General features: G+C 40.4%; 2 long non-coding RNA genes and 1 pseudogene across 3 annotated transcripts in view; 2 read left to right on the top strand and 1 right to left on the bottom strand.

Moving 5' to 3' along the window:
* The window catches only part of LOC109498965, an 8753-nt gene extending 7899 nt beyond the window's left edge, over positions 1-854 (top strand). Inside the window, exon 3 of the long non-coding RNA XR_006596734.1 lies at positions 316-854. This is a non-coding gene — a long non-coding RNA (uncharacterized LOC109498965). The remainder of the gene's footprint in view (positions 1-315) is intronic.
* Positions 855-19494: 18640 nt separating this feature from the next.
* Positions 19495-20640, top strand: LOC101097143 (annotated as a pseudogene).
* Positions 20641-31008: 10368 nt separating this feature from the next.
* On the bottom strand, positions 31009-47988 carry LOC123384930. Of its 2 annotated transcripts, none has more exons than XR_006596733.1 (4): positions 47956-47988; positions 36149-36245; positions 34825-34927; positions 31009-31068 (listed from the first exon to the last, which is right to left on the bottom strand). It is a non-coding gene; the product is annotated as an uncharacterized LOC123384930 (long non-coding RNA). The 2 variants fall into 2 exon arrangements; XR_006596732.1 differs by lacking the exon at positions 47956-47988 and adding an exon at positions 38605-39699.
* Positions 47989-72089: the final 24101 nt, after the last annotated feature.

The raw sequence follows: 72089 nt of genomic DNA on the forward strand, positions 1-72089 counted from the left end.
ACATATTGAGAGCATATGTGAAATGGAAAGTTTCAAACTCAAAGGATCAAATTTCTGGTCTTTCTCTACAGACAATTTCATTTCTGCTTCAAACTGCCAATTCTTTCCTGAGCTCATCTTTTCTAGTAAAATTGCTGAAAGCACATGGTATTGCCTATCACTCTTTTCCTAAACTTTTCCCCAAAGCTATAGGCTGAGTAGAAACATGGTCTGCTTTTCAAGTCTCCAGAGGACAGTTTTGCTAATTGTTTTCCTACGGCATGACAATAGAAGTTTATTTTTTGGCCCCATGAAATGTCTCTTTTTGATTGGCAGGTGGCTATGTTCCAAGCATCAAGCAGCACTTCAGAAATCCAGTCTCTTTCAATTTTATGGCTCCACCATCATCAACCTGTAGCTTCACAGGCCAGCAAATTCATTTCTGCATGAGCCTGACAGAAGGGGAAAGAACACAAAGCATCTTCTATCAGAATTTTTTTGTGAACCAGGCCCCAAAATGTCATCAATCACTTTGTCTTGCGTTCCACTGGTCAGAACCCAGTCACATGGTCACATATAACTCTAAGAGAGCCTGGGAAATGCAATATATATTTGTGCAAAGGAAGAAGAAACCGGCTTGGTGAACAACTAGACTGCTTCTGCCACTGGAGTGTTTTATTTTCTAAGAGTGAGCCAATTAGCTATGTGAACTTCTGGAGAATTTATCCAGAAGAAAGGAGGGGTGGGAGGAATCAATTACTGAAAAACTGTAAAAGAACAATGGAAGACAAAAATAGTGTTTTGATTACATCTCTAATTTGGGCTTGTTTGAAGCATAATTTTCAGCTGTCAAATGCACACCACCAGGTAATATATCAGTTGTGTTTTTACTTTGAAAACATATCTCTTACAGACCTCTGGGCTGATTTTTCTAATCTGGACTGACTGTTCTCACATCTGTTACACAACTATCATCCTGACACTTTCCTTCACCATCATCCAGACAAGGCCTTTACCTTGTTCCTGTTTTTAATTTTTTTTTAACGTTTATTTATTTTTGAGAGAGACAGACAGAATGCAAGTGGGGGAGAGACAGAGAGAGAGGGAGACCAGAATCCAAAGGAGGCTCCAGGATCTGAGCCTGACGCAGGGCTCAAACTCATGAACAATGAGATCATGACCTGAGCCGAAGTCAGATGGTTAGCCAACTGAGCCGTCCAGGCGCCCCTATCTTGTTCCTGTTTTGTAGCGTGTTTCACTCAGATCGGTGGACTCCCTCCCTTACTGTTTGATCCTTTTTTTTTTTTTTTAATGGAAAACAACCTCTAGTAGTGTCCTGAGAAATAGTGCACAGAGGACTCATTTTTAGAGATCCTGCATATCTGAAAGTATCACTCTGCATTCCTAGTTGATGGAAAACTTGGCTGACGATGGATTTCTAGGCTCCAGTTCATTTTTCCTCAGGATTTTGAAGGGGACTACTTCACTGTCTAACTACTATCTTTGAATGGGCCCTGCTATTTCCATTCAGCTGCTCTTAGGATCTTCTTAGGGTTCTGCAAAGGATGCTCTTAGGGTTCTGCAATGTCATATTATGAGTTGATGTTGATTTTTTTTTTTTATCATTCATTTCTGAGCACTTGGAGGACTCTTTTGATCCAGAAATTCATAGCTTTCAATACTTGGAAGTCTTCTCACATTGTTTTTTTACGATTTTTTTCCTCCCTTTCTTTGCTTTTTGTTCTTTCTCAAAAACCTAATAGTTGAGTGTCTTGCCCTTGACCGGTCCACTAGCTTTTAAAAATATTTTCTTTCTTATTTGCTTTCTATTTCTCTTTTTGTTCTAAATTTTTTGGAAGAGTCCCCACTTTACCTTTCATACTTCTATTAAATTATTTACTTCTGCTAAAAATATTATTATTTCTTAAGACTTTGGTATTCTCTCAATTTTTTTATACCTTCCTGCTATTGCTTGAAGAATAAAATATATTCCAAGTCCCTAAGAATATTAATGATTGTTTACTTTATCATTTTTTCTTCTGCTTCAATACTTTTTTTTCTTCTGAGTTCCTTTCATTTTAGTTGTCATCTATGACTTGTATATAAAATGCTTTCTTCATGTATCTAGTAGTCCTTGAATAACCATTCACATTGATAACTCTGATGGCAGAACAACCCATTTGGTGAGCCTCATTGCAAGGCGGTCAGGACCTAGGAATGTCAGAAAATGTAGATTTTTTTTGTTCCTCTGGAGCCAATCAAGAACTCCAGGAAGGAATCTACTAATATATTGCCTGTTGGAGCTAAGTGACCACTGTCCACATTTTGCATAGAGAGAGAGATAAGAGCAAGGGGCTTATCAATATATAAAATTTAGATATTAATTTAAGTCCTCTTTTATCAGTTTATCATTTCATCTTTCATTCTGCTATTTCTGATGTCCCCAGATCTAAACTTTCTCAGGTTTGATTTTTCTAGGGAGCAAACCTCCTGTGCTCTGCAAGAGCTGAGAGAGGAATTGCATTATTGTGGGCAATACTACAAGGAATGAAGTAGTCCTTATATATATCTTCCATTTAACTTTATCTCCACTCTTACCTTTTTCCTTCAGAGGTATCTGGTGCCTTCTGGAGTTTTGTGACCCGCTTCATGGGGCCCCCCCATCTGCAAGCAGTTAGCTTTTAGCTTTTTTCACTCTGCTCTTCCATCTGCCAAAATTTTGGGGACTTCCAAAAAAAATCTTATGTTAGCCTTGCCCTCTGGGTAATGCATCTTTTTAATTCTTTTAGTATCGTTTCGGTGGGGATTTGGTAGAGAAAAAAGGTAAGGTGTGTGCAATTAATCCGCCACATTTAACTATAAGCCTAATAACATTTTCAGATGTCTTTTTTCCTTCCCACACATATTACTATATCCTAGCATGTTTAAATTTCTAAGAGACAGGTGCACACATTTATAATAAAGCAGTCATTTCAATATTTCATAGCCTTTAAAAAGCAAAGAATAAAGAAATTTGTTGCCTAACCTTTGTCATTTAAGCTTGAATGGATATCCTCGAATGAAAACACAGGTTGTACTACAAACCCAAACAGTATTAAAATTGTATGATGCGACAGAATTGCCTGCAAGCTCAGTAGAAAAGGACATCTCCCCCAGTAGAGTTTTGTGATTTTTGTTGTTGTTATTTTTGGGGGTTTTTGTTTCTTTGTTTTTGGCTTATAAGTACTATGAAGTGTAATGGTGTATCTGCATGTCAGTCATCCATATATTTCTTTCATTAACTTTGTCAAATTCTGTTTTCAAAGAGCCCCGTTTGTCCTTAAAGGCTAGCCTGCACTTGCTAGGAAACCAGCTTCGGCATTGTCTTTCCCAGTGGCCTACTGTATGGATGCTGATGAGATGCAAAACAGAGACATCTAAAGGAATTTTTAGGAACTGAAATATTAACAGCTATCCTTTAGGTCTGATTAATTCCCTTGGAAATACGGCATTGTGTTTATTATGAAGCTAGGAAATGTCGCTTTGTAAAATTAAATCCAAAGCCAAAATAATCTGCCTTTGGAAGCAGAGTTACTGGAACAAAAATATCAAAATTCACTTATTTGCCCTAAAGTTACTGGAAGGAAATAGACTTTCACTAAGCTATTTCTATTCATATTATATTTTGGTTTTTATTGTATTTGTCTGTAGTCCTAGGTGTTATACAGGTAACAAAACAGTCAACATAAATAAGTAAATTAATGAACAATTAATTGATTGAATTATATTCTGGAGAAACAGAATTCAGGTATTTTCTTGGATTGATTCTTCTTTAATAATTCCCAGTTTTCACCCTTTGACTTGATGGGGCTTAGAGAAGGTATGACAGAATTGTTTGTGCAAATTTAAAATGTTAATACACACAATAATGGCATTTCTCCCAGGAGCTTTATTTTCCCAAATGGATAAGAAGTAATAACGGAATTTAAATCTTCTTTTCAAAGACATTTAGATAATGTCTTCTTGTTTGACAAGCTCTGAGTTGTTAAAAGCTTTTCTCTAAGCCATCTAATTGCCATAAAATAGCTCTGTTTGAATTACTTTTCCTGGAAAGCCAAGGCCTAGTTCCAAGGCCATGAGAAAGTCAGCTTCCTTAATGTGAAGTTAAAAAATAAATATAAGAAACAAGTGCAAACCATATGACAGATTTTCTTTTAAGGCATATGTGCTTCATCTATTTCTGTGAATGTATTTTTTCCTTTTTCTTTTTAAGTCAATAAGTACATTCTATTTTGAAAAAGAGAGAGAAACAGGGAAATAACAAGAAATGGAAGATAATACCCAAAGCTGGTTTCCTAGCAAGTTCTATCTGTCCTTTCATTCTTTGAAGACAGAATTTGACAAGCTATCTGTGTTGGCTACTATTCTGGGTTGTAAAGTCTTAATTATTATATGACAAGTGATAAAACATATTAGATGTCAGAGCCTCTTTGAAAACCAGTGAGAATTTTACTATACTTTTGAATTAGTTTAAAAGTTCGAGCCCCACGTCAGGCTCTGTGCTGACAGTTCAGGGCCTGGAGCCTGCTTCAGATTCTGTGTCTCCCTCTCTCTCTGCCCCTCCCCTGCTCATGCACGCTCTCTCTCTCTCTCTCCCCCTCTCTCTCAAAAATAAATAAAAGTATTTAAAATTTTTTTTAAACAGAATTATGTATTTTTAAGGACCCTCTTTAGTTCAGACCAAATTTATCTAAAACTGTCCTTAATGGATTGAACATAATTAGTGTTTACAAAACTATGATTAAAATTATTATTTAGGGGTGCCTGGGTGGCTCAGTTGGTTAAGCGTCTGACTCTTGATTTTGGCTCAGGTCATGATCTCTTAGTTTGTGAGCTGAGCCCTGCGTCAGGCTTTGTGCTGACAATGCAGAGCCTGCTTGGGATTCTCTCTGCTCGCGCTCTCTCTCTCTCTCTCTCTCTCTCTCTCTCTCTCAAAATAAATAAATAAACTTCTTAAAATCTTTTAATAAAATTACTATTTAGAAGAACACTATAGGAGCACCTGGGTGGCTCAGCCAGTTAAACGTCCAACTTCAGCTGAAGTCATGATCTTGTGGTTCACAAGTTCGAGCCCTGCGTCTGGCTCTGTGCTGCCAGCTCAGAGCCTGGAGCCTGCTTCAGATTCTGTGTCTCCCTCTCTCTCTGTCCCTCATCTGCTCACACTCTGTCTCTCTCTCTCAAAAATAAACATTTAAAAAAATTTAGATCACTATATATGAAGAATAACAATAATGATAAAAATTTTAACTGTTATTAAAAACAAAACCTCTTGTACATGTTAACCTAAATAAACTACTTCTATATAAACTTCAAAGTAATAAAACTGAATTTCTTTGAAAGCATTTTGTAATTCAAAATGTCTACTGTTCTAATATCTTTTCAATTATTGTTTTTTTAAATCAATGAGATTTTACAGCATTGGTTCAGTGCATATTTTTATGTGATTGCCTCTTTGCATTAAGAACTCTTGAAGGATGTGTTAAGGTCTATTTAACTCACTATATTGACTAATCGAATTGTAGCTTAATATATGTTGTGCATAACAATCAAAGTGAACACAAGAGATTAAAGTGACTAAGTTGTCCAACTAAATAGGTAATTAATCCCCAATCTTACTAATATTTGTTTTTTTAACATCTCTCACATCATGCCCTAGCATTCTCTTTTTGACACTCATGATCCAGGCTCCCATTAGTTCTTCAAGACTTCGTGCCACATCTCCTTGCATAAACTTTCTTGCACATCCCACTAGGATCAACCCAAATCTATACTGTGTAATTGTCCTTCCACGATAGTATTCCCCTTGTAGTCATCTTCAGTGGCTCTTCATGGCCTACAGGATACATTCAGTCTCCTGAGTCTAGCATCTCTGATCCTCAATTACTGATGTCCCAAACTATGTTCCTAACTTTATCCTCACACCCAATTCTAAAATTTCTCTCACTCCTTTCTTTCTGGCTAAGCCTGTATATTCCACTGTCCCCCAAACAAGTCACAGATATAATTCAGCTGGTTCTTATGTTATACCACTTTGTGGATCCACTAGATCAAGGGCGCTGCCTGCGAAACAATAGGACGTCACCCCTTCTTCCTACTCTTTATGAATATCCTTGATTTTTTGGTTCAAAGGGGTGGGGAGGAGTATAGAATTGCCTCGACTCTAATTTGCGCTGCTACCTGCAACCCTGGCATCCCAGACCATCAGATGTTGCATTATCTTTCCTTAGTTGTACTCCACAATCCCTCACGCCCACCTTTCCAAACCACCACCCGCCCCCGCCATGTTGCTGGTCAGACCCACAGCCCACTTCCTGTGCAGGCTCTCTTACACTTGGGACTAACCTGCTCTTGATCATCAATAACACAGTGGTATCGAACCTCTCCACCACAACTCTCTAGAACTCCTTAATGTCCCCTGTGTTTGTGTCCCTTATCAAGGGAAAAATTCCTAGCCTTCCATGCACCCCAGTCTTTCATTGGCAATCAAAGAGAAGAGGATTCTCAACAGAATCACTGGAGGATACATTTTGTTCAGTTTTACAATACTATCCAGGAAACATAGGGTCAGTGTCAAGGTAGGATCAAGTACAAACTCATGTTATGCTCTGAATGACTGTGCCAGCCTCCTTTCTTATGATGATTTTCTTGCTGCTATTATTTTGAAAGAAAGAGAGAGAGAAAGAACAGGGGAGGGGCAGAAAAAGCACAGAGCGCAACATGGGGCTCAACCCCACAAACCACGAGATCATGACCTGAGCTGAAATCAAGAGCTGGACACTCAACCGACTGAGCCACCCAGGTGCCCCTCTTATGATGAATTTTTTTCTCTCATGAACTACATAGCTCCTCCCTGCTTCCCCTTGAGTCCACCAATCCATACACACTTCTGTCATTAAATCAATAAATTAAATCCTGCATTTCTAATTTAAAATGGTATGACAGGGGCGCCTGGGTGGCTCAGTCAGTTAAGCATCTGACTCCTGATTTTGGCTCAGGTCATGATCTCATGGTTTGTGAGACTGAGCTCCGTATCAGATTCTGTGCTGATGTTGTAGAGCTTGCTTGGGATTCTCTCTCCTTCTCTCTCTGACCCTCCCCCACTCATGTTCTCTCTCTCTCTCTCTCTCTCTCTCTCTCAATAAATAAACATTATAAATACATAAATAAATACTACGACAACTCAATATATAAACTCATTCTTCAATCCTACTACATAATAAGTTAGAACACCCAACACAATTTTCTAGATGTGTCCTTTATGTTCCCCTTTATTTTCACTTATGTTCTTTGGTTCTGTGGTTGCAAGGAACAGAAGCTCACTCAAATGTCAGAAAGCCCACAAACCAGACCCCAAAAAAGACAGGACAGGATGGTGGGATGGTTTGGGACTCAAGGTGGCTCCAAGGGCTTCAGCAAAAGCTACTCATGGACGTTCATTAAAATTCAGCCATTGGTATGACTGCACTTTTCCATGTCTCTGGTCCCTTCTTCCTATATTATGACCCACCACTTCTAATCCAGTGCTTCTCGAACCATCTACAGTCCAGGAATGCTTCCCCCCACCGCTCCCCAATCCATCATGGGCCAATGCTTTTATAAAACACAAACTTATATATTTGGATGTCACTATAATGTTACATCACTCTACAGTACAAAAGCTTAGCTTCCTCTTTTTTCCTTTGGCTTAGCACACAGGCCAGTACTGACACCCATACCACACTTCCCGCAGCACTGCGTCCATCTGCTTTCTTTTAGTTTCTGATCCCTCATACCATAGGCTGCAAGTGGCCCATCATTGTCTCCCCACCCTTTCTTACTTTCCAACCCTTAAATTCTGCCCCTCCTCTACCTGCTAACTGCCCTGCCCCTCTTAGGTGACAATCTGAAGGAAGGAAATTATATCAACTCATGTCATCTTTTCTGCTGTGCCCTATGGCTGCTCTGGGTTCACTCCAATAATGTGGAGTGGATAAGTGGCATTGCAGGGCATGACACACAGATGACCAAGGAGCACCCCTTCAGAGATATAGATGTGGCATGGATACACGGCTTGGCCCATATTTTTAGAGTTTTTTAAATTAGTGCAGTTTCTTATAAGAGGACAATAAAGAGCAATCTAAAATATCTGTTACCAGATTGAGTCTTAGTTAAGTAATAAATGTAATTTTTCTCTCATTTGAAAGAGCTGACTGTTGTGTGCCTTCCCTGGGCAAGCTGGAGGTGCTGAGCTGCTGTGGCCAGTGACTGTCAGAGTGGTGATGCACATGTAATTCCTGGTGCTCACCTTAATTGGATGTACCATTAATCTTTGCTCACTAATATGACCTGAAGTCAGGAATGTGTAAACACATTCTTCCCAGAGAGCACAGTATTTTTTTTAATCTACTTTCTCTGTGGTAGGTTCCAGGGAGACTGATTTAGAATTAAGTTTCTCATAAGGAAAAAATAAGTAAAATGGGCCTCAAGAATTTTCCTCTTCTCCTGCCCCCTTCTGGTCTGTACAGTCATGGTAAGAAAAGAGAAAGGGTAGCAAAAGACCTCAGAAAAAGCAGTAGACGGCACCTACCAAGAACAAAACATCCAGAATTCAGAAAGTCACCCATAGTCAACTACCAACTCCAGGTACATAACAGAGGCCCTATTAGACACAGTGCAGAAGTCTTCAACAAGATTGCAAGATGCTCATTAGAATCACCCTATCCTAGACCTATGAAGTCAGATTTCTAGGAACGGGTAGTTAGGAAATACATTCCATATTCCGGGGGGAAAAGTCCTATGTGACACCTTTTATGGAACTATCAGTTCCTGTGAATTATTTTTAGCTTTTTCTTCCAGGCTTTAAGGATGCTCATTTGGATAATAAATTACACGGTCATCCTGGTATGAGCACTGTATTTTTCAGATACTTGCCAGGTGACCTTCATTTGTGCCCAGGATTACAACCACTAATTTAGTCCAAACGTCTCATCTCAAAGGAAAAAGCAATGGTCGCCAGAATTTTTTTTTTTTAAGTCTGACTAAAGTCACCAGGTAGTTAGCATTTCACACTCTAATATCACATTTGCCTGACAGATCCTATCCTTCCCGCCCAGGAGGACACTGACAATTCCCTCCGAAGCAAAGAAAAGAAAATTTCCTCTACCCTCTCTTTCTTCCTGACCTCTCCTCTCTAGGTATAAAACTAGCTTGCTGGTTCCAGCACCATCACGAACAGACAGGTGGAAGGGAACTATTACTGACTGACGGTGTCGACATGCTAGATACTAGTCAATTTAAATGCAGAGTGGTGAGGCCAAGTTCAAGATACCTCCCCACCATCACACACTTCCCCAGCCCCCATTATCCACTCCCTAGTCTTTTATGCTAGGGCCAAAGGGCCAGTTGTCCTCCAGGGAAAAGAGCTAGTACTGCATTCCACCATATTTGCCTGTTCAACTGAAACAAGAGTCTAGGGAGATGAGCTTCTAAAAGAATTTACACTTGGGGCGGGGGGGGGGGGAAGGAAATGAGTAGGACTCAACAAGGGAAGCGAGTACAGAGGGAGGAGTAAAATGCTGCATGGTGGGTGCATTGCAAATGCTGCATTTGCTAACCCTGCACCTTTGTCCATTCTTGCGAGGTTAGCACTGTTGACCCAACTCCATGCCATTGCTACAGGAGTCTTTGTATGGGAAATGGTTTTACTCCCTCTGGTGTGGCATTCACAAAAACATCAAACACCTTGGCCTCTTAAGATTCCTCCTTACATACTTGGTGTTACTGCCACAGCACACCCTTTGCCAGGAAAACTGGTGTTTTTCACCCCATGGCACATACTGGGCAAAATTTCTGGGGTTGATCCCAGGCCATCGGTTGAGCCTCCTTGCCCTTATGAGAGTTCCCTTCTGAGATATGGGGTGTCTGTCTGCAAGAAGGTGTCAGTCAAGATCCCCTAACCCATTATTCATTCAGGCATTAGTTATATAGAGAAATGTTTGAAAACAGATACTGAAAAATATTAATTCTTTTCCTCTAGGGAGACTCTTGGGTCAATGAAAACAGGCTTACTTCCTACTCTGCTACCTTCTCTGCTTACCTCTTGAAAGAAGTAGCCTTTGACAAGCCATAAAAAAACTCCTATGAAACTCTGTGCCTAGAGTGCTGGTTCATACTCCCTTTTCCTTTACATTTGATGATCTACATGGGGCCAAACATCACTGTACAAAAAACAACAACAACAACAACAACAAAACCAGCACCAACAAATGTCCATAGCAAAACTTTAGCAGGCTTTAAGTGGTAGCTTCCTCCACTGAAGTTCTAACTAAACAAGGGCTGCCAGAAAAGTTACAGGGTGCTCAGTTAAACTTGAAATGCAGATAAAAAAAATTAGTGCAATAGTTGGAACACACTCATACTAAACAAAGTATTTGTTGCCGTTTCTCTGAAATTCAAATTGAACTAAATATTCTGCATTTTTATTTGCTAAATCTCACAAGAATAACTGAAATCTCTACCACCCTATACACCCCCCAACCCCATCCATTCATACTTGTCCAAATCACATATCCCACAGTAGGAGCAGAACAAGAATGTGAACAAGCTCAAGTTCAGAGAGCAAAAATATTCTCCTCTGGCTTCTGGACTGCTGTGTAAAGAAAGACTTCTTAGGAAGAAGGACAATGCGGAGAGGAAAGGGAGTGTTAATTTTGGAAGTTCTGCCTGGGTGCAGAAATTCATGCTAGTTCCACCCTAACTTCTACCCTTGGCTTCCTCACAATAAGTGTCCACTGAAATTCTCCCTCTGTAGGATATCCTCTATTGAGGTACTATTTCATGCTACCAACCTCTGCCTCGGCAAACAAAACAAGGCTACATGAATCTAGCCTTATACTTCATAAACCATAATTATTCTTTTAAGAATGCTATTTTGAGGGATGTGAAACCTCATAAAAGAACATCTGAGATAAACCATTAATAGTTATGATATTCGAGGGGCGCCTGGGTGGCTCAGTTCCTTCACCATCCAGCTTTGGCTCAGGTCATGATCTCACAGTTCGTGGGTACAAGCCCCGCATCGGGCGCTGTGCTGACTGACAGTTCAGAGGCTGGAGCCTGGTTTGGATTCTACATCTCCCTCACTCTCTGCCCCTCCCCTGCTTCCCGTCTTCTCAAAATAAACATTAAAAAATAGTTATGAAAATAAGTATTTTTCAAATAGCTACTTGAAAATTTAATTTGAACAAGTCAACTTGATGTTATTCTGTTTTTGTATGAAGGCACATGAGTGCACACCCACATAAACATATAATTGCTGTTACTAATCTTTGTAGCCATGAAGCCAAATGTTCAGGTGTCACTTGAATGATAAATCACTCCAAGCCTTGTTCAACAGATATCTTTTAAAATGGCTAAATCAGGACATGTGCACACAGAACATGTGCATACAGAACATGTGCACAGATAGCATACAGACAGTGTTGACTTCCTGCCTGTCATTACTCAGGAATATCCTGGATCGCATCCCAGATGCTGGCCTTTGCCTTGATGGATGCTCTGTTTCTAACTGCACAACATAATGTAATCTCTAGTCCACCTCACAAACTCATCACATTCATGTGTTCTTAGGTACCTGTCAATCATTGGATAATATGCTCAGGCTCGTATTCCCAGACTTGGTTATAACCCAAATCCTTCTTTTTTTTTTTTTCTCAATATATGAAATTTATTGTCAAATTGGTTTCCATACAACACCCAGTGCTCATCCCAAAAGGTGCCCTCCTCAAGGCCCATCGCCCACCCTCCTCTCCCTCCCACCCCCCATCAACGCTCAGTTTGTTCTCAGTTTTTAAGAGTCTCTTATGCTTTGGCTCTCTCCCACTCTAACCTCTTTTTTTTTTTCCTTCCCCTCCCCCATGGGTTTCTGTTAAGTTTCTCAGGATCCCAAATCCTTCTAACTAGAGGTACAGCACTTGTTAATAATCACTTCTATATTAAATTTTTCATTATTAAAATTGCAATAAACTATGTTATATTCTTTTTTTTAATTTTTTTTTCAATGTTTTTTATTTATTTTTGGGACAGAGAGAGACAGAGCATGAACGGGGGAGGGGCAGAGAGAGAGGGAGACACAGAATCAGAAACAGGCTCCAGGCTCCGAGCCATCAGCCCAGAGCCTGACGCGGGGCTCGAACTCACGGACTGCGAGATCGTGACCTGGCTGAAGTCGGACGCTTAACCGACTGCGCCACCCAGACGCTCCTAACTATGTTATATTCTAAGTGAGTAGAAGCTCATACATGGAGCAGAAAATTGTTCACCTTTAAGAGTAGACCAACTCTTTCATGCCATGAGCAGCCTTTACACGTGTGTGTGTGTATGTACACACACACACATATGTATGATTAAATAACAAGTAAGTAACACTTACCACCTGTGCTAAGCTTTTCAGTTCACTACAGAATATTCTTCTGAAAATCTGGCAAATTATCAGTCTGCAGAAACTCCCAGGATTAGTGGGGCTGGAGAACCAAATGGCTGGTGATGCATACCTAGAGCTACTACCTTCTCATTCGTGCTCAGGTTCACTCTGTTGGAAGGGCCTCCTGTCTTACCGCATATATTCCTCTAATCGGCATTCTCACTTCCAGGCAGAAGGAGCTGGGCACGTACACATCAGGATTCTCATCAGCTAAAATTTGACCCCACATCCGCAAAACATCCAAATAATTTTCTGTTCCTATTAATATTCCTTAACCATAACCCAAATGACAACTGTCCTCCTCTTTTATCCTCTTTAAGCTATGCTCAAAGACCTTACTCAAATTTCCATGAAATCAATTTACCAGGCAGAGACTCTGAAGTAACAGAGTACACGGTGAGTGGCAATACGGCAGAATGTGTCTGTTTGGTTGCCGTATTGTTTCAATAGCATCTACTACAGTTCCTGGCCTTTATGTTCTCTAGATACACTCAAGAGATAGAGAAGAAATATACATTTGGACCCTATACACATACATTCAAGTCAAACAAAATTACCTTATTTATTCCAACAACCAACAATTACTATACACTTCAGTTAATCTTTAGAAATACACGGGTCTAGAAACACATTACACGGGTGCCTGGGTGGCTCTGTCAGTTAAGCATCTGACTCTCGATTTCAGCTCAGGTCATGATCTCCTCCTCATTTATGAGTCCAAGCCCCACATCAGGCTGTGTATGCACTGAGCCTGCGTGGGATTCTCTCCCTCCACCTCGCTCTTGCTCTCTCTCTCTCTCTCTCAAATAAGTAAACTTAAAAAAAAATTACAATATCAGTAATTCTTCAGAGTTTATAGTAACAGGTTTTTAAACCTCTCATTCTCTCTTCCCTTTACTTTCTATATCGGTATTCATTTTATATTTATTACTCACTATGTATTAAAAAAAAAAAACAAAACACTGTACTAAGTGTCCAAGTGCCTAGTTAGTAAATTTCCCAAACATTCCAGTAAAGGTTCTCCCTTTTCTTTGATCGAACATGTTAAACTACACCTAAGAAGTGAGTCGATAACATTTACACAGTTTTACTCTATTCAGCTGCTAAATGCAAAACATTTCTAAGCTACGAAATTATGTTTCTGTGGTAAAAGATAATGTTTCCCAATTATAAGAAATTTAAGAGATTTTAGGGGAGAAACTATAAAGATATAGTTTACTTCAAGGAAAGTTACATGTTCCCCATTTTGGTTGATGTTGTATCTTTTGGCCACATTCCTGAACTAAAAAACAGGAATATGTTAATAAGTTTCTAGGACATATTCCCCAAACAGCTTTACAGAAGTTCATTTGATCCTAATCACCACTCTATCAAGTAAGTGGGTGGTATTAATAGAGCACGGGGGGTATGGAAACCATGGTGCAGATATACCAAATGGCTTCTCCACCATCAGCAGAGAAGCAATGACAAAACCTCTTTGGAAGGCAGCCCAGTCTGGTGAAATAAGGATGGTTTGAGAGTCTTAAAACCTGGGTTTAAAGCCGTATGATTTGAGAAAATTACTTAATCTCTCTACACATCAGCTTCTTCACTCCATAAAAAGAAAGTATTAGGTTGAACCATTTGAAATCACCAACATGCAATCATTTTTTACCTACAAAAATGGCTATTTCATTTGATTCAACCTCATAATAATGTTAACTTAAAAGAGTTCTAATTATTAAATGCTATGTTCTATTTAAAGCACCTGCACGGAGCTTAGCATAGAGAAGTACTAGACACGTGTTCACGTTCTTCACCCTTCCAGCTTCAAGCTATAGCATCAGCACGATCACTTCACTCACCACCACTCATTTAACCACATCATTCCTCCGTCCTCTTTTTGGACTTTAGACAGAGTAAAATACATTATCTAAATGTATTTTATAATACGATAGCTAAAATGTTAACACCCATTGAAATTTCAGAAGATAAGACAAAAAATGAAACAGGATTATAATCACTACTGATTCTCCAGTTTAAGTCAGCAGCATAAAGTCCTTCCTTTCCACTTCTAAATGGATGCCTTACGTTCTCCATTATGAGCACGTATACAATAAACAAGGACATATCTGTCTTGAATCTACCTATTCAGAATCCTGTCAATAATAACATTATAAACCAGAAGACCCGAGGCTTGCCTTTACTTACGATGCCATTATAGATTGATAGCAAAAGGTTTGCTTGAAATTCAATTAAGAACTAGGCAATACTGATATGGTCTCAATCATTCAGTAAACTGACAATTTTAGAAAAGAAGCAAAGGAGGTTGGGATAAAACAATGTAATGAAGAAGCTAATGCAGATCTAGACAAACTTCATGTTCTTACCTTCTTCCTTCCCACAACCTTAGACTCAAAAGACACTAAATGATCCAAAGAGCAAGGGACCCTAGACCTAGAAATATTCTTCTCTGTCTGGTAAGGACAAATTTTTCATCCGTGAGCTCAGCTTCCAGAAGGTATTTAAATCAATGAGGAAAATAAGAGACTATCCAGGGAAACCAACCAAATCAGCGCTAATGGTCAACAGGGTGACAAGCATTCTACTCATTCATATTTAAAAGGGTAATTAGGAGTGTTGAGCATTTGAGGGGCACCTGGGTGGCTGAGTCAGTTGAGCATCCAACTTCCGCTCAGGTCATGATCTCACGGTCCATGAGTTCAAGCCCTACATCAGGCTCGCTACTGTCAGCCTCTCAGCACAGAGCCCACTTCAGATCCTCTGTCCCCTTCCCTCTTCCCCTCCCCCATTTGCACTCTCCCAAAAATAAATAAATATTTTTTAAAAAGGAGTGTTGAGCGTTTGAAAACACCGTATTTTTAAAGCATGTACAAAAATTTCCTTATTAATCCATCTAAAGCATAGACCTCAGTTTTATTTGAATTATTTTCATTCTTCTGTTAATCTTTATCTCCTATCTCAACAACCATTCATTCCTAATGACCTTCTACAGTGTACTAGTTGCAAAGCTAATCAATCATTGAATAACTATTTATAGAATGTCTAACAGGTACTCAGCACTATACTAGAGGCCAGATAAACATTAAAGAAAGCTTTTCTAATGCTTCCTGAAGGCCTTTTTTTTCCAATTAAAGAAGGACCTTAATGTTTCACAAACTTGCAATGTCCTCTAAACTCTTGCGTAATCACCTGTTGCCAAATCAAAGCTTGATGAAAATACAATCATGGTATGATCATCTTTCCCTCAACAGAGGCTTCATACTGTTCTGTATTTGAAGAGGTGACAGACTATGATTTTACAGGATACCCATGTTCAATTTGAGCTCTATTCCTGATGCTTAGAATGAACATGTGATCCTCAAGGAGGAGTAAGTACCCTTCTTGCTTACTTCTGTTCACACAGCCAATGTGTCTTCTTATCATACGAGAATGGCAAACAGAGCTATCTATCTTCGCAGACCATGGAAGGCCAATTAGGAAAGGCTCATCTATAGGGGCCATGGTTTTAAGCATGCCTCTATTACCCTCTCAGAACCTAGAAGAATAAGACTCAAAATTGTGTGGTTTTGAGCTGCACTAGTCAGGTTGACTCTGTACCCATACATTGTCTGTACTCTATAAAAGCTCATTTAAGCAGCGGGGCATGGAGGACATACAGAGAGTAAAACCACCTAAATATGTAAAAGGAGACAGTGACAATACCACACTCTCAAATAAGTAATCAGTTAGTATTGGATTCTTACCACGTATAAGGTTCCCATCTATGCAAAGGACAACAGGACTCTGTTGTTTGACAAAACACGTATTTGGGATCATTGGTATCGACTTACAGTGAGTCAACAAGACTGCACAGTTCATAGGTTTCTCCTCCATTCAGCAGAAAATGCTGTGTTTCCTCGGAAACTGAGAGTGTTTGGCTGGGCTTTTGCTTTTCTTTCTACTTATAAAGTACAAGCAAGGAAGGGGTCCCACCATCTAGGACTTGGTTCAGAAACTGGTTTCTCTGCCGTGAGTAACTGAAATAACCCATTTGGTGCCTAAGCAAAACCCTGTGCTTACTTAGATTTATATTACATCTTTATGATCAAGTCTCAGGCAAATAATAAAAGGTAATTAAAACTGAGAAAGTAGTTTTAATGCCTGAATTATTTCTTCACCAAAAAGCTTCTAAAATTCAAGTAACTAAGAAGTTCTTACTCTTAACTAGGCAATGTTATACTTTATTGTTCAAATCTAATCAACTAATCTATGCAAATGAAACAATGGAGTAAATACCTTTGTCTTACTAGGTAGAGTTTTCTCAGAAGCTGGAGCTTTAAAAAGAACTCTTAGCTGAGGCAAAAGTACAGGATTCAATCTCCTTTTCTACATTAGTATGGGTGATTAGAGATCGCGATGAAAGGACAGTGGCCAAGGTGCCAATTACAAATGTTTATTTTTCGGGAGATAGAATGCCAAGTGCTGGTGTCCCCACTATCCTCACCAGTAAGATCTCCCGTACTTCATTACCCCACTTCCTCCCAAGTCAGGCCCATGTAAGAGCTAAAGCCTCGGCTTCCTCTGCAGAAAGAAAGACAAACACAGCTCTTGACCTGGGGCTGTGGTTGAAGAGAAGCTGCTTCCACCCGAGGTACTTGAAAAGGCATCACAAAAACCAAAAACCATTTCAATTTCCTTGTATATTTGCTACAGAGCAGCTCCCACTTTACAGATCCTCTTGTGGATCAGGCTGTAAGCTTTCACTTTTATACCTGAAGAAATAAATGGGCTCATTATGAAACCGAAGGTCTTTTCTCCTTAACACTCCTCTTGATTCCCCCCTACCCCACTGACACCTAATTATACTCCATACCTAGAGACACCCCATAATCAAGCTTGAAAGGAACAATGGGTAGTTGAGTGTACAGAGAGGACAAACCATGATTTACAATCCTCTTTTACTGGTTCACTACTCAAATACCAACATTTATGTGCTTCCTAAGTCCTAAGGGTTCACTCTCTGCACACTAATGGCCACAGTCCCTACTTAACTACATTGAACAGTATACCCCGAAAATTAATGGCCACCCAAAACCTCAGACTGTGACTTTATTTGGAAATACGATCTTTGCAGGTGCAATTAGTTAGGGAAAAAAGAAATCCTGGTGACAGTGGACAAATAAGGACCTTATCAGAGGAGTGGACACACAAACAGAGACATACAGGGGAAAAGACCATGTAATGGTCTGAAGACTCAACCATGCAGCTGCAAGCCAAAAAGTGCCAAGAATTGCCTGAAGCTGGGAAGAGTCAAGGAAACATTCTTCCCTAGTGTCTTCAGAAAGAGGACGGCCCTGCTGACACATTAATTTTGTATTTCTAGAATTATGAGAATAAATTTCTGTTATTTCCAGCTACTTGGTTTGTGGCAATTTGTTACAGCAGCCCCAGAAAACAAATCCATATACCTCAGGACACTATATGCTAGACATCCCCAGTCAGTTTCCTTGCTTTATAGCACAGAAAAAAAAATTTTTTTTTAATTGCATGAATTCAAAAAGAGAGAAATTAATCCTCTATAAAATTACATATTTTGGGTCAAAGATAAGAACAGATTTTTAAAAGAAATGCTATAAGCTGCCTGGAGAATTCCCTGAAAGATCTTAATCGTGACTACACACCATTTTATTTCCTCGGATGCCTAGGATAGGTGTCACTGGAGTAGGACGGACACAATGAAGACCCAAATTGAGATGGGTCTTTAAATTAGCCACCTAATGGGGCGCCTGGGTGGCTCAGTCTGACTTCGGCTCAGGTCATGATCTCACGGTCCGCGAGTTCGAGCCCCGCGTCGGGCTCTGTGCTGACAGCTCGGAGCCTGGAGCCTGTTTCAGATTCTGTGTCTCCCTCTCTCTGACCCTCCCCCGTTCATGCTCTGTCTCTCTCTGTCTCAGAAATAAATAAACGTTAAAAAAAAAATTTAAGTAAATAAATAAATAAATTAGCCACCTAAGCAAGTTTTATGAGAACTTTTCAAGGAGATTAAGCACATGTAAGAAACTCCTAGAGAAAGATGGTAGAGAGACAGACTCATATAACACTACCCTCCAGAAAGAAAAAGAATAAAGAAAGAACATATCATCAGTTAACTCAAACAGTCCTTTAAAATTTCTTCCAGAAGCAGGACAATTAGGGCTCCCAGAACTAACAAGATGATGACTTCTCCTGACTCCCAGGGAAGAGGGCAGAAGGTGGGGGGGGGGGGGGGGGGGGGGAGGAATCCAGGAAACCCTCAGTGATACCCCCAACTTGGAACAAACCCAACTCAATGGTTTAGGACCTGCAAGGCCCAGAAACCTAGAATGTCCTTCGAAACACTCTTCTCCACTGCCACAGATTAAGGAGGGGTTCCTGGAAACCAGATGAACACCAAACGCACCCAAAATACACACTCCCTCTGGGGTGAAACATTCTCAAACTGAAAACACCCTTCAGTGGGGAGGAATGTCCCCAGGAATGTCCCTTAAAATAACTATGGAGTGGCCTCCGCTGGTCGCCAGCCGCCCCGGCAGCGCACGCGGCCCTCAGCTCCCTGGCGGTGGGAGGGGCGGCCAGGCACTCTCAGGCCGAGGGCGGTGGCCAGGCCCCCCGGCGACAGAGGGTCCCCGCCAGGCGGCTGGGCCGTGGCACGCCTCGAGGTCCACGAGGTCCAGTACCTGACGAGGAAGCGCTGGGTGACCATCAGGCGCAACCGGTTGCAGGGCTCCGTGGACCTGAGCACGGGCCACTCGGGCTTCATCTGGCGGCGCCACCTCCACGTCTTCACTCCCGGGGCGACAGCGGCTTCTCCCTGCTCTGTCTCTGCAACAGCTGCGGGCAAGAACCGCAAGAACCGTGGGATCGCGGAAGCTGCCGCACGTGTGTACGTTCGGGTTCCCGGGCACCGACGGCAAGATCACGTGAGAAGGCGGAGAAGCGGGAGGTTCGGGGTGAAGCCCACGCCAGCCCACACCTCGCCCCTGGCCCCCTGACTCCCTGACCCCCTGACTGTAGGCGTTCCAGACACCACGGCGCACTTCATCATCTCAGCCATTGGGAACCGTCAGTGCTGCAAACTCCTACCCATCCAGCAACCCGCCCCCCCCCCCCACCAGGGAGCAGGGTCTTCGGGGTACAAAAAATGGGCTGTGTGACAGCAGCTGACCTCAATTTAAAGGCCGACAACTCGCAGCCAGAAAAAACGAAAAGGAAGCTTCTGGTGGAGACAGCCCAGAGGATGATTCAAAGCCACCTTATTCCTATGCAGTTAATCGTACAAGCAATTACAATGGCCCCTGATAAACAACTCACTCTAAATGGAATTTATACTCACATCACTAAAAATTATCCACACTACAGGACGGTAGACAAGGGCTGGCAGAATTCAGTCTGCCACAGCCTCTCTCTGAATCCTTATCTCATCAAAATACCACCTTCCCAGGAAGAACTAGGCAAAGGCTCATTCTGGAGGATAGATCCTGCCCCTGAAAGCAAATGAATAGAGCAGGCTTTTAGGAAAAGATGGTACAGGGGCGTGCCTTTCTGCAGATCCCCTCGGGGACCTCTCTCATATAGAAGTGCCCCGGCCCCTCCCAGTCACACTGGAGTGCGGTCTGCTCAGGCCAGTGGTGCCCAGACCCCTGAGAGCCTGTTGAGAGAAGGTTCTTCGCGCCCCACCCCCTCCCGACCTGGAGCCTGAGTCTGCAACCTCACAGTCCCAACTGCCTGTCATCCAAGAGGCCCTGTCTGTCCAGAGTGCACCAGGCTCACCTCTGTCTAGTTGGGCCTTTAATTGCCACGCAGCAGCAGCAGCTGCCACCAGCAATCAGGCCTGTCACCTACACAGTCACAGCCCCTGTGACCACCTGGACCTCTGAGCAGCTTGTGGTGCAGACGACTCATATCATCCATCAGATCCCAGCAGTGTCTATTACTGGCATGGCCAGCCTGGCCCCAGCAAACACATACACCGTCACTGACCAGGCAGTGGTCACTCAGGCAGCCATGCTGGCCCCCCACTAGGGCAGAGCCGCAAGAGAATGAAGATCATAAAGAAGTAAAGGTGAAAATAGAACCTATTCCTGTGATTCGCCATGCCTCACCCTATAGGCACTGCTAGCCGGGTCGTTCAGATTTCATAGACCACCCCTGTCCAGGTCACCGCCAGCTACCAATAAAAACTATAACACAGGGGCGCCTGGGTGGCGCAGTCGGTTAAGCGTCCGACTTCAGCCAGGTCACGATCTCGCGGTCCGTGAGTTCGAGCCCCGCGTCGGGCTCTGGGCTGATGGCTCAGAGCCTGGAGCCTGTTTCCGATTCTGTGTCTCCCTCTCTCTCTGCCCCTCCCCCGTTCATGCTCTGTCTCTCTCTGTCCCAAAAAAATAAATAAACGTTGAAAAAAAAAAAAAAAACCTATAACACAAAACGCAACTCACATGGTGCCAATCCCTGCCACTGTCCATGGCCTGGTGAACGGTGCAGTGGTGGGTCCTCTGCACAGGCTGGCCAGACGTGCATGGGTGTCAGCCTCCCTGCCCACAGAGCACCAGAATGGCGACCAGTCAGAGCAGCCAGAGCAGAAGCAGGTCAAGACAGAAGACCCAAGGGGTGCCTGGGTGGCTCAGTCAGTTGAGCAACCAACTTCGGCTCAGGTCATGATCTCACGGTTTGTGAGTTCGATCCCCGCGTTGGGCTCTGTGCTGACAGCTCAGAGCCTGGAACCTGCTTCGGATTCTGTGTCTCCTCTCTCTCTGCCCCTCCCCTGCTCATGCTCTCATAAATAAATAAACATTAAAAAAAAAAAATTTTTTTTTTTTTAAAAAGACAGAAGACCCAAGAGCATCCTCATCACCCTGAGTGTGGACCGCTGTCAGCTGCCAGCAGTGAGAAAGACGCCCAAAACTAGTGACTGGGACCATTACCACTGGGAGAGCCTGCCTTGCGGGAATGGCTATTTTGGTTCTTGCATTTCCCGCAAAAGGTTTACGGGAGCATCCACGCTCAAAGAAAGACAGCCAGAAGGAAGGGAGCAAGCACAAAGCAGTTTATTAGGGACAGTACTACTCTCCCAAGAAGGGGGAGCAGGCAGGCCCAGAGGGGGCAACTGCCCTGAGGGTACAGGGGTCCTCTCTTTTTGTGTGAGTGGGACCTTGGGTTATGGGGAGTGGTCTCTAATAGAGGCTGCTTCCAGTCATTTTGGGGACTCCTCCCACAGGTTGGGACCAGGAGTTTTTGACCCTACAAGGTTTCTACCCAACCTTCACGGCAGCCTCCCCCAAGGCAAGGGTGGGCAGGGGGGCTAAAACAGCAATGCAAATACATTATAATGAGTCTAGGGGTTACCCTGGGGCGGAGGTGTAGGAGGAGAGCGCTTGCTCTGTACTGGTGGCTCCCATTCTGTCTGCCCAGGGTCTTGGAAGCCACAGTCAGGATGTTGTGCCCCCAGGCTTCTAATGTGTGATGTTGTGCCCCCAGGGCTTCTAACTCCTAACCCATTTATCACCGTCCTTGCCTCCAGCTCACCTCTAACTTAACTGCCTAAGCTTTCAGGACAGCTTTCCTTACTTTTTTAGCAACTCTGTGCTGCCCAGAGGGGACACTGTCCTTTACCTACACTGGGAGCACATTGAGTCAGTGGGTAGAGGGTCCTGCGGTTGGGCTTCACGTCAGCGCTGAAAACACAAAAACCCAGGCGGCCTTAAACCTCCTTGAAGAAAGAAGTCGCACCTGAACAAAAAGCACACACAACAAAACCCGGTTGGGCAAGCGTCTCCCCACTCTGAGCTCGGCTTGTAATTCCAAGCAGAGATTTGGGGTCCTTGGGGAGGACGGCTCCTGGAGCAAGCAGAGCTGCAGGGACGGTCCGGGAGCCCTCCTCGCTGCCCTCCCAGGACCCTCGGTGCTGGCACTGGTAGATAAGACAGCAGTCTGTTGTACTGTGTGGAATTAGAATATTTTGACGTGTACTTTCTTTATAAAATAATTGGGTCTTTGATGTTTCAGTTCATTCCATTTGTACTGGGAATTTTGCAATCACACAGGACCTTTCATGTTGATTTCACTTGGGGGAAAGAAACAATGTAGTTTTGTTTTTGTTGTTCGGTTTCAGCCTATGGAATGATTTCCTTTTGTCCGTCCTGTTAAAGTCTGGATGGAGCTATTTGATGGCGTCTACAGGTTTTCCACGTTAAAGCAGCTACCTGATCCAGCCCGTCCACCTCCATCTCAGTGTGTAAGACAGACAGACAAATGCCCATGCTGGGCTGCATGTAACCATGTAACCCCAAGAACTGCTGGACTCTGGAGCTGCACTTAACCGGTTCTCTTTCCTGCTTTCTATTGTTTCTTTGTGTTGACTTTGTCCCAGAATAATTTTCCACTCTAAGTGAAACAAGCCTCCTAAGTATTGTGTGTGTTTAAAGGGACAGAACTGTTCCTACCTCATTTGGAAAAAAGATTCAGTTTTCTACCACACACCCTTTTCAAAAAATAATAACTATGGAGAAAGAAAGAGAAGCAACTTAACGCCCCTTGTAGGTGTAATTGTTCTTTCCAGCAACTATCCCCCAACTCTCAGAAACTGAGGAGAACATTAAGCCATCAACACCTGGCCTCCAGCGCACATTATAAGATGAGGGTTCTGAGAGGACCCAGAGGAAAACAGAAGGGAGCAAAATAGAATCCACCCAGGCCCGTGGGTCGATGAGGCCTAGACAGCACCAACCCCTTTCAAATGAAAAGTGTGAATACAAAAGGCTCATCAACAACACAAAAATACTATAGCAGGAAGAAAAGTAAAAAATAAAATGGAACAAGTTTAAAAAAAAAAAAACTATTCTAGAATGAGCACAGTCCAAGAAATTAGACTTTTAGACTTTGCATTATGACAGAAAATAAAGAAAATTATCTACGAAATGAGATGTCAGATGGGGAAAGAAAATGACAGAATAAAAAATATTCAAGGGTAAGGTAATGAAAAAAGTCAAAGATCACAGACAGCTAAGAAACGATAAATAAATATGGAGCAGGAAGAAATGAAAATGAGAGAAAAATAACTGAGATGTGGGGGATAGTTTTGAGAAAAGTATATACCAAATATATAGGAAGCAAAGATAGGGAAGTATTTAACAGAAAACTGACAGCAGGAGGGCAAACACAAGCATTTCAACAAACAGATAATGTGAAAGGGCGGGCCTACACCAGCCGACTCCATCTTGTTCTGTGTCCTTCACCTAGACCACGCCTCCTCCCTTTGAGTGACCTCCCGCTCACCCATTCAAGCTTCCTGATCAAAACACGCCACTTCCCCAGCCAATCAGCTGCCCCTAGACCCCTATAAAACCTTTGTGCTTTTGAAACTCGCTCTTTCCCTGGTATCTCACTGCTGTGTCGTGCAGGTAGGGGATTGAGCTCGAGCTAGCTCGAATAAAGGCTCTTTGCTTTTGCATCGGACTCGGCTCCCTAGTGGTCTTTGGGGATCACGAATTCTGGGCATAACAATGGGTGCCCCTGAAATATTAAACAGCAAATGAAATTCAAAAATTTGTTAATCAGAAGCTATACAGTATGTTACAGGAAATATTAATGAAACCACCACAACTAATATGGATATGCTAAGAAAGTTTTCCTACTTTAAATATAAAAAAAATTTTAAGTTTTCTCAGAGTATCCACGAGGGGAAAACAAACGACAACAAATTGAAAGTCACCCACGAGTAGCCAGAATATTTTTGTTAAAGCATTAAGTCAGACTTTGTCACTTCTCTCTTCGAACCCAGTGTTTTCACCTCTCATCAGGATATAAACCATATTTCTTAAATGATCTGTAAGGCCCAACCTGATCTTAACTTCAGTTAGCATTCTGACCTCATCTTTCCATTCTTCACCTCACTTCCTTTGCTCCAGGTAAACAGGCCTCCATGTTGTTCCTCAAATATGCCAGACATGTTCACCTCAGGGCCTTTGCACTTGCTGTTCATGCTGCCTGGAATGTTCCTGATGCAAATATGTAAGTCTTTTTCACTCATCTCCTTCACATGTCATCTTCTCATGGATTCTTTTCCTGACTGCCCCATTTAAAGATAACCCTCACTGTGGCTCTCCATATCCCTCCTTTTCTTGCTTAAATTATATTTACTTATTTATCTATACGATACAGGTCATTAGTTATTTATTCATTTTGCTTATTATATATGTTCTCCCATAGAATTTAAGCTCTAGGAGAGCAAAGATATTTGTGTGTATGTTGTTTATTTCTATATTCTCGGTATCTAGAATAGTGCCTGTCCAATGGTAGGAGCTCAACAAATATGTATTAAATGAATGAGTGAGAGGGGAAAAAAATCACATATTTCAAAGATCTCATAGGAACATTCAATTCTAAAAGATAGTAGATAAGTAAGGAGAAATAGTTTATGTATAAAAGTTTTAACAAAATGGGATTGTTAGATGTAAATGATCTCAGAAAATATAGCACCCATGCCCACGTTTTGCAAACTTATCTAATAACAAAATTTCATTAAACTAAGCTGTAGTTAAAACTATACATGATTAGGAATGTAGAAACTGCTTTATGAAAAGACTAACAGTACATATTAATTCCCTTTTAATTATGGCTAAGGCAAAAAAAATGATTAAAGTTGCTTTAATTAAAGTTAAAAATTAAAGGTATAAAAAAGAAAGTAAAATGTTATAAATCTTTAGGAAAACTATACAATGGAAAAAAGCAATAACTATAATAAACTTAGTAGTCTTAGAATATAACAGCAGAAATCAAAAGGAAGGGACAAAGGTCATTAAAGTAAAATTGTACTATGTTCCTAATATTTCGCCCTGGGAGACTAAATTTTGTTTCCAAAACCCTCTTATATACCATTTGTTGTGGTAAAAACAAATTGTGGGGGAGGGCAATTTGGCAGTATCTGGAAACTTTTTTGAATATGTATACAAATCAACTGGAAAAATTATCTTAATTTTTCACACCTTTGCCAATGCCCTCCCACTCATCCTCCATACTCAGCCATGTAGCCTGCTTTGGCCAGTGGGATAATAGCAAGCTTGACTAAGAAACTTGAAGAAATGCTTACATGTTTCCACTCTCCTCATTGACCTCTGTCTTGTCATGAGAGAACAGGCCCAGGCTAAGCTTCTAGGAGAAACACTGTGGCTATCAGACCAGACAATAGCTAGCAAACCCCAGACATGTGAGAGAGCCCCCCCAAGATCAATGGGTCTGCCTAGACAACTCCAGGCTGACTGTGCAGGCATATGACTGAATCTGAGAAGAACCACTAAGCCAACGTGTCATCTTGTGAATAGTAATAAATGATGGTCTTAAACATTTATATGAAAGTAACTGATATATGGAATTACCTTTTGAAAGGGATTCTTTCTTGAGGAAAGAATTTACATTAAAAACACTTCCCTCTCCAAGAAAAATTGTAACAGTTCTTTTCTTATTGCAAAGAATGCCACAGGAATATTTATTGTGACATTTCTGCTCACAAGAACATTTACTGTAGCATTTTTTGGAATATGAAAACATTCGGAAACATCATAAATGATCATCAACAGGAGATGGGTTAAAAATCTTTTAGGCTAACAAGAAGGTATGTTGCAATTAAAAAGCGTAACTTAGATTTATAGATTTTACAATACCACAACATGTATTACTCAGTGATGAAAATGAGTTACAGAATGATATATAGACCTTAATAATTCACATTATATAGATCTTTATAATTTATATTTCACAAATATACATGTAGGAAAAACTGTTTGCAAGCATGCACAAACTATTAACAGCTATTACCAGCAGAGAGAGTCAGAAAGCACGTGATAATGAGAATGACTTTCACATTTTCTTGTATGTGCTTGGGAATATTTTTACAGTTATATGTAGTGTGTTTGTCCTTTCAAAAATAAGAAAGACCTTTTGAAAAATAAGGAAGGTATTTTCTGTGGAGTCACACGTCACTCAACACATATTTAATGTTTACAAGGCACCAGGTATCAGACAGATCCAGTCATGTTTCCATTTGCACACAACTTTCGATTCAGCGCGCGCCTGCCCCAAAGGGAACTCATATCTCTGACTTAGCTAGGGCTGAGAAATCATCACCACAGTCTCTATAAAACTGGGTTTATTAAGAGCATCCATACTGTTTATGAGTCGTAGAAAACATGTTCATTTTCCTATCCGTGTTAAAAGCTGCTTGGAGGATTGATGGAGTATTGCTTAGAAAATGTTCTAGAATTCAGAGGAAGATGTGTTAGGATAAATCATTACTAGTTACTGTATACTTACGCATACTTAGAGGATAAAGCTCAGAAATTGATTAAGTGTGCTGTCTCCTCCTTGATCTCTCTGTAGCAGCCCCAGGACAAAATGCTCCTAAGAGCTTGGCAGGGTGTCTGACGGGAGAATTGCTCCTTCTCTGGCTGATACAAGCTTGCACTACGGTGGGGAGCTAGTCTGGAAGGTAGGTCAGTTAGCAGCAGTGCTTACAGAGGGACTAAGAAGTACAGAGCTCTCCGGTAGGTGCTGTGGGAAGGAAGGAAAGGACGAGGCCATACAGGGGTGCTTGACCTCAGGGAATGGCTGCGGGCAGTGACAGCAAATGACGCTGCCTCTCAGTTTTGTCCCATGCTGTCCCAGGTTTACTTCACAGCCACCCTTGCTTTCTTTGCCATACTTTTCACAAGGCTGACACTTACTACAGGAACGCTCTTCTTTTGGTAAATATACACTCTGATGACAGGAACTAAGACAGAGGAGCAAACTGTCTGCACACTGTGATCAGACATGCATCATTCCAGAGCCTCCTATGGCTGGCTGACTTCCCGAGGAGGGGAGGGGGGAAAGGGGGGAGAGGAATTCGCCCATCCAATTACAATCTACTCCCCAGTGCAAAGCACTGCAAATTCCACAGGTCTCTCTCTGACTGACAGAGCAACTTATAAAATCTGAGATACCTCCGTTCTTGGCTTGGTATGCAAAACAAATCAGAACTTTTAATGAAATACTGTTTCTCTTCTTGTTCCCAAATTTATAGTGACAACAACAAAGTTATCAGCGGGAAAGTTGTTTCTACGCCAGCAGTCAGCGTTCTAAGGGGCATCAGGTGCTGGTCCCTGTGGGCTGTGGGCCTTGTGAGCCATTATTTCAATAGGACTGCAGTGGCCATGCCAGTGAAGGGGGAGCAGTGTGCCGTATGTTGGCACATTTACCCCCACCCTCTATGGGTTTCCCCCTACTTGGTGAATGGGCCTCTTAACAAGAGCTTGAAAGGTCATGGAGTCTGAGTAGGAAACAAAAGTCTTAAAGTGAGGCAGAAGGAATGCAGATTCTGACCCAGGACTGACATGGGAGTCTCATGGATCTGATGATGGGTATACCAACGTTTTCCTCACCAGCCCCACAGTTCTACCTTGGCACTAACTGTTCACATGGTATTTTTTACATCACTTACTTCTCAGGGCCTTAACTTCTTTATTTGAAAAATAAATTCTAGCATCACAGAGTTGGAAGCAACCTTAAGAGACCATTAGTTCAATTGTCTCTGTGGAGGATTTCTACATGACCTCGGATGTTTCTCTACCCTATGTCTTTCTGGAATTCCATTATTATTTTTTTTTGTTTTTTTTAACGTTTTTATTTATTTTTGAGACAGAGAGAGACAGAGCATGAACAGGGGAGGGGCAGAGAGAGAGGGAGATGCAGAATCGGAAGCAGGCTCCAGGCTCTGAGCCATCAGCCCAGAGCCCGACGTGGGGCCCGAACTCACGGACCATGAGATCATGACCTGAGCTGAAGTCGGACACTTAACCGACTGAGCCACCCAGGCCCCCCTGGAATTCCATTATTCTTGTAAGAATGCAGGGAAGTCACTAAACTCACTCCCCACATGAACCACTAGCTCTAACATCACATTCCAGTAAGGACGGCTTCAGACTGTCCCCAGAGGGCAAGAAGGTGCTGATAAGGTCAGAGGCACGTGCCTTTTCCTCCGCACCAGGTTGTGACATGAGAGAGGAGGAAGGTGCCGGGCAGAGGGTGGGTAAAACAGCAGGTGTTGCCATGGTGCCCTACACACAGGCTGCCACTACCTTTCTTCCTCTCTCCATCTTGCGTTAAGTGCCTCTCTAGCTTTCCAAGTCCTGCTTTTTATTTCATGTCAATGGTGGAAAAAATATCGGCCATGATAATCCCTCAAACACATTTACAAGCTGTGGATTGAATGTACCAAAGCAGGTGCTGAAGAAACCATGTCCAGTTAAAGACAAAGCCCAATAAAAAGTAGTTAGGACGCAAACTAATGTGAAACGCCTTCAGTCCCATAGTTAACATACAGGTATATACATTTATCGGTCCACACCAAATTATATTTAGAGCATGTACGTTTTACTATTTGAAAAGTATGATTCAATAATAATCCAGTAGGTGTGAAAAAACAATTTTCTTTCCTTTCGTCTTCATCAGAAGTTTCAACACAAAGAGCAGATTATCTAGTAAAAGGAATTGTAATGTTCTTCCTTTTTTTTTTTTTTAAGTAGGCTCCACACCCAGTGTGGAGCCCAATGCAGGACTCAAACTCACGACACTGAGATCAAGACCTGAGCTGAAATCAAGAGTCGGACGCTTAACCGACGGAGCCACCCAAGCACCCCAGGAATTGTAATGTTCTTAACCAGACACATCTTCAGATAGTGCTGATGTAAATCTCAATTTAAAATTATTTCATGCAGTTTAGATTATGTCCACCACCCTAGGCTGTGAGATGGCAAAACCTTTCAGTCACATACCACCCTAGCAAACATCTGGCTGTATTGTAATCCAGTCTTTCTGCATCTGGCCTCCTTTATGAGAGGCAATATAGTGGGATGGTTAGAGCCCTGACTCTGCTGCCGCCACTTACTTTCTCAGTGACATGGGCAGTTTAGAGGGTTGCTCTGTGCATCAACTTCTTCATCTTTAAAATGGGGACCAGTATGGATTGAATTATGTCTCCCAAATAGATGCTGAGGTCATAACCTCCAGCACCTGTGAGTGTGACCTTATTTGTAAGTAGGATCTTTGCAGATGATCAAGAGAAGATGAGGTGGGCCCTAATCCATCCAGTATGAGTGGCGTCCTTATAAAAATGGGAAATTTGAACACAGTTAGATACGTACAGAGAGAAGACAGTGTGACATTGGGAGAAGACCATCTACGAGTCAAGGAATGTCAAAGGCTACCAGAACTGGGAGCAAGGCCTAGAATAGATTCTCCTTCAGAGCCCTCAGAAGGAACCAACCCAGCTAACATCTGGATTTGGGACCTCCAGCCACTAGACTAAGACAATAAATTCCTGTTGTTTCAGGCAGCCGGTTGGTGGTACTTTGTTATGACAGCCCTAGGAAACCAATACAGAGACCAATAATATATTCTCCTCACAAAACTGTGTAGAGAAACAAATGTGTTAATAAGTATAATATACTTAGAACACTGCCTAGCAAAAAATGAACTATTGGGACCTCATGAAGATAAAAAGCTTCCACACCGCAAAGGAAACAGTCAACAAAACTAAAAGGCAACCAACGGAATGGGAAAAGATATTTGCAAATGACATATAGGACAAAGGGGTAGTATCCAAAATCTACAAAGAGCTCACCAAACTCCACACCCGAAAAACAAATAATCAAGTGAAGAAATGGGCAGAAGACATGAATAGACACTTCTCTAAAGAAGACATCCACATGGCCAACAGGCACATGAAAAGATGCTCAACGTCACTCTTCATCAGGGAAATACAGATCAAAACCACACTGAGATATCACCTCATGCCAGTCAGAGTGGCTAAAATGAACAAATCAGGAGATGCTGGAGAGGATGTGGAGAAATGGGAACCCTCTTGCACTGTTGGTGGGAATGCAAACTGGTGCAGCCACTCTGGAAAACAGTGTGGGGGTTCCTTAAAAAATTAAAAATAGATCTACCCTATGACCCAGCAATAGCACTGCTAGGAATTTACCCAAGGGATACAGGAGTGCTGATGCATAGGGGCACTTGACCCCAATGTTTATAGCAGCACTTTCAACAATAGCCAAAGTATGGAAAGAGCCTAAATAACCATCAATTGATGAATGGATAAAGAAGTTGTGGTTTATATATACAATGAAATACTACTTGGCAATGAGAAAGGATGAAATATGGCCTTTTGTAGCAACGTGGATGGAACTGGAGAGTGTGATGCCAAATGAAAGAGGTCATACAGAGAAAGACAGATACCATATGTTTTCACTCTTATGTGGATCCTGAGAAACTTAACAAAAGACCATGGGGGAAGGGAGGGGGGAAAAAAAGTTAGGGAGGGAGGCAAACCATAAGAGACTCTTAAAAACAGAATAAACTGGGGCACCTGGGTGGCTCAGTCGGTTAAGCGGCCAACTTCGGCTCAGGTCACGATCTCGCAGTCCATGAGTTCGAGCCCTGCGTCGGGCTCTGTGCTGACAGCTCAGAGCCTGGAGCCTGTTTCAGATTCTGTGTCTTCCTCTCTCTGACCCTCCCCCGTTCATGCTCTGTCTCTGTCTCTGTCTCAAAAAAAAAAAAAAAGTTAAAAAAATAAAAAAAACAGAATAAACTGAGGGTTGTTAGGGGGGTGGAAGGGAGGGGAAGGTGGAGGGGAAGGTGGGTGATGGGCATTGAGGAGGGCACCTGTTGGGATGAGCACTGGGTGTTGTATGGAAACCAATTTGACAATAGATTTCATATTAAAAAAAAAAAAAAGAACACTGCCTAGCATATGGTAAGTCAATAAATACCGGTATTAATTATTTACGTCATCCCATTCAACATGACTGTAACATATATTCACGTGGAATGCTTCAAAGGCTGGGACCAGTAAAACAAGGCAGGCAGTTCACTCAAATTGCTTTTCATCAGTTTCCCAATGGACATTCATTACACCCAGTTCTATAATTGAGAAAGAGTTTTCTCAACTTTTTCTTAAATCATACCTCATTTCTAAGTCTGGCAAATTTATGATATATGTTTTCTGACATGAAAGCGTCTCCTTTTTATTCTCCCCACTGGCCTCCTCTCCCACTTACACATTAATTGTAGTATCCAAACCCCTCGGATCTCTCTCTGTTCCCAAATGTCTCAGAAAGATCTAAAACACTGTTCCTTGAGATCATTTTTAATCACCAGTAGTTTAACACGTTATTACTCTCAAGGAGAATACAGTTTGAATAAGAATCAAAGCTTTAAGCTCAAGAATGGGCACTCCTCTTGGAAGATTTAAATCATAAGCCAGCAGTTAAATAGAATTTTAGAGAGCTGAGGGTAGGAAAGACAAACAGCAGCCTTTCCTGAGACTCCTGAAGGCACCCCTCTTCCACAAGTCTAGGCCAACACGGTCTCAATTTTGTTGCTTTGACAATCCAACTTGGTAACAATTCAGTCAAAACAAAATGACTTACCCTCTCCTGTGAGTTTAGAGAAGAGGGACAGGACAGGTATCTCTCACCAAATGGAAACCCCACTTGACAGCATTCAGAATCAAAGAATGTGATTGAGCCACCATCTATTTAAGTATCAACTTAAGCAAATTGAATGTAAAATTCCAGTGCCGCCATACTGACTCTGCCGTGGTCCCAACCTCAACTCCTGCATGTATCAATGACTTAAAAATAGATAAGCTCTAGGGGCATCTGGGTGGTTTAGTCGGTTAAGTGTCTGACTTCGGCTCGGGTCAAGGTTTCGCAGTTCGTGGGTTCAAGTCCCGCATCAGGCTCTGTGCTGACAGCTCAGAGCCTGGAGCCTGCTTCTGATTCTTTGTCTCCCTCTCTCTCTGTCCCTCCCCTGCTCACTCTGTCTCTCAAAAGTGAATAAATGTTTAAAAAAAAATTTTAAAAAAAAGCTCTGTCAACAATCAGAAATTTGTCAACTTTAAGTAAAAATTGGTTTATAAACATCCCAGAGGACATAACAAATCAAGTAAACTGAAAATCATTCTATAAGTTGTATATCCCTCATGGTCCCAACAGAAAACAGATGATGGCATGCTAAAACTGGGCAGTTTAAGGAAAATTTAATTAAAGAATTATTTACAAAGATGTGGGCAGGGTATAGGGAAACCACATGGGAAAATGTAGAACCAGGGGTTGATAACTGTAAATTGCCTCTGCCACCTGTAGCCTGAGGAAAACACAAAGGGGAGCAGTTATTGGAATCCAGAGTGGGTGAATTGTGTGGAGAGGGCTCTGTGATATTCCAAGGGTGCAACCAGCTCAAGGCAACCACAAAGGGAAGGAACAAGAGGATAAATACCCTTACATAACTCTTTTTATTCTCTGATCTTTGGGCAGTGTTCTCCATAGGTGTTCTAATCTCAACTAGAAGACAGAAGACTAGAAATCTTACTGATATAATGATATAATATAAAGGTCAGCATCCAGGAGTACAGAACAGAGAAGGTGGAAAGTGGATCAAAAAGGAGGTATCTGGTATAGGATGTGACCTTGGCTATATCACAGGACCTCTTCAGGCCTACATTTTTCCATTTTTGTATCCCAGAAGCCAACCCAGTGCTGAACAAGAGTCAAAAAGTTCTTATTGAGGCTGTAAAATAATCTATTTAAGATAAATAAGCTCCATAACTCTGTCCAACTCTAATATTCTCTGATTAATTTGTTCAATGTTCTCAAATATTATTCAATAGTTGTGGCCTGACCATAGAAGAGGTCACAATTACTAAAGATGAATTCCACATCCCAATCCTTAACTCTGTATTCTGTTACCTCTTCTATATAAAAATTCAAAAATGAAGTGTTCAAGTGTTATTAAATTCAGTGTCTAAAGAAAAGAAAGACCGAAATATTTAGGTGGAGACATGATTGTGTGATAGTAAAGGAGAAAAAAATGCTTTGATTGTTAAATTAGGTACATTGAGGCTATCTTAGTCTTATAAAGGAGTAACATGTGACATGCCATAATAACAGAGATGGGGACTATTTCTGGAAATATTCCTGCAATTTTTAGTATTTATTTCAGTAAATATTTTGAGTACTATTCTAGGTACTTAACTTAGTACTCATAGTAGAGGCTCACAAGTGCTTATTAAATTTTTAAAATCACTCACCACCAATATTTTATCAGAAGCATGTGCTTTTGCATTTAGGTATATAATTAGAAAAAGGTTGCTACTTATTTTATTTTTCACCAATATTTCACTTAGAAATTTGCAATTTCTCCTTAATTAAGGATTATATTTTTCCAGCAACAATTTAATTTCTCAGTAATTGCTACACACATAGAAACCAATTGAATTGCTTAGAGTCATTAGCAAAAACTAAGCCAAGAAGGGCCCTGAATTTCTTTTCAGATATTTATTTTGAAACCATGTTCTATTTCTATTCCTAAAGCTCCTTCATGGGTAGATAAAACACCAGAAACATATGTTTTGATTCATCCAACTCATTTTGCAATTAGCTCCCAACCCCATAAATCTTAAGTGGGTATTTGATAATTGCTTCCTAAGGACTTATCCTTAGAACTTTTGCTCCTGAATTTACCCTATTTGATTCTGTCCTTTTTTCCTCAATGAGCCCAATCCACTGCTTCCTTGGGTTGTTTTATACTTGTTGAGTGTTTGTATGTGCGGGGGGGGGGGGGGGGGAGATCCTCCCTCAATATCCCTCTAATTGCTTTTTTCTTTCTTCTTTCCCTTCCCTACTCTTCATTCAGTTTGTTTCTTTATTCTTATACAAACATTTTTTTGCAGGTCTTCAATGAGATACTCGATAGAATTAACTGGTAAGACTGTTGGACGAGCAAAGTTCTTCTAAAATGTTCTTCCTGGGGCGCCTGGGTGGCGCAGTCGGTTGAGCGTCCGACTTCAGCCAGGTCACGATCTCGCGGTCCGTGAGTTCGAGCCCCGCGTCGGGCTCTGGGCTGATGGCTCAGAGCCTGGAGCCTGTTTCCGATTTTGTGTCTCCCTCTCTCTCTGCCCCTCCCCCGTTCATGCTCTGTCTCTCTCTGTCCCAAAAATAAATAAACGTTGAAAAAAAAAATTAAAATGTTCTTCCACTGAGTGCTCTCCTCCCCCTCACTGTTTAAACTTTCTTTTTTAAGGACTCTCTTTTCCAATGAAAACGTGAGGTTCCAAGAAAACGAAAATGACTTTATCTGGTTCTCACTGCTATTTCAGCTGGACAGCTGGGGCTAGATCCCTGGAGCCCTGCTTTGCCAATTAGATGATTTAACCTCAATTCTATCCCTTGTAATAAACAGCAAACAAGACCCATAGTTCACTTAAATCTTATAATTTGAAAAGAATGACATACCTGATATTCTTTTCCTTGAAACACTTGGTTTATAAAGACATGGAAAGAATGTTCTATTTTGAGTCTGTCAGCAGCTCAGAGATGAGAGCTGGTAAACTGTCCCCTGAAATCATTAAAAATGCTGTTAAAAAAGTATGTTTGACATCTTAAGAGAAAATGACAAAAGGAAATGCCAGCAATCCTGCTTCCATACCTAAGGCTCTATTAGACACTGTCTAAATGATGGTGACTAACACCTGCTGTCAGGCATTGCCTTCACATGATATAAAAATAACTCCTCTAAATATCCTAAACAAAGTTGGAAGTATGTGTCGGCCATCTGTCTGCTCTAACTGGTTTTTCATTAGAACCCTATGATTTCTTGAGATGTATTCCAGTTTTTGTCCCTCTGAATCCCTAAACTGACCTCTGGATGGGTAAGGAGGACTGACCCCCTGAACATGTTTCCTGTAGAGATCTTATAACTGAACTTAGTTTTAAGTTTCTGAATGTGCAGGCAGCCAACCTGGACCAATTCAGGTCAGCAGCCCGCAAACTGTAGGTAACACGTGTGGCAGGGCCCTTGCTGGCACAGAGTCAATGCCCCTTCCACATACACATGCCGAGGCACACTCTGTGCCTTCCCAGACCTGGTCAGGGGTAAATTTAACTAGCACTCATGAGCGCTAACAAAGACTCAGGCTCTCTGCTTGGTGTTATCTATGCGCTACCATCACCCTCACCATAAATGGGAAGGGGAAGCTTGAGCTCCTGCAGCCACGGGAGCCATGGTAGCAGCTCAAAGGAAGAAGCACACGGCTGTGCAAGGGTGAGCTCCATGTTCCATTTCTACCCCTGGCTTACCGAAAGCACTTCCAAACCTCTCCCATCCTCACCGAACAAAAGATCAAGAGATACTCTAGTTCAAAAAAAATCCCTGGAAAGTGAAAACAGGTGCAAGAGAAGGGATGAAGGGCACAATCAGAAATGTAAAACTCCCATGTTCAGTTAGAAAGTCCCTGAAGTAAAACCATATCATGTGTGACAAGAACAGTGTGAAACACTGCACAGGCTCACACCAGCTAGAAAGTAGGCCCTTAGCCATCCTGTTGAAGGAAGTGTTCTCACCACTTTCTTAGTGATGAAGAATGAGAAACTGGTATCTCAACCCTCCGTGTTTCCCTTGCAGATTGTCATGTATCAGTGCACATAAAGATTCAAAGTTGTCTTGAAAGAGTGCATTTCTAACATTCTCAATAAAATCTTTAGTGGTCCTTGTAAAGTCCACGATGAAACATCCCTCTAATATTGCTACATACAGATATTTGATGTTGGTGGATCTTACCTGAATATTTTATCTAAGGAGCACATTATGTCACTGTACTCCAGGAGAAAGGGTAGAACCAGGATCCCCTGTCCAGACAGTATCTTCTCTCTAGTTCCTAAAGGAGGAAACAATCAGCACATCACTAATTACAAGGCCATTTCACTATATTATATACTCCCCTCCTCCTAGCCAAGACACTGTGGTAATATGAGACAACGAAGAAAGGGGAAGAAGGTATCAGGAAACCTGAAGAGGCCCACAGGTGAGCAGTCTGGTCTTTGAGCGACAGTTGAAGAGGGTGAGAATGATTCATTTATAAAAGGGGAGATGAGAGGCATTATATGCTTTCAAGTGTCTAAACTAAAAGGAAAGGTATTTAAGGGACACTGGGGGTGGGGGGTCTTCCAAGTATACCCCAAACCTAAGAGTATCTGAGGCTCTGGGAGAAATTTCACAATGGCAAGAAAGATAGAACTCATCCTCATAAGAGAATAGACATTGTATTTTAAAGTATTTTATCAACACCTACAAACTAACTGGTAGTAGAAAAAGAGCCAGGTATAAAGGAGATGGATTTGGATTTGAGTTTTAATGACAGTGAGGGGGTCTTGAGAAAGATCTATGCCAAAAAATCAAACACACTTTTTGTTGTGCTACACAAAGAACGGGTGCTACTCATCTCCTGAAATGCAATGGAGGCGTAAAGAGCCAGGGAGGCCTGGCTTCAGAAATGGGCACCACCACCCTTTATGTGTAAGACACTGGACAGGTTAATTATCTCCTGTAAACAAACATATCTACCTTCTGGGGAAGATGCAAGCAGGTAACAAAGGTGATGGCCCATAGCACCATACCAGAAGATGGTAGATCGATACACATTTGTCCCTTTCTTTTTGATCTCAGAAATGCCTTTAAGAACGCTGCCCAAAGCTCTAGGTGGTGGCTTATGTTTCTATAAACTTAAATTTAGTATTTATGGAGATTTCAGGAGGTGCCATGCTATGGGATCCAGGTATGACCCTTTTCACCTGCTTGAGTTACCAGTAGAGTTGGCTTGACCCCATACAACCACATTGGTAAGAAGCCCAGTAATTACCTCTAGAGAATTCTCACCAGCCCCATCACAAATTATACAAAGATCCTGGAAGCCTACTGATTTCAAAAGGGATTAGTCCGTCTTGCAAATGAGAATGAGACACCGGGATGCCAGGTTAGACCACCAATGCCTGCCGATCGCTGATCCTACATTACCCAGAGGGTGGGCATCTCCTCCTGCCGTCCTGTCAATGCTGCCAAACCCTGCGTGGCCTCTAAGCTTACCCCACACATATACCCAAGATTATGGTTGTCTCTCTTACACGAACCCTGGACCCAAAGTTATGGCTCTCTCTCTTACGTGAACAATGGACCCAAGGTTATGGTTCTCTCTCTTATGTGAACACTGGCCAGTGGTTTTCAAAGCACAACACTGCTTGCTGTATGCTGAAACAAGTCCCTACTTCAACCAAGGAAACCTCTGAGCTGTCCTCTATCTTGGTAGTCAAGAATTAGGGAGGAGGGCCTGGGTGGCTCAGTCAGTTAAGCATCTGACTCCTGATTTCAGCTCAGGTCATAATATCATGGTTCGTGAGTTGAAGCCTCATGTTGGGCTCTGTGCTGACAGCATGGGACCTGCTTGGGATTCTCCCTCTCCCTCTCTCTCTCACAATAATGAAAAAAAAAAAAAAAAAAAAAAAAAGGATAAGGGAGCAAATACCGACAAACTACAGACCTGTGGACCAATTCTGGCCCAGTGTCTACTTCAATATGACTCATAAGCTAAAAATGGTTTTCACACTTTTTAATGGTTAAATAATATATGTCAAAAGAAGACTACTTAGTGACATGGGAAAATTATGTGAATTTCAAATTTCAGTGTCTAGAAATATAAAGTCTTATTGGAATAAAGCCATGCTTACTCACTTAAGTATTGTTTATGGCTGCTTTTGGCATTACAATAGCTAAGTTGCTTCTTGAGTTATTATAATACAAATCATATGGGCTGCAAGTCTGAAATATTTACTGTGTGGCTTTTTCAGAAAATGTTTGCTGACCTCTAGGTTAGAGACTCAGTCTGTTCCCATTCAAAGAGCCCCTGGGCCCCTTATCCAAATTAATCCATCATTCCCTCCAGAGCTCTGCAAACTCAGGGAAGACAGAGATTTTGCTATACATAAACAGAACAAAGGGAGGGGTACACCTTTTGCCTAAGGCAACAGTAGCAACTCATTTCACTTTTTCATGACAGAGGGCAAGGACAGAATACCAAAGTGTACCAGCAGGGCTCACAGTTTCTGCTTACTTAAAGAACCAGATCAGAATTTCTCAAAAAAAAAAAAAAAAAAGTGTCCCTTTCTCTTAGCTCCCTGATACTTCCCATATCAAAATATGAATAACATGTAGATTAATGATACTAGAAAGGGCTCTGAACTCACCCAAAAAGAAAATTGAGCTATTCAGCGGGGGAGAATCCTTGAAGATCCTTTATTGTAATAAGACTCTAAGTAAAAAAAACAAAAAACAAAAAACAAACCTGTAACATTTGTTATGACCTTTCTCAGTAAATCTCAGTTGACATCAATAGGACTCCGTATTTCATTTATTCCTTGGTTTATTTCTTCAGCAAATACATTGGAGGAAGTACTAAGTGTCAGATACTCTTCCAGATTTGGATAACTATTATCCAAACAGATTAAGAAGCATGAAAAAAACAAACATTTTGCTCAGAGCTTCCATTCAAGTTGAGGAACACAAGCAATTTAAAAAAAGAAAAGATAAAATAAGGAGAACATCAAGTATGTCAACTGGTGATCAGTGCTGAGAGGAACAATAAAGCAATGAAGGCAAAGAGGAGAGAAGGGAGGGGATAAGGCTGGAGGTGAGGCCAGGGCCTTACTGGGAAGGAACCACTTGAGTAAGGGCATAAAGGAACGGAGGGAAATAAGCCAAGTAGATAACCCAGAGAGAAGCATTCCAGACAGAGGAGAGGTCAAGGGCAATGACCAGGGTGGAAGCTTGCCTGGTGGGAGGAAGCTAGTGGGTGTGCATGTTTTGTGTTCTGTGAACAGCAAGGGGGGCAGTGTAGTCAGAGCAGAACCAAGGAAGAACAGTCTCTTGTTTGATGATTTTACAGAGGTGGGGTGATAGAGGGGGATGGAGTACACATTGTATAGCATCTCTTAGGCTATTGTAAGGGCTCTGGCTTTTATTCTGGGTGAACTGTGAAATCACTGGATGATTTTGACAGGCAGAGAGAAAGAAAGAGAGAAGGAAAACTAACATGATCTGAGTTGTATTTAACAGGATCGCTGTGGCTGCAACTCAGTATAATAGGACCAAGAATGAAAAATAGGTGGGTATGGGGGGGGGGGGGGGACAGTCTCAACTGGGATACTCCTGAAATAATCCAGACATGAGACTGGCTTAGATCCAAGTAGCAGCAGTGGAGATGACACAAAGTGGTTGAATTGTGGACATATTTTGATTTTTTTTTTTATGTTTTATTTATTTTTAAGACAGAGAGAGACAGACAGAAAGACAGGGTGAGTGGGGGAGGGGCAGAGAGAGGGGGAGACACAGAATCCGAAGCAGGCTCCGGGCTCTGAGCTGTCAGCACAGAGCCTGACATGGGGCTTGAACTCACGAGCCATGAGATCAGACCTGAGCCGAAGTCGGATGCTTAACTGACTGAGCCACCCAGGCGCCTGAATTGTGGACATATTTTGAAAGTAAAACGAATAGGTTTGCTGCCATAATGAATGTAGTATGAGTGAAAGACAGAAGTCAAAGATGACTTTTTCCTGTTCGACTGGAAAGATGGAATTTCCAGCTAATGAGCAGGAAGAACAGATTTGGGGAAGATTAAGAGTTTTATTTTGGACATATTAAGTTTCAAGTGCCTATTAGACATCAATGAGGAAAGTCCAATATGCATCTGTATATATAAATCTGAAGTCCACATTAAGAATATAAATTTGGGAGTCATCCAAATGGAGATGACATGGAATCCAAGAGTCCAAAAGAGATTATCAAGGGAGTGAGCACCGATAGAAAAGAGGGGCCACATGTCTGTATAGCTGGTTCTCTACAGGAACGCAGTCCACCTTTAAACCAGAGCCACATCTTACCAGTACAGCTAATGCCACACTTACCTAGCAGTCTCAAGTAGGGGGAAGTTCTCGAAATAAGGAGTAGAGTAACCTCAGAGATGCTAAAAGATATCTCAAAATGCATTCACTACAATCCATAGGATGGACCTTTGGATCATCACTCAGGACTTACTTAAAAAAAACAACAACACTTAATTATCAAATTTGGTGATCTCGTTAATCAGAAATTAGTAAGAGCCAGGGTGCCTGGGTGGCTCAGTGAATTAAGTGTCCAACTCTTGATTTCAGGTCAGGTCATGAGCTCATTGTTCATGAGATCAAGCCCCATGTGGCTGACAGTGCAGACCCTGCTTGGGACTCTCTCTCTCCCTCTCTCTCTGCCCCTCCCTGGCTTGCATGCACTCTCACCTCTCTCTTTCAAAATAAATAAACTTAAAAAAAAAAAAAGAAGAAGAAGAAGAAGAAGTTAGCAAGAGCCTGTTAGAGACATGTATGATTGCAACAGCTAGAAGCGATTGAGAAAAATGAATCAGACATAGCTTAAATAATCATGAAGACTAAAGTCGGGACTTCCTGGTGCTCTTCAGGATACATGATTCTTCTACCTTACTGCTGAGGTAGTTAGTATATGCAGTCCCTTCTGGACTAGCTTGATCCATGGGTCTATTAGTGCTTCTTCAAAGACTACTATGTTGCTTAATGTGTTTTAGAAAAAGAACTGAGTACTACGTGGAGAAATATGCCAGAGGCATTGTTCAGCCTCTCCTTGAGGACCCAAGCAGCTCCATTCCAGCCCCAGGCTGAGTTAGAGAACATTTCCAGAACAATTAGAGAACATTTCAGAACATTTCCAGAAATATGCTGGCACTGCTTGCAGATTTAATACCCTATGCAACTTACGGACCGGACCGGGCCATTCTTTCACCTCTGGCTATTATTCAATAGGTACCTGCTGTCTCCTGGGAGCCAGGAATATACATTTATGGAAAGTACTCAGTATTGGTTGAATGCATGCTTAAATGTGTTGATTCACAAAACCAATGAGGAGCGAACCCTACCTTGACTGATGAACTCACTGATGCTCAGAGAGGTGATGGAACTTGGCTAAATTCACATAACTCATAAATAGCACCACCAGGATTTGATTTCATAACTGCCTGGCCTCGAAGCCTATTCCTCTTTCCCTGTGCTACATGGAGTTGAAAGATGGTGAAAGACTCATGAAAGACCGGATGGATTTCGTGTCCCATAAGATGGCCAGGATTCTTCCTCTTTACTATTTCCCTAAGTAGTCGTTTTAACAAACAACCAGATGAAGAAAACTTCTGTGGAAATTTTCCGTGTGACTCCCACTCCAACCCACTGAAAATATGAGAAACTCTCCCAAAGGGCCTAAAATGACTTAAACTATTTGCTAAAGAATCTTTCAGATGGCACCACAGGTGGCTAGCTCTGTAAAAACACAGCACACAGCTACTCACACTTCTTCTTAACAGCTAGTAGTTTGCTTCCTAATTGAGAAATTCTCTCTTCCCACTGTGGGTTTGATACTTAGTCTAAGGTCTCATTATCAGCTGGCATTTTCCAGTGTTGCCCAAACTTGGCCGGGCATCAGAACCACCCAGGAGCCCTTGTTAACAGATTTCTGCCCACTCTTCACCCACAGAAAGATTGGCTCTGGAGGTCTGGGTTAGGCCAGGGAATGAATACTTTCAACAGGCTTCCAGAGTGACTCTGATGAAGTCAGTCCAAACACTTGGCTTTGGGAAATCAATAAACACCACAAGAGAAGAGATTTGTATGAAAAAAAAAAAATCACAAGTAAGGCTTTTGCCTTTTCCATCAAGCTGAAATTTTCTTCAAGGTACTTTGTCTTGGCATTGAAGTTAGACAGTCAGACCCGACCAAGACTTTCTGCAATGTTCCCTAAGCCCAGTGCTATCCAAATCTTTATAAAGCTGGATATATATTGATAAATTAGAGCATATGTCCCATTAAAAATGTTAATCAAAGGGTCACCCGGGGAGCTTAGTCGGTTAAGTGTCCAACTTCAGCTCAGGTCATGGTCTCATCGTTCATGAGTTCAAGCCCCACGTTGGGCTCTGTGCTAACAGCTTGGAGCCTAGAGCCTGCTTCGAATTCTGTGTCTCCCTCTCTCTCTGCTCCTCCCCTACCCATACTCTGTCTCCCTCTCTCAAAAAGAAATAAAAACATTTAAAAAATGTTAATCAAGAATGCATCACATTACAGCATATTTATAAAATCCTCATGCATTTATCAACTTTAACAATTTGAGTTGTACATAGCCTTCTACAACTAAATGTAGGAAATAGTTTAGATTCTTGTCTATAATAAACTCGTATCCCTCTATTTAAAAAAAAAAAAAAAACAGGGGCGCCTGGGTGGCTCAGTCGGCTAAGCGTCCGACTTCAGCTCAGGTCATGATCTCACAGTCCGTGAGTTCGAGCCCCGTGTCGGGCTCTGTGCTGACCGCTCAGAGCCTGGAGCTTGTTTCGGATTCTGTGTCTCCGTCTCTCTCTGACCCTCGCCCGTTCATGCTCTGTCTCTCTCTGTCTCAAAAATAAATAAACGTTAAAAAAAAAAATAACCCTCTTTTGTAGAATTAGGTAACATACAACATAAATATTTTTAAGGTTTAAAATTTACTTTTAAATCTTTAATTTATACATCAGCTCTTGAAGAACTCCAAGGATTATAAAGACACCAGAATTAACACATAAGCAAAAGTACTTCTGGTATAGGAAAGAGCCACTTGATTATGATCAAAATGCAACTTCATTTTTGTCTCTGGTTGGTTACACATTGAAATCTCATGGGGACCTTTAAAGATTCTGGTGCTTGGGCCCTACCCACAAATATTTTTGTTTATTTCATCTAAGGTGTGACATGAGACTCAGGATTTCTGAAAGCTCCCTCGTGATGCTACTGTGGAGTCAAGGTTGAGAATCATGCTTTATCCACTATACAGTGGGAGTCTGCGACTGAAAGAAGATTTGGGTGAATCCCTACCTTCCTGGCAGCTCTCAGATGATAGGGTCTTTTGCTCACTTTTGTGTAAAACACGGTCCCAATTCAGTAATTTGAAGACACAGTCTTTTACAGATATCAAGCATCTCAGTGTCTCTATTTAATCTTCCCCCTCCTCCAGCTCCCATGGCTGGGAGATGAGGAGGGCTGGTGGGTCCGGTCCCCTGCTCTTACTTGATCTGTTCACCTGCTCCCACACTTCGTTCTGCTTGCACAGAGTGGGAGTGGGAGACGGAGGAGGTGTGGGGTAGGGGGAGAGGAGGAGATGGCATGGTTCTGATTTGACTGGGAGGTTTCTTTGGACTTTGGGGGCTTGGAAAACGGTAAAGTCCCACTAGGTCAGCAGATATTGAGCTGTCTCTTAAATGAAGCTCTTTTATGGTCTCAGAGATTTCCATGCTGGGATACCAATTTCCCTGGTTTTGAACTCCTTTCATGATTAATTTGCATCCTGTAGTCCACACCAGCCTCTTGTGTCTGAGGATTCTTTACTCCTCTGTAAGTCTCAAGATGAAGTCTCTTCCCTCTGGCCCACATCTGGTCCAGGGAGACGCCGGCACAAGCCCTGAAGCACGCTCTCTCCAAGCTCTACCACATAAGCACTTATCCCTTTTATTTTTCTTTCAAGTTCTCAGCCCCAGTCAGACTCAATGCAGTCTCTCTTCACCTTAGCAGGCCACATTAAGCAGAGAACACGCTTCAGAGCCCTCCAGTGCCTCAGGTAGATGCTTGATGTGTTTAATGCCAGAATGAAGCCAGTGTGGGTGGATTAGAGAGGACCAAGGGGACCAAGATGGTACGTAGGAAATAAGGTCACAGGGGCAGAAGAGTATGGAAGAACCAAAATAGGGACTTTGTATTTTATTCCAACTCCATAGGGCTGGGGGTGGGAGGGTAGGGTCCACTAGGAAACTTTAAGCAGAGGGGTAACATAATCTGATGTACACTTTAGAGTGGATGGTGGGGGGATAAGAGCAGAAGTGGGGCTGAATCAGTTACAAAGCACCACTGGTAAGAGGTGCTCTCCATGACCCACCCAAGTGGGTGGAGAACTTCCCCTCGACCCCTCCTGTAGGCAAAGAGATTCTTGGCCCTGTCCTTTATCCCAACCCTCTGATCACACCTGAGAAAACAAGGCAGAAGCCCATCACAGTTTACAAAGTCTCCATGCCAGTCCTAAGAATCTCATTTAAGAAAGAGTTTGTAATGATCTGAGTGGAGTGAAGGAAATACAACTGTGCAAACAGAATCATCTACTGACCCACTCAAGTTTGGGCCCATGAAATGCTTTCAAGACTTTCTTCTGTTTAATACTGTCAGGCAGAGAGCCAACAAGCCCTCCACTGGGAGACAGGCACCTGCCTGGGTACCAAGTCCTTGGTGTCAGCAACGGAAAGGACTCCAGGGGTCTCCATCTCCACAGCTGGAACTCCGAAGAGCTCAGTAAAGAACAGCAAATCGAATACTTCACAGATTTCATCAGGCATGGATTGAGCTGCGGCCACCACCACAGTGGTCATTGGACCTCAGTGCGAAGGGCCATCTCTGGCAGCGATCACTCTCCCTAAATGGGTCACAGGTTTGTCCTGCCTTGGTACAAACAAATAGTGCCCTCCTCTGCCCAGCAGCGGAACTTCTCTACAAGGCAACAACTAGCCTCACAGAATAACTGGAACTTTCCTTAGGTCAGGATGTGTCTTGCAAAATGGGCCAAAGAAACTGAAAAATAACACCGATGAGCCAAGGAGCCATGTGTAAGAAAGCTGTCCCTCTGACTCTGCCCTCAATTCATGTCCCAATTTATAAGTATCCTACTTTAACTGCAGAAAAGATGATGAAAAGATTCACATAATAGGGTAAGTCCCATCAATCAAAATGGAAAAAAACAAAATTTAAAGTGCTGAAATTTTACATTGCTGTGATGAAGAGGAAATAACATTCTTGGCATGGCGTGGAATCTCAATTCAAGTTTTCTGAGAAACAATTTGGCAGTAAGTTACAATTTTTTTTTAAATCCTTTATTATTTGTTAGTCTGGTAATCTTACATTTGGGAACATGTCCTAAAAAAAATAGACCCCAAAGGAAATAAAGAAGTATGTATAAAGATGTTTAGAGCAGGGTCATATTTCACTACTTTATGGTATAAAACTGTGAAAACTCACACACAAGTGGCCAGCAGTAAAGAAATGCTTATTTGAAGTGCAAGCACAGTATTATAGTGCTTTACTATAAAGCCAGTAAGCACTGTAATTTCAGGGACAAAAATATAATGCATGTGCTGTGCATAGGACACTGAAAAAACACAGAATACAAAGTGATGTTCATACTCTGACTACAGTGCAGGTGAATACAATGGCAAAAGATATTAAACTATTTTTTTTTATTTTTTTACGTATATACCAATAATTACTTTTTTTTCAATATATGAAATTTATTGTCAAATTGGTTTCCATACAACACCCAGTGCTCATCCCAAAAGGTGCCCTCCTCAATACCCATTACCCACCCTCCCCTCCCTCCCACCCCCCATCAACCCTCAGTTTGTTCTCAGTTTTTAAGAGTCTCTTATGCTTTGGCTCTCTCCCACTCTAACCTCTTTTTTTTTTTTTTTCCTTCCCCTCCCCCATGGGTTTCTGTTAAGTTTCTCAGGATCCACCTAAGAGTGAAACCATACAGTATCTGTCTTTCTCTGTATGGTTTATTTCACTCAGCATCACACTCTCCAGTTCCATCCACGTTGCTACAAAGGGCCATATTTCATTCTTTCTCATTGCCACGTAGTACTCCATTGTGTATATAAACCACAATTTCTTTATTCATTCATCAATTGATGGACATTTAGGCTCTTTCCATAATTTGGTTATTGTTGAGAGTGCTGCTATAAACATTGGGGTACAAGTGCGCCTATGCATCAGTTAGAGTAAACAGTTTAATAGCCACTCCTATCTATACCAATGATCAAGTATAAAACAATAAAGTAAGTAAGGTAGGAGAGGGAGAGAAAGCCAGACAGAAAAAAATTGTTAGCTATTATTCCAAGCTCCTGTTGTCTCAAAGCATCATTTTCTGTTTTGGAAGCCAAGGAAATCAATTTTATTACACTAATCATTTGTTAGTAGAATATATTTGCTTATTAATATATAAGAAAGCAAAATAGCTTAAGAAAGTTATGCCAAATTTCCCTTTTTATCTCTTAAACACACAGCTTCATACTTTGGCTCATATGAACACCGATGAAGAAAAAATCTAGGTCCATTTGTTAGTATTTATAATCTCTAATCTAAGGCTAAAAGTCAAGTTTACCTAGAAGGTTCAGTAATATGAAAATCAATCTAAAAACGACAGAGTGTCATGAAACCCCCGATAAGGCTCAAATATGACAGTTTGCTGGAGGCCTTCCATATTGAGCGTGAAATTCAGGCAAAAACAGTGAGCTTTTTGCAATTCTCATTATTAAGCTCACAATATGTTCTCAGTTCCGGCCTGCAGGGATTTCAAGTGTGAGCTCAAAATGTCTAACGAGACACAAACCTTTGCAAGGGTTCAACTATCTCTCTTTTGTAAAGACCAGGCAGTAGTTCAACATTTATCTTGTGCAGAAATCTACATGAGGAGTTGTTAAAATTTCAAATTCCTGGACTGCCTTCACCAGAGAGCTCATGGAGGTCTGGAACAAGGCCTAGAAACCTTCATTTCAATGAAAGCCACAGGGGGTTCTGCTGCCCTTGACCGACCCCGCCCTTGGACAAGCACTAGTGCAGGAGGCACGAGGGCTCTAACTTCCTTGAAAAGTTGTAAGTCTCCTTTGAGCTGGGATTCCAGATGCTATGTTAGACAACACAGAAGCCGACTGATTTTTAACATCCCCCATTACCAAAACCCTACTCGAAGCTTCTACTATCTCTTACCTGGACTCTCTTGACCTGGATTCCTCAGCGGTTTCTCTGCTCCTACACAGCTGTCACAGTGGCCCTCTTGAATCCCAAGTCAGAAGAGCACTGTTATTCCTCTACTCAGTCCCCTCCCAGTTCCTGACTATAATCCATGAAGCCCTGCATAAACTTTGTTCCTAGCTACCTCCCTAACCTCATCACCTCTTTCCTTCTCCCTCTCCATGCCAGACACGGTGGGGTCCTTGCTGTACTTCTAAGATACTAAGCGTGGCCCACCTCAGGGCCTTTGCACTTTCTGATCCCTTTGACTAGAATTCTCTTGCAGCAAATACCCTCCTGCTGATGCTGGATACCATTATCACCTTAAAGATGCTGGATACCATTATCACCTTACTCTCATTGAGTACCCTAGACCCTGTCATCCTCTGTCCTCTATTTTTCCTTTGGCACTCATTGCATGACACATGGTGTATTTGTGTCTTTGTGGGAGCAGTGACTTCCTCTGTAGTCTGCATAACTCAGTTCCAGCAGCTGAGCAGTATGTGCCATATGATACTGAAGGAACGAATACATGCAGGGATTTCACAGGTGGGAAATACAATATAGGTAGAATCCATCAGAGTCTACTTGGAGAGTCCAACTTTATGTATAAAGGGGAAATGTCTACTCCGCCTGTTCTGCTACATTACTGGATGCTCTACGAGATCATCATTTAAATGAACAGACGAGGGGCACCTGGGTGGCTCAGTTGGTTAAGCATCCAACTTCAGCTGAGGTCATGATCTCACCACTTGTGGGTTCGAGCTCTGCATTCAGGCTCTGTGCTGTTAGCAAAGAGCCCACTTCAGATCTTCTGTCTCACTTTCTCTCTGCCCCTCCCCAGTTTGCTCTCTCTCTCTCTCTCTCTCTCTCTCTCTCAAAAATAAAATAAACATTTAAAACATACAGATGAATGCAGAATGAATTCCAAATATGATAATTTTTTGAATATTTAACATTCCTTGCTGCTACTAGTGCCTTTTATAGTTTTTTTAATGGGTCTTTAAACAAGGTGTCTGCAAAGGCTGATGTAGTGGCAAGAGAGTGAAACTAAAACCCCAGAGCTCCTCATCTGTACAGGCCTTTGTGAGAGCTGGGAAACCCTGAAGCTGTGGAATGTTCCAGATCGTGGAGGGAAAGGCCGGCTGCATTCAGGAAGCATTCTATGCAAGCAATTCTGGTCAGTTGCCTAGAAATTTCTCAGAAAAACAGATACCCAAGTCTCCAAATTTCCAATACTTTGTCAGAATTTTCTTTTCTGGTTGTAAGTATTCATTTTTGTTCCCAACTTTGTATTTGTGGTTTTTTATTATTTTTCCTAAAGGGGGACTGGGTTGCATGCAGTCTTTGTGTGTATGTTGATCTTGACTTCTCACTGAAGTTGGAAACTCCTCTGGAACTGGGATTGGGTTTTATCCCTTCTCTCCCAGGCACCTGGGGTAGAACTGAGTTCACAGGAAAAACCGAGCTAGCGCCCTAACCCTCAGCCCCCTGCATGGATCAAAACTGGCTTGGGGGGTTGTAAAGACTTTAGGAAAATCACTTTGCCATCATGGCGCTTTGCTAGAGAAGCTAGGGTTCCATTCCCAACTTACTGCTTTAAAACCCAAAGAAGTTTCTTTAGCAGTCTACACTGACATCATTATATGTATTTTAAAAGATTATACATTTTTGTTTCAATTAAAGATTTAAAAGGCATGGCTCTCTGATTCCCTATGTCTTTATTTTGAGTAAATACATATCTACAAAGTAATTATAGAAAACTATAGGGATATAGTTTTTTTGTAAGAAGTGAGAAAAAGTCAGAAGTGTTTTATGAAGATCCAGTTCAGACTTGGCTATTTATAATGGAGACTCATTGGCTTGTATCTCTTATTTCATATAAGTCTACTTATCAGTAATGAAACTCAACAAAGAAAGGTTATCCTTGTACATTTGGAATTTTTGTTTGTTTATTTGAGAATCAAATTACCTTTAGTTAATCAAAAAAAAAAAAAAAAAAAGGAAAGCTCTCCAATTTTCATAATGGAGCAGAAAGAAAAAATTAATCACTACTTAAATGGAAAACAGTCAGGCCCAATATTAGTACAGAAATATAAAATCCTATATTTCTTTTCACAAATGTATTTTCTAGAAAAATGAGGAAAAGAGGGGTGTGTGGGTGGCTCAGTTGGTTAAGCATTGACTCTTGGTTTTGGCTCAGGTCATGATCTCTCAGTTTTGTGAGCTCGAGCCTAACATCAGGCTCTGTGTGGCAGCACAGAGCTTGCTTGGGATTCTCTTTATCCTTCTCTCTGTCCCTCTCCCACATCACTGCCTCTGTCTCCCTCAAATAAATAAAATTACAAATTAAAAAAAAAAAAAGAAAAATGGGGAAAATATAATATAGAACATACCAAACTAAAATTTTCAATTAGAGAATTTTAAATAAAATTGTTTAAAGCTATTAAGATATAAAGCTATGAATAAAATCAATAGCAACACCAACCAATCAATAATCTAGACTAGTATCTAATAGTAATATGTTAATTTCACCCTAGTTTTTATGTGTGTTTAATTGACTATTACTAAACCAGAATTGATTATCTTTTATCACTTAAGAATAGGATTAGAGACTTAATAACCATAATAGTTTAAAATTATGATAATTCAATCCATTAGGACAAAATTTTAAATTTCAACCAAGTAATAAACCTGGTCTGTAAATTTTCTCCCAACAGAGAAAGAACGTGATGGATGGACTTCATAAGTTGACTAGCAATACAAACAGTATAGAGCCAATAAATAAAAACAAAGTATATTCTGGAGCACATATTCTAAAAATCATAATTCAAACTCTAAAATACTTTACCTCAAATGCATTTTTTCCAGACTCTATAGTGCAACAGAAAGACTGGTTTAATCTAAAATCTTTTATGGCTTCGGATAACTCAAACCATGTCATCTATAATAGAAGACAATAAAGTACTTGTATTTAATTCTGTACAGCGGGGGACGTGTATCCAACCAATCCCAAAGCAAATCATTTATAATCAAATTTGGAAGAAAAGGGTACTAAATCCATCTCTGATCCTTGTGAGAGGTCAGACCTGATTCTAACTAGCTAATGCTATTAAGATGCAACTTCTGGAGAAGCATTAGTAACTTGGGGTTAATTAAAAGTTTGTGAAGCCCAGACCATAATATCTACTCTCCACAAAGTCAAGAGCTCTGTAAACATCAATAAATGGCTGCAAACAATCTTACGTCACTCCTGCCAATTTTCTCCACAAACTGATAAGGTGCAGAACAATGATCAATAGTGAAATAAGTTCACATGTGGAATATAGGAAACAAAACAAATGAGCAAAGTGGGGGGAGGAGAATGAGACAAACCAAGGAATAGTCTTAACCATACAGAGCAAACTAATGGTTGCCAGAGGGGAGGTGGCAGAGGGAATGGGTGAAATGGGTGACGGGGATTAAGGAGTGCACTTGCTGTGACGAGCACCGGGTGATGCATGGAAGTGTTGAATCACCATATAGTACATCTGAAACTAATATTACACTGTTTGTTAACTGGAACTTAAATAAAACCTTTTAAAAAGTAGTGAATAAGTGTGACTCTGATTCTAGATACTTCTCACATAAACTACCAGACTAAAAAAACACATGCTTGCAATTTCTGAAGGATAAAACTGGCAGGGATTGCAGGATGAAGATATAGAAATTAATGAATCAGTAATCTAGGAAATCTCTCTGAAATTTTGAGATCGATTACACAGATTCCATCCAGATGGAACCATACATACCAAGCACCGATGAGAATAAACACATTTGTACGGATTGGAAAACTCCCACCAGAGATATAGTGGCATAAAATCTTTACCAGTTGCTTTAGGGAACTTCAGTGTTTTAATCAGATGTTCCATATGTGAGTGCATTAACAGGAGATTATTTGAGAAGGCCTCTATCAAGAAAGTTTGGGGCACCTACTGTTGCCTTAACACATTTTGAAACGAGAACCTTGCTGGTGACCCGCAAAATCTGGGTTCATGTCTTCACCATTATTTGTAAGCAGTAGTGCCTCTGACCCAATGTTTTCCCTTGTTACTATCTACATTACCAGAACCTCCTTCGAGGTTTTATTGTACTTGAGGTTTTGGAGAAGCAATAACAAACGTGTAATCATATATTGCATAAGCTACCTGGTGCCCTCTATGATGTTTCCTTCTGGCATCTACTTCTATAACTTGGCCAGGGTATACTCAACTGACTTTTCAAAGAAAGAGTTATAAATACAATGCCTGTGTTTGTTTAATACACAACCAAAAAAATGTAGCTTCCATTTTTCAGCAGTCTGCTGATGAGATGAGAGGTGGTGTATGTAGGCATAGGTGTGTGTGTGTCTGTCTGCAAGGGCACACATGTACACACACACTTCTCAAGAACAAAGTAACTGATGGAATTTGACTACTTCCATTTCATCTCACTCTTTCCAATTACGCACATGTATTAGCCAACTTATAAAGACAATATAATTCTAGACTAGTTGTTTCTAAGCTTAAAGTGAAGGTCAAAGATTATTTTTTACCCAACTCACAATATTTGCCTTGAAATTGCCAATGGATAATGGAGTATACCATTGCCAATGGAGTATACTGACAGTATACTCTCTTAGAAGAGGACATGAATCGAAACTATAGTCAGAGGTCCCAGGACAAAATGAGGAAAATGGTACTTTTGAGATGAGAAGCTTCCTCAAATTATGCTCTGCCATAATGTGAGACTGGCTCCTTCTGGCAATCTTTGGTGCCATCCCATTGCTCATTGCCATATGCAATCAGTTATTTCCCTCCACTTTTCACTCATCTCTCTCCTCTCACCTCTCTTCTTTACCTAACTCAGCACCCTTTGTGTTTTCTTTCCCCTCTGCCTTAGCATGAACAGTGTTACCTAGGCCTCCAACTGGTTTTTAATACTCTAGCTTCTGAACTGGCTGGCTCAATAATTTTCAATCCTTTTCTATACCAAAATATGTGAGGAATGTAGCAGGAACTCCCCAGGATTCATGGCTCTCTCTCCTCAGCACTGATTTCAGGAGATGGAGAACAGCATGTGACATTCTTCCAGGAAAAGGAAAACTATAGGCTGAAAACTTAGAAATGCTTTCAATGAACAGCTGAAGGGCATGTGTCCTAACATTTCTTCCCCACCATGTTGGGTATCTCTGCTCTAGAGCTTGCTCCTGAAGTGGTGGTTCATATGCCAACAACACTGGCATCACCTGGGAGCTTGATGGGAATGTAGGATCTAGGCCCCCACCCTAGACCCACTGAATCAGAATCTACATTTTAACTAGTTGCTCACATTCAAGTCTAAGAAGCATTTCTCTATCATGATAGGAATTGGGTAAACACATCTAATGGTATAGATGTCTGTCATTCAGTGTATCAGTAACAACATGTTATAGAATATTATGATCCCTGGTATAAAGCAGGTTGCTTTTTACTTCTAACATTTAATAGCTCTGAATCTTCAGCAAATTACTTAACCTTCTGGAACCTCAAATAACTCATGCATAAAATAGATAATCTTACAGAGATAACGCATACGTAATTTCTAGCACAGTGCCAGGCATAAAGTAGGCATGAAATAAATGGGTATTTTTTAATTGTTAAAATTATTATTAATATCATTATTGTTGTCATTATTTAATACAACCTGGATTCATATCTTATTAATAACTATTCAGATCAAGTTACATAGACATATTTCTTGTCTTCCCAAAGCTTACAACATAAAATGGGCAATAAGTATATGGGCGACTACACAAAAAAAGCGATGGGATAACCATTGATGTGATAACACATTCATTCAAATCTGTTTATGCTGAGATTTTAGTTAGCATGATCTTGGGTTTATAAGTCAGACCCACTGATTAAATAGCATTATCTGAGTCATAAAGTACAAAATCAGGAAACCACTAAGAGATGATGAGATTAAAACATTCAGCAAATAGAAAAAAATATATGAAAGACAACTCAAAAATGTGGTACCAGGGAGGCTTTATCCTGTTAGATAAGCTTTTTAAAATCATAATGTCAACAATAATCTCTAATGGAATTCTTAATGACCTATTGCAATCTGAACTGAATAAAGTAAATAGAAGTTCTTTATAAGCTCAAGTCAAACATTTAATTAAATGTACTGAACATAAATGGCATACTTTTTAATCCAGTCACCCAAGCAAAAATGTCAGAAAAGGACTTTTGTTAATTGAAAAATAAACAGATCTCCAGGAGAACAGAACCACCTCTTTCTAACTTTCCACCCACCATGTAATTGTGCTATTTATACCTATTCTAGGTGTGTCTTTGCCATGGCTGAGCCTGAAAGTTACAAGTAGGAAGAAATTGAAAACATTATCTCTGAGTTATTTCAAGCTCTTAAGTATTTCACATCCAACTCCTAATCCCCAACAAACTTTCATTGTGTTTAAAAACATAGTAGAAGATTGTTTATATTGCTTTCACACAACCAAATGCCCTTTGGTAGTTGCTTTACCAATAATTAAAAGATAACTATGAGTCTTCTAACTTGTCCCCTTCCGACTGTGTTTGCATTAGTTGAACTTAGATATCTAAATAATCTAAACTCATTTCCTACGGGCTTTTACCAAGACCACTTCTTTGCTTTCCCAATTAGTTATACTAAAATTACTAATGTCATTCACCTCTTAATTAATGTTTGAATATTAATAAATTTTATTAATTTAGCTAACCCAAATAACATTCCTGGTTTATAAAAATTAATTTAAAGTATACATTACTAAAATAATCAATCATTTGAGGCTTAGAATAGATTTTGCAGAAATTCATTTGGAAATTTCTCACATATATAATAGAAAAAGGTTGAGATCTGGAGTTTTTAATACAGACATACCTTTATTCATTATTCATTTAGGACAGGACTTCCAGACCACAAGTAGTATCTAAATAACTTGAAAATATAAGGATTTGCTGAAAACCCAAACTCCCAAATTTGAATTAATTTATAAAGTAGAGGATAATCCATTTTGAGGTATCAAACACCTTTTATTTAGTTTCCTCTTTACCTGTGTTTTTGCTTTGTTTTGGTGTTTTTAAGTCAACTTTCAATCTAAAGGTTAGGAGTATATTCTCAGCCAGCCAAGTAGATTTCAAGTGACTAGAAACAGAGCAGACAATACAGCAAAGAGCTTCCTTTTACCCATCCATCCATCCATTCATCCATTCATATTCCAGAATAAATATATACATGTTTGTTTCTATTCTCTGGGAACTAGGGGAGAAAAAGAAGGTCATGGTTTGTTTGCTTTTAAAATAGTTAAGTAAAACATGGGGAGTCCAGGTGACTCAGTCAGTTGAGCATCCAACTCTTGATTTTGACTCAGGTCATGATCCCAGAGTCACGGGTTTGAGCTCTGAGTTGGGTTCCGTGCTGAACATGAAGCCTGCTTAAGATTCTCTCTCTCTCAATCTCTGCCCCACTTCCCTTCTTGTGCACATACTCTCTCTCAAAAAAAATTATATATATATATATATATATATATATATATATATATATATATATATATATGATATGTAGCCTATTTTTAAAAAATAAACAAACCATGACTTTATGATTTGTGGATTTTACCAACAATGACTTCTTTAGATGCTATGATGTGCCTGTCACTGGCATGTGACAAGCAAGACAGCAGGATCGCTGTAGTAATGGATCTTAAAGTCTAGTGAAGCAGAAAGAGGAATAAATCAGAGATTAGAATATGGCACTCAAAGCACTGAGTTCTACGGGAAGATATGGGAAGGAGCCAACCTGGACTAGAGGAGCCAGAAACTCTTTCCAGGAGAAAAAATGATGTCCAAGTTGAAACCTGCAGGGTGTTAACACATATTTATTGCTATTAATGAATGATAAAAACAATAAAAAAGTAAAACAACAATAATATACAGATTATTTGTTATTATTTGTAATGATTTTTTCAAAAAATAATATCCAGTACTGGTGAGTATTTGGCAGTAGAGGAAGAGGCCTGATTGAGTACTGGTGAGAATGGAAGAATTGTATTATCACTCTCAGTACAATGTGGCAACACACACACAAACATATAAAAACATTCATATCTTTCAACCTAAAATACAAACTCGAGACATTCACCCTAAAGGAAAATTAAAGATATAGGAAACATTACCATCTAAATATCTATGTATCGGTTCAACATTCACAAATCAATCAATGTGATACATCACATTAATAAAAGAAAAGATAAGAACCATATGATCCTGTCAATCGATGCAGAAAAGGCCTTTGACAAAATTCAGCACACTTTCTTAATAAAAACCCTCGAGAAAGTCGGGATAGAAGGAACATACTTAAACATCATAAAAGCCATTTATGAAAAGCCCACAGCTAACATCATCCTCAATGGGGAAAAACTGAGAGCTTTCTTCCTGAGATCAGGAACATGACAGGGATGTCCACTCTCACCGCTGTTGTTTAACATAGTGTTGGAAGTTCTAGCATCAGCAATCAGACAACAAAAGGAAATCAAAGGCATCAAAATTGGCAAAGATGAAGTTAAGCTTTCACTTTTTGCAGATGATATGATATTATACATGGAAAATCCGATAGACTCCACCAAAAGTCTGCTAGAACTGATACATGAATTTAACAAAGTTGCAGGATACAAAATCAATGTATAGAAATCAGTTGCATTCTTATACACTAATAATGAAGCAACAGAAATACAAATAAAGAAACTGATCCCATTCACAATTGCACCAAGAAGCATAAAATACCTAGGAATAAATCTAACCAAAGATGTAAAAGATCTGTATGCTGAAAACTATAGAAAGCTTATGAAGGAAATTGAAGAAGATATAAAGAAATGGAAATACATTCCCTGCTCATGGATTGGAAGAATAAATATTGTCAAAATGTCAATACTACCCAAAGCTATTTACACATTCAATGCAATCCCAATCAAAATTGCACCAGCATTCTTCTCGAAACTAGAACAAGCAATCCTAAAATTCATATGAACTACAAAAGGCCCCGAATAGCCAAAGTAATTTTGAAGAAGACCAAAGTGGGAGGCATCACAATCCCAGACTTTAGCCTTTACTACAAAGCTGTCATCATCAAGACAGCATGGTATTGGCACAAACCAGACACATAGACCAATGGAATAGAATAGAAACCCCAGAACTAGACCCACAAACTTATGGCCAACTAATCTTTGACAAAGCAGGAAAGAACATCCAATGGAAAAAAGATAGTCTCTTTAACAAATGGTGCTGGGAGAACTGGACAGCAACATGCAGAAGATTGAAACTAGACCACTTTCTCACACCATTCACAAAAATAAACTCAAAATGGATAAAGGACCTGAATGTGAGACAGGAAACCATCAAAACCCTAGAGGAGAAAGCAGGAAAAGACCTCTCTGACCTCAGCCGTAGCAATTTTTTACTTGACACATGCCCAAAGGCAAGGGAATTAAAAGCAAAAATGAACTACTGGGACCTTAAGAAGATAAAAAGCTTCTGCACAGCAAAGGAAACAACCAACAAAACTAAAAGGCAACCAACAGAATGGGAAAAGATATTTGCAAATGACATATCGGACAAAGGGCTAGTATCCAAAATCTATAAAGAGCTCACCAAACTCCACACCCGAAAAACAACCCAGTGAAGCAAAGGGCAGAAAACATGAATAGACACTTCTCTAAAGAAGACACCCGGATGGCCAACAGGCACATGAAAAGATGCTCAACGTCGCTCCTCATCAGGGAAATACAAATCAAAACCACACTCAGATATCACCTCACACCAGTCAGAGTGGCCAAAATGAACAAATCAGGAGACTATAGATGCTGGAGAGGATGTGGAGAAACGGGAACCCTCTTCACTGTTGGTGGGAATGCAAACTGGTGCAGCCACTCTGGAAAACAGTGTGGAGGGTCCTCAAAAAATTAAAAATAGACCTACCCTATGACCCAGCAATAGCACTGCTAGGAATTTACCCAAGGGATACAGGAGTACTGATGCATAGGGGCACTTGTACCTCAATGTTTATAGCAGCACTCTCAACAATAGCCAAATTATGGAAAGAGCCTAAATGTCCATCAACTGATGAATGGATAAAGAAATTGTGGTTTATATACACAATGGAGTACTACGTGGCAATGAGAAAGAATGAAATATGGCCCTTTGTAGCAACATGGATGGAACTGGAGAGTGTGATGCTAAGTGAAATAAGCCATACAGAGAAAGACAGATACCATATGGTTTCACTCTTATGTGGATCCTGAGAAACTTAACAGAAACACATGGGGGAGGGGAAAGAAAAAAAAAAGAGGTTAGAGTGGGAGAGAGCCAAAGCATAAGAGACTCTTAAAAACTGAGAACAAACTGAGGGTTGATGGGGGGTGGGAGGGAGGGGAGGGTGGGTGATGGGCATTGAGGAGGGCACCTTTTGGGATGAGCACTGGGTGTTGTATGGAAACCAATTTGACAGTAAACTTCATATATTGAAAAAATAAATAAATAAATAAATAAATAAATAAATAAATAAATAAATAAGTAAGTAAGTATTTGGTAATGACCAAAAAACAAAAGCATATTCACATAATGAAATACTATTGAATCATTAAATCATTGTTAATAAAGAAATGTTTGTTAACTGACAGGGATTCAGTCATGATATATCACATTAAATAACATTACAAATTCAGGCATAGAAAGAATCCGTTTCTGTTAAAAAAATACACATACAAAAATAAATTCTAGAAAGATACAAAAAATGTTTTGAAGTTCTCTGTGGGTGACAGGATTATGAATACTTTTTTTTTCTTTTTTTTTTTTTGCCAGGGGCTGTTTGTGTGTATATATTTTCTAATGTTCTACATTGAAAATATGCTGCTTTTATAATTAGAAAAATAAAAATCATGGGACCAGGACAAAACATATTATAAATATTTATACTCCCATCCTCCTCCCACGTCCTAAGGAGAATAGATACCGAGAAAGATGCTTCATTTTGCTGCACAGAGGTAGGGGTGAGTACAAATTGGAAAATGAAAGAGGACTAGGTTTCTCTGCATAGACCCTACATAGCGCTACCCAGAGGAGAAAAAACTAGGATCCTGGAAAGAGACACAGGGAATGAGAGTACAAGACAGAGACAAAGAAAAAGAGGGATAAGAGGAAATACAGAGATGAGTACTCAGCAACTGCTATAATCAGTAACACTTTGGAAAAGGGGAACTTTCAAGAAGTTTTGCTTTGTTATACATGAGATATCTCTCATGGGTTCACAAAAAAAATCTTTAGAAAAGATCCACCTACTGGAATAGAACTTGCTTGTGTTGTCAGAGGAGACTCCAGTGGAAATAACCATTTTCCTATTAAAATCAACACAGGCTTCCATAAGTGAAAAAAAAAAAAAAAAAAAAAGAGCTTTTATAATGATGTAAATGAGAGCAACAACAACAAAAAGTCTGCAAAGTAGAACATGGTGGATTTTGTTTTTAATTTTCTCAAAGCCATAGGTACGTGTATGGGCATTTCAGAGAGATAGTAGCTATTCTTACAGCCCTCAGATGGTCGAAAACAATGTACCACGTGGGAAAAGAAACTAGAGAGGCCCAGCCATAATGAGCAAAGCTGGAAGTCAGATAGGTGTGGAGTCCTCCTCAGAGCAGATCAGAAAAGGTTTTGCTGGTCTGGGACTAGAAGGAGCCTTGAATTGAGAAGAGTCATGAAGGACTCCGAGTCTTTGTCATCAAGAGAAAGCATTGGTGACAGAGGAACAAAATAAAAGAGCTCAAAGAAAATAGGTTTCGAGGAAGCCTATATGTGAAGATAAAGCTCCACAAGAAGAGGCTATTCTCAGGGTGCCTGGGTGGCCCAGTCAGTCAAGCATCCAACTCTTGATTTCGGCCCAGGTCATGATCTCACAGTTGTGACATCAAGCTCCCAGTTGGACTCTGCACTGATAGCACGGAGCCTGCTTGGGATTCTCTCTCCCTCTCTGTCTGCCCCTCCCCTGCTGGTGCTGTCTCCAAATAAATAAATAAAAAAAGATGAGGTTCTCATAACACAGTCAAAATGATCTTTTAAAAACATCATACCAGAGGTTCCTGGGTGGCTCAGTCAGTTGAGCCTCTGTCTTCAGCTCAGGTCATGATCTTGTGGTTCATGAATTTGAGCCCTATGTCAGGCTCTGTGCTGACAGCTCAGAGCCTGGAACCTCTTCAAATTCTGGGTCTCCCTTGCTCTTTGCCCCTCCCCCACTCACGCATGCTTGCTTTCTCTCTCTGTCTCTCTCTCACTCTAAAATAAATACACATTTTAAAAAATCATACCATATCATGCCACCCTTCCAGGCAAACCTATTAATTCACAGTGAACCAAATTCTCTATATGGCCCCACATGGTCTGACCCTCTCCTCATCTGCTCCCCATTTTTTTTTTACTCCACCCCACACTGATTTCTTTGCTATGTCTCTAATTAACTGAGTACAATCTCACCTTAGAAATTTGTGCTAGCTGTTCCCTCTGCCTGGAATGCTCTTCCACCAGATTTCCACGTGGCTAACTCCTTCCCTGCCTTCAGACATTTGTTTATACGTCACCTTCCCTAAGTTCCACCTTGACCACCATATCTAAGGTTGCAACCTGCTTTCACACTAACTCCCACCCCGTGCTTCCAATCCCCCTCACTCTTCTCTATTATTTCCCATAGCACACTCACCTTCTATCTTCCAACTTATATATAATGTTTATTATTTATTGTCCGGCTTCCCCTACGAGGGCTGAACTTTTTGTTTACATAAGCACCGCTATCTCTCCAGCATCTAGAACACTACCTAGCCTTCTATTTGTTCTCAGAAGACAATTTTTAATAACTAAATGAGTGAATAAAGCTGCATGCTTGTTTCAATCTTTAACATTCACTCCGGACTCACTCCGGACTCTAGTTTCTTTTAGGGTAAACATGTAAAGTAAGAATAAGAAAACCTAAAATAATTACAGGACCTTAAAATAGTTCCACTGGAGTATTTAGAGTTATACAATCTATCAAATTTTCGAATTGTTAGGTTGTTCACTTTTCTTTCTGTGCAATCTTGACAGTAAAGATACTTTTTAATTTGATAACTAGGTTCCAATTTCCTCACCTGTAAAATGAGGGGATTGTACTAGGTCATCATAATGACCTCTTCCAAAGGGTTGCAATTCCACAGGTGATTTTTAGATGTTTGTTCCAATATCACAGTCAGAAATATTGCCAGCCCTCGCTCCTCACCTGATATGTTGCCTGGCCTGTGTTTGTATAAAACTGCCTTTGATTCATATTCTCACTTTCTCTGGATACTTGCACAAAATATAAAAATCTAAGGTTATAAATACCAGCAAGAAGAAAGATTTAAGAGGCTTTCCTTAATCTGAGAAAACCTCTGAATTTTGGAATTATTAAAATTCTAAGATGAAATAGAATCTATCGATAATGACCATATTCTTATTCATAAAACAAGACGGTTTAGAAAAATTCCAGGGACGCCTGGGTGGCTCAGTGGGTTAAGCTTCCAACTTTGGCTCAGGTCGTGATCTCACAGTTCGTGAGTTCAAGCCCCACATCAGGCTCTGTGCTGACAGTGTGGAGCCTGGAGCCCACTTGGAGTTCTGTGCCTCCCTCTCTCTCTGCCTCTGCCCCTCTGCATCCCCTGCTCACCCCTCCCCTCTTTCTCTAAAAAAATAAACATTTTTAAAAAAAGAAAAATTCTACATGGCAACACTTGAATGTAGTAAGTTTGAGAGAGGAGGGATTTCCCCTCTTTTCCTGTCCTTCAGCCTCTTTTCTGAAAATAGTGCTTTTTCTATTCCACAACATGGTAAATTTCACAAAAGCCCAGTTCCTATCATTATTTCCTATGTGGGTTTTTTTTTTTTAGTGTATTTATTTATTTTGAGAGAGAGAGAGAGCACGAGCAGGGAAAGAGAGAGGAAGAGAGAGGATCCCAAGCAGGCTCTACACTATCAGCATGCAGCCCAATATAGGGCTTGAAGTCAAGAACCGTGAGACCATGATGACCTCAGCCAAAACCAAGAGTCGGGCACTTAACCGACTGAGCCACCCAGGTGCTTCTAATTTCCTATGTTTTACTATTCCTTTGAGGATGTCTATTCTCCAGTTTTGATGGCTTCCTATAGCTTGGCAAAGACGGGAACAGATATGAAATTCCCAAGTTCAACATCTTGCAGCACCTTTTAGAATCATTAAAAATTCATTAAAAGAAAGCAAAACACTAATCTGCAAATAAACCATTGCTTCACTTACTGTATAAGAAACTATGACTTTATTACCGAATGATACATATATAATATACCTTCTGTATTCCTAAAGCAAAGTAACCTCATGTCAAAAAAAAAAAAGGAGTTAATAAGTTTTCCATATATGTCAATATTCATCTTCCTCTGTCTTTGTCACTCAGTCTAACTAGGAAAATTGCATTTTTTTACACCTTCAAAATTTGAGGAAATATTACATCTTAAAGTCTGTGCATTTCAGTTACTGCTTGATCAATGAACAATTAAATCTGTTTAATATGTTACAATGATCTTCACATTAATTTGCCTGGAGTAAAAACAAGAGCTCCACACAAGATTGATCAAATGACTTTTAAGTCTCCAATGCTAAATCGTTTCTGAATACAAATGGAAGCGCATTATAGCCACATGAGCACGCGATGAATTCCTAATGAGCAGGTGCCATCATGATGATTACAATGCATAATGACACCACCCGCAGATTCAAACGCTGCCCAGCACTCTGCATTTGAGACCTGGTGCTGCGACTCCTGTGCATTCTTTGCTGGATCAATTCAAGCCTCATTTAGACCCTAAATGAATGTGTTTTGGATGAATGTGTTTTATAAATGGATTAAATGTATTTTATAAATGGACTTTTTTTTTTTTTTTTCCTGCAGAATGTTCAAATGGCCCTATTCTCCAACAGAAATTACCCCTTCCTTGCCTGGGGAATGCCAGACTAAGATTTCCAAATAGCTCATAAGAATTCAAGTTAAATGAACCACCATGTCCCCCTCCTCCTCCATAAAGTATCTTGAATTCTTAGTTCCAGAGGCCACTTTAGTACAAAGATTATAATGGAATAAAATAAGCGCCCAAGGAAAGAGAATTTTAAGGAAGTCTGCACATCAAAACTAGTACTTCTTCACTCATCTTAGTTATTCAAGAACAATGATTTCTAGAAAAAGAGGGAATGTCAAATCCTCACTCATTCTTATCAAAGCTAGACAAGCATGCTGTTTCCTAATGGTTTGCAATTTTTCAGCAGTTCCAAAGTTCTTTTCTGCTATCTGGTTGGCATCCCACTCACTATTGCTATAGCATATTGTGTTCCTCTGTAAAATCAAATAAATGAGAAAATGTCCTCCCTATTGCTTAAAAAAATTTTTCTTGTTAGAACCAGCAAAAACAGATTAAGAAGCATTGTAGCTGGACACTATGTCTAGTGCATTTCACTTGAGAAGGTACAAGTGAAAAGCCAGATGGCTCACAAGCTTCACACTTCTTCGAAAAGGAGACAATTGATTATCAAAAACCAGTCAAACATATGTATGGGAGAAATTCGAGTGACTGCCAGTTAAGGTACAAATTAAAAACAAAAATGGCATCCACGTATATCAGTCAGGATTGGTTAGCTTATGCTGTGGTAACATAAAATACTAAAATATCAAGGGTTTAACACAACAAAAGTGTTACTCACCCAAAGTCCTCCGCTGTCTGTCCTGAAGGCATGGTCTCAGCTTTGCTGATGGCTTTCATCTCATTGTTGAGGGAGGTCATCAAGAGGATGGGCCACCGGTTAACCGGTTAACCCACGAGCTGGGCAAGGCAGTCAGAACCACCTCTTTCCCTCCCCTGTCCTTGGAGTGTGCGTTCTGCCCACCTTTCCCACAGAGGGAGCTGTTTCCAAAAACACAGCCTCGAGAGAGTAATGTGTTATTGAGAACACGTGGGTAGTAAACCCAACTGAATCCAGTTAAGGCTCTGACTAAACTTCTAAGATTCTGGCCAGCAGGTGCAGAGATCTGCTCGTCTTGCAGCAGTGGCAGAAGACAAGACTCCCAAGCAAGTTCCCTTGCTTATTAAAACTGCCACCAGGGCACCTGGGTGGCTTAGTCAGTTAAGCGTCCCACTTCAGCTCAGGTCATGATCTCATGGTTCCTGGATTCGAGCCCCCGCATGTGGCCCTACACTGACCATGAGGAGCTTGCCCAGGATTCCTTCCCTCTCTCTGCCCCTCCACAACTTGCCTTCACAGGCACAGTCCCTTTCTCTCCTTCTCAAAAGAAAGTTAAAACAAAAAACAAAAAACAAAAAACAAGCTTCCACCTACCAATCTGGAGTGGTCTTCCTCATCATCTTTCCTTGCTCTCGATGTATGGGGGACCAGTTTGCAGACTCATAGCACCCAGTCACAAAGCAGGAAAGGAGTGCACTGGGCACTCTCACATGGGTAATGAAGTACTTCAGTCCCAAAACATCACATGGCACCTCTACTCACATTTTGTTGGCAAAAGGAGTCACAAGATCACACTGAACCTCAAGGAGCCATGGAAACACAATCCCTTTCCACTTTTATGCCCCAACCTCTTGTGCCTGGAAAAAGAACCAGAGACACTGGGAGACAGACCAAATATTTTCCACAACATGGAAATCAGATGACTCAAATTTCCCTTCTAGATGTCAAGCTATACATTCCCCACCCTATTTACTCTGTCATAATCTGTTCTTTACTAAGAAATGTATGTGGAATTATGGAATATAAATTTGTCATGGAAATGAATGGAGCAGATAGGTAAATTAATATTTACATAAGAGATAGGGTTATTTTACACCTATGTTAGGTATATAAGGCATACAAGAAAAAAGAAGTTGAGAGATATTTTTCAATGAATTTTGATAGGTAAAATTATACTCTTTTATTAAAGTGATCTAAGAAATGATTGAGTTGAAAAGTGTATAGAAATAAAAATGTAAAGCAATGTTCATCCTTCTATTCCTAAATCCACAATTGTTATTATTTTGATAAAATATATAACTCAGTTTTATACATGTATTAAGACAGATGTTTTATTCAACAATAAGATCATTTGTAAGAAAAAACTAAAATATATAATTTTACCACCAGGACTAGCTGAATGCACAAAGTTTTTTAGAGCATAATTAACAACAACAAAAATCTATGCATACTCCTCTGTATCATCCAGTACCCTATAATTGACTGTTTTTATTATTCAGTGAGAATTTAATTCACTGAGAATTTTATTATTCAGAAGAATTAAAAAGTGCATTATATCATCGCCAGTTTGAACAGATGAAAACATTGGCACTATGTGTGTGAAATAAAAATATGGTATGAAGACAAAGGGTAAAAAACCCAGAACAAAAAATTTTTAGTATGTACTGTGGCAAAAGTACTTCTAAGAATTTGAAAAAGTTTTAATTACAGCTTATGTAAACACCATCGTTAAAGAAATCTGTAACTTCCATAAAAGTGGACAGAGCAGAACCTAAACATAAAAAGGTTGAGTGGGACCAAAATGAAATAATTTGTGTGAACTTATGATTGGTGAAAACCAGAGAAAGAACTAGCAAATAGAGAGATGAAATACTTAAAATACAAGAAACGCGAAATGTGCCTACAAATTGATTCTTACCTTAGTAGATATATTGTTATCCATCACAAGGAGTGTTATCCCTTTGCAGTGGTCACTTTGTGAGGGAGTGTACTCATTCCAGAAGCTGTACTCTCTCAGTCCCACTTTGGATTTCCTCTGTTGAAAATTGCCCAGTGCAGTGGCGGTGGTGGTATTCAAATCCTGCGTTTTCCTCAGTCCTGATTTCATCAAGTCAAGAAAGGCATGGGGCACCTGGGTGGCTCAGTTGATTGAGTGTCCGACTCTTGATTTCGGCTCAGGTCATGATCTCACAGTTGGTGAGATCAAGCCCTCAGTGGGGCTCTGTGCTGACAGCACAGAGCCTGCTTGGAATTCTGTCTCTCTCTCTGTCTGTCCCTCCCCCACTTGCTCTCTATCCCTCTCTCAAATAAAAATAAAAAAGAAAGAAAGAAAGAGGGCATTAATAAGCTGGAGATCAAGGAGAGGGGAGTGAGCAGGACAACAAAGGATTTAGAGAAATACTCTTAGGAAAAATGAAGAAAGTTCCTGGGGATATTTAACCCAGGGGGGAAAAAAGCCATAGGAGTAACATTATGGCTCTCTTACAAGATTTAAAGAGCTGTATTGTATAAAAAGGAATTGATTTACCTTCTGTAGTTGAGAAGGATAGATTACGTTGGGAATATGGATAAATACAAGAAATATTCCTAACAGTTATAACTGACCAAAAAAATTATTTGGCAGTATATTTTTTTTATAAAAAACATTTTAAAAATTGTACGCTTTTCCTTTGGGGATGGTATAAACAGAACATTTATATTGAATGGGAAGTTAGATGAAATAAATCCCATCATCCTTTCCAATGCTCCAATGCTCTGATTATTACAATCTATACATTTAGAGCTTTGACACAATTCTTAGATATAATTTGATTTGGGAGAAAAGAAATCATTAAGAGCCAAATTGGGTGATTTAAGTGGAAAATCAAAGTGAATTATACCAAAGATTTTATTATGTGTGTGTTGTTGGGGGGGGGGGGGCAGGTTATATGTTTAAATCACGTGAGATCTTAAATTAATGAACTAATTTTAATATATGGCTTTAAACTGGCTCTGAATAGAATGCCTGACATGATTTTTGGGTTGTTTTGTTGGTTTTCTTGATTTCGGTGGTATTTTTTAAATGTACAATAGCACCATTGTGCTGTTATCTTATTTTTAAACATTTGAAAATTAGGGAAAAGATTAAAACAATTTACATTCCCGTCACTCTAACAACAACTGCTGTTATCTCAATTCATCTTTTTTCCCAATCTTTTTCCTTTTGAGTGTACTTTTTACATATATCCAATTATTGCTGGTAATTATGCTCTATTAAGTTGTAGCAAACACCAAACTAGCAAATATGAAACCATAGTCCTAGGGGAAATACAAGGTTAGGTTCCTATGAGCCTCCATCACAACACTTTCATCAACCAGTCATATATAACCATGTTTTATGTGTGTGTCTGTTTAAAGATACCTTATTTAATATATATTGTTGATTCATTAACGCTGGACTCACAGCCAAGAGCACTGTAACTCATACCTGAACCAAATTCATCTAACATATTTATTTTCTCCATAAGGTATATCACAACCTTCGTGTGCTTAGGAACATGAGGCAGCACTTCAGCGACACACTTAGGGGCCATTCGAAACAGTAAAACCACCAACAGAAAGCACCAAAATGCAGAATCCATGTCACTAATAGACCTCAAAAAGAACACTTGTTTATAGCAGGAGGGCCGAAGCAAGAAGAGAGAGCATCATCTTGCTCAACCTCATCTGGGAATGTGTGCATTTGGTGACTCAAGTTGTTCTCCGCTCTGCACGTGGCCATGAGTGACTGCAAAAGAGCAGCAGGTATTGATTTGGGGACTACAAATAAGTTTTAGGAAGTAGGCATACTTGTAAATAAGAAATCCACCAGCTATGAGGATTGACTGCACTTTGTATCCTGTCTCTTTCCATGTGGTTACACAGTCTTCCTAAGAATAACTTTTAGTGACTACCCTCAAACTATCAAGTAGATACGCTAAGCTTTATTTATCCATATTTAAATTGTCTCACCACTAGCTCTGCATTAGTTAGGACCCCAGAGTTGCAAGCGAGAGCACCAGGTGTTGCAACAGGTTTACAAAAATGAAATCTCTTAATTTACATAACCTGAAAAGTCCAGAGTTACCTCTGTTTGGCTTTAAGATGAATTTGAAGATTCAAATGATATCACCGGGTCGGAGTTTCCATCACTTGGTTCTGACCTCCCGTGTGTGGCTTCTGTCGTGGGCTTCATACGGTGGATAATGATGGCAGCTCCATGCTCTATATATTCTCAGCATTATATTCAGCATGGAAGATAGATGACCTTTTCCAGAAATACTACTGACACTCGTTAAATAGGTTTGGCCTGAATGGATCATATTCTCCCCCCTGCAGCAATCATGGTAGCCAGGGCAATTGGATAGTCTGACTGTCTTAAGTCTGGATCATGTGCATCACCTGTGGAGCTGAAATGGGGTCACCATCACCAGCCCACACCGATTCAGAAGCAGCAGGTACACAGAGGGTGACTGTGCTGGAAAGCAAACGAAATGGTACCCACTCAAAAAGATTTTCTCTGCACTTAAATATGGCATGACTATGTTCATCTTTCTGCAAGTAACTCCAAATATATTTTTAAGTAATAAAATCACAATTGCAAATAGGATTATTGATGTCAGAACAGGAAATTGATGTCGGAAGGGCCTTGGGCTTCATCTAATTCACCTGCAATCCAGTGAGGAACAATTGTTCTAGCCAAAGATCATCCAGATTTATTGAAACATCTCCACAGACAGTTAAGACTTGACAGCTGTAAACTTCCTTCAACTTTTGACTCTAGTTCTGCCCAGTTCCATGAGACACTCCTCTGTATATTTAAATTCTGTTCCCATTGTGTCCTCTAGGCTTCTTCTTTCAGGGTAAGTTTACAACTCTGCCAACCCTTCCTCAAATGGCATTTCAGACTCCCTCATCATCCTTGGAATAGATTCTATTTCGTCCACTTTCCTTTTAAGATGTGAGGTCCCGAATATTTTGGTGATTAAAGTGGGCAGTCAAATTGATCGGAACGTGGAACATTTTAAATATATGCTCTCCAACTAATTGAAGACCTTGGTAAAGCTCTTTCTGTTCTCTAACTGGACCCTGGAATTCTACCACCATCTCTCCAGGAATAACCCCTACCCATCCTTCAAGATCTCTTGCATTTGCCTTTCCTCTCCAGCAAGTCATTCCCGGTTACAGCAAATTGAATCTCTCCCTTCTTTTAAACTCCTGCTCTGTTGTTTTATTATTAGTTTGTTTATCCCTCTTCTATGGGATATATCACATATCATATACTGTCTTTAGTAATTATCTTAACCCTATACCAGACTATAAGACCCTCTAGAGAAGATTAGTGTATTTTACTTTTCTTACCCTTGCTTAGCACCACCCAGTGTTTAGTAGGTATCATTTTCTGAAATGAATTATCAGCATAGCCTAAGACTATGCTAACAGGTATGCAGTAATGCAGGACTTAATCAGTTCTACCTTAACTCTGCCTTACTTCACTTTACACTGTCTTTCTCCAAGAAGTGAACCGAGTTATTTCTTCAGAATAAAATTTAACTGATCATATTTTATCAATTTCAGGATTTTGCAATTTCTAGTTGTAGTTTTCCCGATAACCTTACAAGTTCCTGTTTGTGAAATGCAGGTTTCATGAGAATAAATATTGCGTATATTATTCACCATTTTATCTACCATACTTAGGGCAATGCGTGATACACAGATTTTCAAAAGAAATTTTGTTGAATTAATTGTATTTGTAATTATAACTTATTGTAATGTAATTAAAGCCAGTCTCTTATATTCATATCAATTTACATGCTCTCCCTAACACTTTTTATATACCTTATATATTAAGCCCTACATGTATACAATTTTTTTCTAGAGACTTAGCATAATTAAATGTGATGTACTATTCAAACTTAGAAATAATGATGTCTTAGAGAGCAGATTGGTGGTTGCCAAAGGTAGAGTTGGGCAAAATGGGTGAAGGGGGTCAAACGTTCAAATTTCCAGTTATAAAATACTTAAGTCATGGAGATGGAATGTACAGAATGAAGATTATAGTTAATAATACTATATTGCATATTTGAAAATTGCTAAGAGAGTTTACATCTTAAAGTTCTCATCAAAAGAAAAAAAGTCTGTAACTATGTGTGGTGATAGATGTTAACTAGACTTACAGTGGTGATCATTTTACAAAATATACAACTATCGAATCATTATGTAGTACACATGAGACTTATTTAATGTTGTATGTTAATTACACCTCAATAAAAAAGAAAAAATGGTATATTAATTTGCAAGAACTTACATTAAAAACAAAACAAACAAGAATACCCTTTCATGTATAGTATAATATATAAAACTGTAGAAGCGTCAAGCATTTAGGTTTAGAGTTTTTTCATCCTTTTGTTCTACATATTTATGCAAACTTTTAAAGCACATAATGAGAGGAGACAAAACAGGCATCTCATGTATAACATTGGATCCCACACCAGCGTGAAGGGTTGTACCCGCTCTGTAGATGGAGAACTGCATCTTCAAAGAAATACCATCACCTTCCAAGTTCACACAGAGAGGAAATCAAAGATTTCAGCTCTAAGGTCTATCTGACTCTAAAAACCCAGGTCACGTCCCCTCTGCCACACATGTCTCATGGTGTCAGGATTCCAGCCATCACCCTGGGACTCTGTATGAGTTAAGACACTAAAGAAAATGGCTTAAGGCTGCTTTCACTCTTTATATATTTTTAATGCTTGAATAAATATGCATGAGCTGAAATGTGGAAGGCTTATCAAAATCTAAATAATATCATTAGAAAATTGCCCACATTTTTTAAAAAGCCTACATAAGACATGAAAGCTCTGATTAATCTGGTGTTTGCAATTTTTAAAAAAAAATTTTTCAATGTTTATTTATTTTTGAGAGACAGAGCATGAACAGGGGAGGGGCAGAGAGAGAGGGAGACAGAGAATCTGAAGCAGGCTCCAGGCTCCGGGCTGTCAGCACAGAGCCTGATGCGGGGCTTGAATCATGAACTGTGAGATCATGACCTGAGCTGAAATCAGACGCTCAACTGACTGAGCCACCTAGGCGCCTCTAGTGTTTGCAATTTATTGCAAAAAATCAAACGTGATATAATTTTAAAGGTTCTGCTCTACAGAAAAGATCATATAAAAATTTTAAATCTCACACTGCAGCTTTGAAAGAATAACAAGGAAATGGGTTGGTTGCTAGATTCTGAAAGAGCTCTCTCAATTCCACCTATACAAACACATGAATATTTTTAAACAAGTATCCATCCCAGAGAGACATTCAAATCAAACCTCACTTTCTCCTGCTCTTGAACTTGTCATCTGTCTCCTGTACATCTTCTGCTGCAAAACAACACACAATTATTTTTTTGATGAGTAACATTTGGATGTTCATTTTCCTCTACTTCCTTCCTGATTTAACCAGGATGATAACAGTCATTAGAAGCTCACTATGGTGCTTCATGCTTTGCAATTGTTCCTATGATCCAGGAGCCTGCACACACAGCCCTGTAATTTACCTAGGGCTCACAACTCTGGTCAAGAGAAACGCAGCACAGCTGAGACTTATGAATATTTATTAATGCGGAAAATTTAGCCTCTGACACTAAGGGTGTATCTTTAATTGGATGGTTACCATTACCTTCACAGCCATAATGTTATTTATTGTAAGAAGGATGGTTCTATACCTTGCTTGCTTGAAGCATCTCAACTTACTGGGGTTTTAATGTGCCAGGAACTTGCACCAGGTCAGCTCTATGGAAACCTACTCTCAGTGGGCTAACTTCTGAGCATCTCAGTGTGGTTCCAAATTTTTTAGTCATTTTTAATTAGTACGGCAGTCTCATTTTGGTGATAAAGAAACTGAGAGATAGTAAATATTTCATTTTAAGCCACTAGTTTTTGGGCAATTTGTTATGCAGCAAGAGATAACGAATACAGACATTATCTCCACTGTAATCCTTAGGGTTAACTCCCAGGGGCGGGAAAAATGTTAGCCAGTATTTAACTTCATCTTATTACACTGGATAATGTCCTAAAATTTCTTTTAAAGCCTATCTTTTTTTAAGGGAAATTTTAGGTCTACATCGAAATTGAAAGGAAGGTACAGAGATTTCCCCTATATGCCCTGCCTGCCCCTCACATGTATAGCCTCTCCTATTGTCAACATCACTCATCAGAGTGGTACATTTGTTACCAAGGATCCACTAGATCATATAAAGTCCATAGGTTACCTAAGGGTTCGCCCTATATGTCATACATTCAGTGGGTTTGGATAAATATACAATGACATATATCCATCATTATAATATAAAGATATTATACCTACAATATCATACATACAATATTATGATACATAATATCATACAAAATATTTTCACTGCCACAAAAACCCTCTGTGCTCTGCCTATTTATCTCTCTTTGCACCTCTGGCAACCACTGATCTTTTTACTGTCTCCATAGCTTTGCCTTTTTCAGAATGTAGTATAGTTGGAAGCAAATAGTATGTAGCCTGCTCAGATTAGCTTCTCTCACTTAGTAATATGCATTTAAGTTCTTCCATAAGCATTTTGATCATGTCAAGTTTTCATCCTGTTTTGTCATTTCAGTCACAGTAACCAAATTTAAGAGAGTTAATCTGCTGTGTGTCTGTTGCTGCACTCACAGGTACAGCACTGACGCTTGGAGCCATTGAACTTGTCCCCTTGCCAGTACACAAAGGCAACTCTATTAAATTTCAGAGGCTTAGTGGACTTACTTGCTGGAGGTACACAGGTCTGCATAGTCTGCAAGGCCAAACAGCCACAACTTCCTACTATATTCATGCTCTTAAGTGGAGACCCAGGAATCTGGCATTCTCTCTACAGTATAGAGAAGATGGGGTGAAGACACTCAATGCCACAACACTTCCGTTTATCTCCATCAGAT

The sequence above is a fragment of the Felis catus genome, chromosome B1 (assembly GCF_018350175.1).
Source record: "Felis catus isolate Fca126 chromosome B1, F.catus_Fca126_mat1.0, whole genome shotgun sequence".
Taxonomy (NCBI): Eukaryota; Metazoa; Chordata; class Mammalia; order Carnivora; family Felidae; genus Felis; species Felis catus.